General features: G+C 35.4%; 1 long non-coding RNA gene across 1 annotated transcript; it reads left to right on the forward strand.

The window, feature by feature from the left end:
* Positions 1 to 2249: 2249 nt before the first annotated feature.
* Positions 2250 to 30820, forward strand: LOC131833171 (uncharacterized). The gene is made up of 3 exons (XR_009354348.1): positions 2250 to 2308; positions 6110 to 6171; positions 30765 to 30820. It is a non-coding gene; the product is annotated as an uncharacterized LOC131833171 (long non-coding RNA).
* The last annotated feature ends 41269 nt before the right edge of the window (positions 30821 to 72089 follow it).

Consider the following 72089-nt stretch of genomic DNA (forward strand, 5'->3'; position numbering starts at 1 on the left):
CAACAATATGACAAGTCATGGCTGAGTTGAAAGAAAAAGACTGTGATATCTATGCAGGGGAGCAAATGGGGAAAGTGGAATTTTGACTGATGTTAATCATGGTTTACTATGGGACTACTATTGACAGGGCTACAAGCAGCTCACTTCCCAGAAAAACAGATGTGCAGGTCACTCTTAGTTTTCATAAACTACCCAAGAATAACAGAGCATATCAACCTCTCATGAGGAGACCACTGGAGCAAGCATCATAATTTAACATCTAGCAGAGTTTAACAGTTCTTAACCTTCATCTCAGTAGACAGCTGTTCTGCCATTTCTTATTTTTTCTATTTTATTGGTCTTATATTATCAGCAATAAATCAAGAACTGGTGCTGGTGCTGCACCACGGATCTACTTCCAGTGCAGACAGGGACAAAGCCGCTGCGACACTGTCAGTAGAATACTTCAGGAGTCAAGCCCAACAAGCAAGAGAGATAAAACGTTTGCAGCCTTTTAGCTCTTTCCCATATTACACATCGTGGATGCTTTAGTACCAGTAATCATGGTTGTTGGATAAAATACCTGACTTACCCAAAATGGCAATCAAAATTGCAGAGAGATTGAAATTTTCATTTCAAACCACACCAAACCTTTTCTTTCACTCGAACTAATGTCTTACTTATGGATTATTAAAACATTCTTTTAAAGAACTGTCAGAATGCTACCCATATTACTTATTAGTGATTGTTTCAATGAGCTTCTTGACATTTTCTGGAATTCACATATACCTTATTAGAAATAATAATATGGACCCAGTGCTGATTATTTCTAAAACTAAAAATGGAGGCTGTAGTTATATGGTTCTTTTGGAGGGGGGGAATATGTTTTGTTTTTAGAACAATTCTAAACTAATGAGCCATTCAGAAGCATTACATATGTTCCACTGGATATAATGCAAAGAAAATCATCCCCATTTTTCTAATACTTAGTACATACTGTGGCCTGGGTCTATCCCAAGAAAAAGAAAGGTAAAATGATTTATATGTCATGAAGGACCCATTACAGTGAAGAAGGCATTCAGTGTCTGTTCATAAGACCTATATTGAAATATCCATGATATAATGGTTAGAATAACATGAAAATGGTGACCACATTTTTCTAAACATAAGAGTAATATTTTAGCTTTAAATCTATCATCACATAAAATATAATGAAATTTTAAGCAATAATAACACCTTAGCAAGTGGCATTATTATTGTTATTGAGAAACAGATTGAAGCAGTTAGGAGACTGTTGGCTGACCTGAGACATTTTCTATGTAAAATGTAAACTTGGAGGCAGCAATCAATGTTAATTTAATATGATTAAACCTTTTCAATGGAAAGTGAATATTTCTGTGCCAGACCCTAACCTGAAGAGTTAGACCAGTTCTTATTTGTTAATTATTGCTGCATAAAAAATTACCCTAAAACTTTGCAGCTTAAAAATAAGAAACTCGTATTAGCTCAGTTTCTGTGTGTCAGAAATCTGGGAATGACTTACCTGGGTGTTTCTGTCCCAGTATCTCTTATTCTGAAACCACAAGTCAGAGGTGGCTGCAGTCATCTGAAGGTTTGACTGAGGCTAAGGGATCCATTTCCATGGAGGTTCACTCAAGCAAGTTAGTGCTGGTTATTGGTGGGAGGCTTCAGTTCCTCATCATATAAACCTCTCTATAGGGTTTCTTAAGTGTCCTCATGACATGTTAGTGGTTTTCCCCAAAGCAAGTGACCCAAAAGGTGAGAGCAGAGCCATAATGTCTTTGATGGGCCTCAAAAATTATAAATGCCTCATTTCTTTCTTTAATATCCTTTTGGTTACAAAAGTCAGCCACATTTCTTGTGGGAAGAGACAACACAAGGATGTCAATATCAGAACAGAATCACTGAGGGCCACTTGAAGCCTGGCTACCACACCAGTGGACATAAATAAAGAAGGAATGCCTTAAGTAGTAGTAATGGGAATAAACTAAGCTTATGTTAGTCTATTACACATCAAATTACCATTCAAATTTGTTTATAAGTAAATACACATGAAGCAGTTCTAGGCACTGTTTATCTGGTTGTGTCTTCCAATGTATTAGCTATACAGGTATCTAAGCAAATTCCATAATATAATTCTCTTTCTCCAGGGGCCCTTATTCTGAATTTTAGTTCATTTAGAATCTTCTTTCCTAAACTCAAGAATTATTACATCATTTATGACAGAATGTTCCCATGATGGTTAATATTATGTGTCAACTTGAGCAGGTTAAGGGATGGCAGGTAGCTGGTAAAACATTATTTCTAGGTGGGTTTGTGACAATGTTTCTGAAAGAGATTAACATTTGATTCAGTAGACTGAATAAAGAGACCAGCCCTCACCAGTATGGGGTGGGGGGCTGTGGAAAAGAACCATCATCCAACCCAATGAGGGTTTAAATGGAACAAAAAGTAGAGGGAGGACAAATTCTCTCTCTTCTGATCAGGAATATCTATCATTTCTTGCCTCAGACTTCAGAGCTCCAGGTTCTCAGGTCTCCAAACTCTGGGACTTACATCAGTGGTCCTCTGATTCTCAGGCCTTCAGACCTGCACTGAATTTACACCACTAGCTTACCTGGTTCTCCAACTTCTGGATGGCAGGCTACGGGATTTCTAGACCTCCATAACACATATGACAATTCCTATAATAAATCTCCTCATATATACTTATATACAGGAAAATTGGGTGTGTTTCTCTGGAGAACCCTGACTAAATAATTCAGTTACTTTATCAGAAATGCCAACATTTCAACATAGGAATTAATATCAAAACAAAAGAAATACTCCCTTGCCAAATTTCTTTCCATTAGGTGAATCCTCTGTGTGTTGGAGTCTTTATAATTTTATTTAAAAAGTGTTATATTTGAATTTTTACCAACTGAGGTTTGTACTGGTGTTGGGGAAAGGGGGAGCAATGAATTTTACTTCTATGTTAAACTTTATCTGGTATTTTCTCCAAAATAGAATCCAAATTATTTTTAATGAACATATTTTGGATCCGTTTCCTCCAACTACGCTATTCAAATATTTAAGAAATGGGCATCTACATTCAAGCATTCTTTCAGTATTGTATGTTTTTGTATTAGAAATAAGAATATGGTCTTTTCCCACTAACTTCTAAAAAGTTTTACAGTTATTTAATCCCTACCAAATTTATCTTCCTATAAGAAAATCTAGCCATATTGGCAGGATCTCATTAGACAAATCTAGTTTTAAAATCTATAAGCCTTAGATGAACTTAGAAAACCCATTAATCTCAGTGAATCCTATTTTATCTACATGTTTTAGTAAGCCAATTATAACAGGCTGCTATAACAAAAATACCATAGACTAAGTGGCTTAAACATTTATTTCTCAGTTCTGGAGGCTGGGAAGTACAATATCAAGATTCTGGAAGATGTGGAGTCTGGTAAGAAGTTACTTTCTCATTCAGAGATAATTGTCTTCTCACTGAGTTCTCAGTGGTGGAAGGAGTGAGAGAGTTTTCTGGGATCTCTTTTTTAAGGGCACTATGTCCAATTCATAAGGCCTCCACCTTCATTAACTAATGGCCTCCTAATACAGTCACATTGGTGATTAGCTGTCAACATGTGAATTTGGGGGTGGGGGGAGAAGGGAGCCACTAATAATCAGCCCATAGCACTATCTATAAAACTGAGACTCATAATTACTTAAAAGTGTTACTTTGAGGAATAGAATATGTTGATTAAATTCTAATGGCCTTCTACTTTTACTGATCATAACACGAAAAGACACACTGAAGGATGAACCCCAAACTCCCTGGTTTGGTATCAAGGTCATTCTTGGATATGTCACAACTACAATTGCATTTCCCACCATCTCCACAAATCCATGTGCTCTAGCCATATTGGACTATCTACTTCCCCCAAAACACTTTGTAATTTCATGCCTTTCTAATTTTGTCTTTGGCATTTGCTATGCCTGAAATGCCAAAAGACTGCTCCACTTAATGAAATCTACTTCTTACTTAATGGCCTACTCGGCTATCTTCCCTAGGAAACTTAGCTTGGTATTTCCCAGGAAATTTAGTTTCCATTGTTAATCTATATGTGTATTATAGCACTTGCTATTATTCTCTTTTGTTAGCTATTACAATGTTAGCTTGTACCATACATGGTGAGAAAGTGATCCTGTATTAATCACCTCTGTGTGAAGCCAAGCACAGAGCCAAGAACATATGAGGTTTGCTCAGGAACTGATGTTGGAAAAATACTATAAGCAACCAAAGAGAAATCTTTGAAAAGATTTCCAAATTATGGAAAGTCATGAAATATTTTTAAAAGGTATATAGGCATTTCCTAGAAAGGTAAATTAGACATAAATCTATGAGATATTCTAACATAAATACCTTTGGGGTACTTCTAAAGAATGCTACAGGAATCTACTTATAGAATGAATGCTAGGAATCTACATATTTACAAGAGAATGGTGAATACCAACTATGTGTTATTCTTAATATTCTTTAAAATGGTAAGCCCTTGTATACCTTGATTTCAGGAAAGTATTTGACTAAGTCCTTGAAGATATCATTGACAAGAAGAAATGATGATGACAATACTATTAAATAATGGCATTTATTATTATACTATATTATATTATATATTAATAATATATATTATAATATTATATTATGTTATATTACTGTTATTAAAATAAATAGTATTTATTATTGTTATGGGGGACTGTTTGCAGTCTGTGCCTTATGAGTATTGGTTAATGGAGAAAATTCAGGAGAAAAAATTTTCTGGTCTTGTGCCACTAGTTTTATGCTTGGGGTTTTCTGGTGAACATTTTTAATAGCTCCCTAAGAAAAGGACATAAAAGACAGTTTCATTATATTTACTGATAAAACACTAGAAAGTACATCTGGGGTACACTTCAGGAGTATACCACTTAGCACTATTGACCAGTTCATTCTTTAGGAGGAAGGGGACAGCTGTCCTGCCCATTGTAGATCTTTAGCAAAATTCCTGATCTCTACAGACTAGATGCTAATAACAACTTTCTCTGCCTCTCCATTCCATTTTTGACAACCAAAAATGTCTCTAGACATTGCCAAATGTTTCCTGGGAACAAAACCACCCTGAATTCTAGTTCTGGATTAGATTGATGAAGTGAGCCTAACAAAATAAAACTTACTAATAGAAGTTATTCATAAAGTAAAGAATGCACTTTCTGGTTTAATTTTTTATATCCTATGATATTAAAAGAATAAATGAATGAATGAATGAATTAATGGTGAGTGAATAAATTATTAAAAACACAGTTTTGAACTTACATTTTAAAAACCACAATAACATCTCTTTAAGATGAAGAAAATCCAACTGACAAATATGTTATTCAAAAGGCAAAATTCAGTGTAAGTTCAACATGAGCCAAGTAGCAATATCACTCTTGGAAACCAAAGCCAAACCAAACTAAACCAACAAAATGATTGTAATGTTAGGATATATTAACAGAAATAGAATATCCAGAACAAGGGATGTGATATTACACTGACTAAAGGGTGGCATTCAGTTCTGTTGACATATATTTAGAGAAAATAACAGACTAGGGTGATTCTAGGTATGATTACAGATAAAGTTTCTGAAAAACATGTTGTAAGATAAATGGTTGAAGTAAACAAGATTGTTTATATTAGAAAAAAATAATGCTGGGGAACATGAAAATTTCAAATATTAAACAACAATCATGTGATGAATAAACGCTGTGTATTCCAAAAGGCTGAATTAGAATAAATGTATGAAGTTTTAAAGAGACATATTTAGGCTTTTCAAAATGCAATGGACTATCTTGAAAACCCATGACTAGCTTCTATCTCTGAGATTCCCTGAGTCTAATGATTAAGTTAATAATATCCTCAAATTATTTCGGTACTCAATCATATATGTATCACTATGTTGACTATACCATGATCAAAATTGAATATTCAAATCATATCTAGCTTTTGCTTGACTGTTTTTCTTTAGAACCAATTTGAAATCTTTAATTATAATCATTGGTAAAATAAGCAAATCAACAAAAATATTTTTCTCATTTCTACAAGGTGAAGGATGTTGCAGTGTACCTACATTGGGTGAACATGGATTTGGTAAACAAGTATCAGCAGTAAGTAGACAAAAGTGGTGGGCTAAGCTAAAAAATGATCAGATGTGCAAATGTTGAAAACAAAACAAAACCTTTGTTTTGGGAAACTAATGGAAATAGAAGCAAGAAAACCAGTCCTCAGGCACTCACTCAAAAGCACAAGGCTTGGCTTGAATCATCGGGGATATTTCCCAGAGAAGAAAGCTGAGTATCAGACCTTTCTGCCTAATTTTTCCATAGTAGCTCAAGGTTTCTCTTGTTCATCTCAGTCCATAAGGTCTCATCTAATCTTAAAGAGAGTTGGCTCATTAAAGACAGAAGGAAGGTTTTTTTATGGACCAAACATTCCTCAACTCTCCCTGAAAAAGATGATTTACCACTGCATAATAAATAGGATTTTCTTGAGAACAAGTAAGAACTATTACTCTGAGTTCCCTAAAAGTATTTCTATGATTGGCTTCCTTCAGTAGACTTCAGTGGTAACCCAAGTCATTGAGATATTCCTTTAAAAGAAATATCAAAAGAATAATGGGCTTATAGTAGAAGCATTGCTGTTCTTTAAGTCATAATCTGAAGCTTTTTAGCTACCACCTATAGTATCAGCAAATATTCCTGTTATCTTCTGTTCAAACCCTACTATGTTCTATCCTTTTTGACCCTGGCCTCAACTGCTCAACCGCTGCCTTCTTAGCTGAGTCTGTACTACCATCACCATGCCAACTACTGTACTATCTACTAGAACCTTGCTGTTCCACCAGAGAAGGACCTGTCTTCTCTAAGACTGAACTCTGGGTCTCTCCTATACCTAGACCTATGGTTTTCCTGACTAACAACACACATTTTTTTTCATATATACAGATGTTTTACCAAAAAGGAGCTATGGTCCCAGCAGACTTATCCCCTTATGGATGTTGCAGAAACAAAGTAACGTTGGCTTTGACAAAACACAATTTTTAACTATGTTCTTATTTTAATTGAGCTCCAAGAAAAGAAAAATAACCTAGAGAAATGAGATGAAAAAAGATTAGCCATTTAAAAAAGAGCCCAGATTATTTCTGTCTTCAAGAATCAAGATACTTAAGGCACACAAAAATGTAAATCAGGGAGAATCATATTTGCTGAGAAACTCAGTAGGGCCTTGCTTTATGGATGAATTCTGTCCTCGCTGCCATTCAAATCTCACCGATTTTTGAACAAGGCCAAATTGACAAGAAAACTAATTATGCCTCAATATGTTCTGTCTTAAGGAACTTTAATACTTTGTGGAAGTATTAAAAGGAAGAAACAAATTATTGCTTTAGACGAATCTAAAACAGATTAGATCACGTTAAGATAAAGAGTGATAAATTTGAGAGTTGTTTTCTAAGGCTAACCTCTGAATATGTTGAAGTTTGTTTATTAAGAGGGCAAGCTAGTTACTAACCAGGCTTAGGAATGCATCCCAAGGAATTAAGTGTCCCGCTTAGTTAACAAATTTATTATGAACTAAGTATCATCCACTCTTAATCCCAAAGGATTCCTCACACCTGGGCAATCACCCAAGTGCTGTTTAAGGTCATGTCTCAATTTAGCTAAGTTAAATGTTATATGTAATGAAAACTAGAATCCCACCAAATAATTTTACTTCATAAACATATCCAACAAGTGAAGGAAGGAATTTTTGTTTTTTATGACCCGAAGTTTCCATTCAATGTCTCAGACAAGACTACTTCAACACATACAAAGGATGACTAGGAAGGAGACTTACAAAAAACATCATAATATCAGAGTAAGTTTTTCCTTCTCAAGTAACAATATTCAGGTCATGTGCTTGCCAAAAACCATTCATTTCAGAAACATTTTTCTCCTGCTTTTCTCTCAACCTGCACCAAAGAAAATATAAGTTTGCTATAAACAGAATAACTCTAGTGGTATAATATATATCAATGACAAAGACAGGAAGTTTTCCACACATTGTATCATTGGTATCTGTGATGTTAAACAAAACTCAGCCCAGATCACCCTCATTTTTTAAAAAAACCATATTTAACAGAGCATCAGGAAAGTGTCCGAGGACAAGGATAGTACATGTCCCAGACAAATTGGCAATTTTAAAAATCAGTAATATAACATTCTCAGAACACACAGGTGGTGTTGATCTGTGAGAAGTGGCACTTGCTATAAAAGCTGAGAGAAACAGGGAAAACCCTTGTGAGACCACTCAGCTAATGGCCCCATTGTAATGGCTACTTTAAAACAATAATAATAACTTTAAATGGTAAAATAATAATAATAATAATAAGCCTCTCAGGAAAAAGTTGCTAAAATTTTCATGGAAATGATTTTCTTCTCACAAACACTGTACAATAATAGAGAACCTTACACATAGTAGGCAAATGCTGGGAAAGTTGGGAGGATCTTTCTACCTGGCAGAAAAAAGCAAAGAATTAAAAACCTACCATTTTTAGTCTCGGCTGGATTTCTTGTTGGTGAAGATGAGGAGAAACTGGAACCCTTTTACACTGGTGATGTAAAATGGTATATACAGCCATATTGAAAAATTTTGGCAATTGCTAAAAATTAAATATAGAATTCCCATATAGGTAAACAATTCCATTCTTGGGTATATCTGAAGATAAATAAAAGTATATGTTTGGAAAATTTTATAAAAAAAAAAAAACCCTACCATTTTTTTATTAAAAGCATAGTAGGAAATCAATAAATAATGGTTTTATTCCCCTCAACATTATTCAGAGTAAAATAACATATCTTTAAGTTGTATCTTTTTTTCTTTTAGCTTTAAAAGAATAATCGAGGACCTTCTAATTTTGGATAACAAATGTAACACAGAGAACCTCAACTGTTTCTCCCAACAAAGCAAATCATAGTCATGTAATGTGTCTACAGTAACTGTGTCACCTTGCAACTTATTTTTAACCTTGTTGATCTGAGCTTGTAAGGTTCTGTGTCTAATGAAATGATTTGTTTCAGTCCCAGAGCTTCCAAACATAAAAAACAACATCAAGGCTTATTAAATGATTTTGAATGTGAAAACAAGAAAGCAAGAAAAGGTATGCATAGTCTCGGGTCTATCACTGAGGTTAAAATCTATAGCTAACTTTAGAGCACTTCAACTTTAAATCAAAGTTTCAGGAAAACTGAATGAAATGCTGGAAGGGTGACCATTTCCAAAGAAATTTAGGAAAATGGTATTATAATTTTAGTTGATGGTTTCTTTTATTTCTAAGAAACTAAGAAACTAAGAAATTTCTAAGAAATGAAGTTTTTAATTTTTTTAATTTTTTTATAAACATATATTTTTATCCCCAGGGGTACAGGTCTGTGAATCGCCAGGTTTAAAACAGTATATTCAAAAGCATTGTAAAGAATTACTATATTCCATGTCATTTTATATTTTAGCTGAGTAAATCTGTTATTTGTCACATGAGACAATATACAATAGTCTGAAAAAAAATCAAAGTTAGGTTTTGAACAATAACATCATAATTTTAGTAGAATGATCTTTTGATATAAATCCTTTCTCTGTTTTTGAAAATCAATGACTCTTTCTAAATCAATTAAGCAATCAAAGCATCCATAAAATCAATTATACATTTGGTGTATTACTTACGACACATTTCAGATATTTGATTTCTATGCTAACTTATATTACTCACAAAGTATCAGACTTAATTTGAAGTACAATGACTTCAAGACCTAGTGGAGAAGCAAGTATGAAATGTCTTACTAAACTATCCTCCATAGATAAAAAGAGTATTTTTGAAAACACTGAGTCACACTAAAGTGTCTAGGAGAAAGATCAGAAAGAAAGAAGATATGATGAGTTTTTCATCCTGCAAAGCCCATCTGCATAGTTCTGAAAGAAAGGAAATTGACTTGGAAATTGACATGAGAGATTTGGGCTAGATAGGAGAAAGAATTTCCTAGCAGTAAACATCATAAAATCATTGAATTGTTACCATGGGTCACTACTGTACTCGAATACTTCATCAGGACTTATAAATCAAATCACATCTGGCTTGGCATTTAGTATTATTTAACACGAAAAAACTAATATAATCTAATTTTTAAGTATTTACTGAGTATTCACAACAAAGGAATTTAAGAAAATATTATGAAGTCACTTTTAATCAGTAAATAAAATATTGGTGGTGATTCTTCCTCTAGCTAGGTTAAACTCTCCATCTGATCCCTGTAACATAGAGTGCACTTCTCTATTATGGCCTTTACCAGATTATGTAATGATTTACTTAATTATTTGTCTAGCAGCTCAACTAGACTATGAGATTTTTAAAGTGCACAACTGCATCTCATTTGTCTTGTATCCCCAATGTTTATGATCTACTATAGATTCAAACGTTACTGAGTAAGAATGTAAGTATAAAAGGGATCAATGGGGAAAAAATGTACCCATCACCCAGACATCTGTAACAAAATGCAAATGTAATAATCCAATGAAAAGTAAATGACTGCCAAAAGATATATCTGTGTTTTTATAATAAATATTTTATAACAACAAGGCCCCAAATTTCAGTGATTTTATTTACATATTACTCTGGGACATAAGAATGCTTTTCCTCTAGGGAAAAACAAAAAGGAAAGCAATCACCTCCATATATATGAATATATATGTGAAAACTTTATAGACATATTTCATGAAAACTGTTGTGCTTAAGGGGGAAATATTTTTTTTAACTCACAAAAGAAATAGAGGATTTTGTTTGTTTGTTTGTTTGTTTGTTTGTTTGTTTAAAGGTAGTGATCTTTAGATCGCTTATTCCAAGTTCTTATTTTAAAGTTGAGTAAAGATATTGAGAAACATTAAGAGGCATAACAGATAGACATATCTGCAAATCTCAGCTCTACAGAACTATGACTCTAGGAAAATTATAACATTTCCAGTTTAATTAATCATTCTAAGCATTTAAAAATAAAGTGGAATTAAAAATACCTTATAGGAGGGGCATCTGGGTGGCACAGTTGGTTAAATGTCTGACTCTTGGTTTCGGTTCAGTGTCGTGATCTCAGGGTCATGCTCTCATGCTCATGAGATTAAGGACCATAAGGGGCTTCACACTCAGGTCTGCTTAAGACTTTCTCTCCCTTTTGGGCATCTGGGTAGGTCAGTCAGTTACGCTTCTGCCTTTAGCTCAGGTCATGATCCCAGGGTCCTGGAATCAAGTCCCACATCAGGCTCCCTGCTGGGCAGGGAGCCTGCTTCTCCCTCTGCCTCCACTCCCCATGCTTGTGCTCTCTCTCTTTCTCTCTGTCAAATAAATAAATAAAAGCATTAAAAGACAAAAACAAACAAGACTTTCTCTCCCTTTCCCTCTGCCCCTCCCCCTCTGCAAATAAATAAATAAATCTTTTAAAAAATTTATCTTACAGTATGTTGTAAGGGTTGAAATGAAAGTACATACCAGATCCATAGTAGAAGCTTAATCCATGTTACTTATGAAGGGAAATAACATATTATAGAAGAAAGAAATTCAGTGTAAATGTAGTGTGAACTGTGGCTATATAACCTATTAATAAATAAATGCAAATTAATCTCTCTGAATCTCAGTTTTGCCATCTATAAAAGGAAAGTATTCTAACTAATTAGTATATATTGAAAAACAGCCACTCAAAGATGTCAAGTCTTAATCCCTGGTGCATGTAAAGCTTACCTTATTTGAGAAAATAGTTTTTTATATATAATTAAGACCATGAGATGAAATGATTGCCCTGGATTATTTTTATCTGGGTGGGCCTTAAATGCCATCATGAATATGCTTATAAAATAGAGCAGAGGACAATTCTACACAGACAGAGAAGACATATAGAGAGGTCAGAACAGAGAGGTAGATATTGGAGTGATATAGTCAAAAGCCAAAGAATGTCTTCCATGAAGTCTTCCCATTGGGTTGCTGCAGAGAGAGACTCTCTTCATTTCTGAGCAGTCAAAGATTAACAAGTGAGGACATAACTATTTTATTGATGATGCTATATTAGTATTTGATCCAAAAAAGTGGTAAATAAATACAAATACTGTAGTTACTGAAGATTTGTTTAAGAATTAATTAGCATATCTGACACACTTAGTACAACTGGCATATAGAAGGCACTCAATAAAAAGTAGTACTCAGGGGCGCCTGGGTGGCTCAGTGGGTTAAGCCGCTGCCTTTGGCTCGGGTCATGATCTCAGGGTCCTGGGATCGAGTCCTGCATCGGGCTCTCTGCTCAGCAGGGAGCCTGCTTCCTCCTTTCTCTCTCTGCCTGCCTCTCTGCCTACTTGTGATCTCTCTCTGTCAAATAAATAAATAAAAATCTTTATTAAAAAAAGTAGTACTCATATTGTCAATAATATATTGAATTAGTTATGGAAATACCGGCTGTAGTAACTAGTAAGTCCTCCAATTCAGTGCCTTAACTTATAGAAGCTTATGTTATCCCATGCAAGTGTTAGTTGGAGGGTGAGTCTTCTCATGATAGTAACTTAGGAACATAGGCTGTTCCCATTTTGTGGTCCACTTATTCCCTAGGGCTCATGAGTCCTTTGTTCCAATTCAGCAAAAGGAGAAATAGATTGGAAAAGCTTCAGCTACTCTTTCAAAAGCCCAATCTTATGGTGACAATTATCACTTTCATACATATTTCCTCAGTTAAAACAAATCAAACAATCCATCTAGATGTTAATGGGCTTGCATAATGTAGTTCTAGTGGAACAGCCTTCTTCTAGTGGTAACTCCACACTATAAAAGACAGAACACAGATTCTATGTGAACATCTCTGTGCACCCTTCTTCCCCACCAGAACACACTTATCTCCACCCTAGACTGTCCTGTCACCAGCTTAAAATCTAGGAGCTCTGAGTGTGACAGAGTCCTTTCCATTAGAACCATATGTGGCAACTTTTAGTCTAAAGATGGATGAACTAAAAGTCAAGTTGTCTTCCTTCCACATCCCTGACATTTAATGTACAGTGTTAAAGCAGAGACAGGATAATCACCATAAAAATTCCAAATGTAATAATGAAGTTCTGCGAGGGGCAGGTATTGTGAAGATCCTTACCCTGAATGACAGAAGTTCTCTGATTAGACGCTGGCTCAAAACTCCCTTGCCAATACAGTTAGTAGGTTCAAAGTTAGTAGGTTTTGGGTTTGTTTACTTCTAGGGAATTCCCTGTTAATAATGACAAAGTTCTTTTACCTTCTCGACAATGTTGAGCTCAACAGTTTAGCTGAAATTGTAATGGATTTTATCAACCTTATCTCATCTAAATTGAGGTCCAGAGCCTTAAGTTTTTCCAAATCTTATGAGGTCAGAGATTTCTGGATTTTATCTATTGCCCTTTATTTATGCTCTTAAAGCTAGTCAAGTTTTGTTTGAATGCATCTCTTTCTTATAATATCTTGTAAAATGCAGAAAATAACAATAAACACAAACTATAATATTCTGTTTTCCAATTTCTGGGCCTAGAGCCATAGGCTTGGAAGACATATGGCCAAACTTCAAAGTCACCACAGGCAACAGTTTTATCACAAGCCCTGCAAGTGCAAAACATGCATCTCCACTGCCCCAACCTCTAATATCTGTTTTATCATCATCCAATCTTTAGGTCAAAGTTACCTATTTTTTTTAAGCAGTGACACAACTTCTGGTATCCACTTGGTTAAGTAACGTTGGCCAGTATAACGAAAAATTTTTTCATTGATAATAGATGTTCATTTCTCACTTAAAATATTCCAATTCCTGTCAGATAATAAATCTGTGTCCAAATCGCATCAATCAAATGGTTCTGCTAGCAAATAAGGAACTCCTTATAACCATTTGCTCTCATATTCCAGTGGACGGAATGAATCACATGGCTATATCTGGGTAAATAGTGCACACGAATTATAGTCCCTGGCTGGGCTATCCTTTGAAAAGGGGAGCATGAATTTTTGGTGATCAGCTGGCTTTCTCTTTCACAGATAACTAATTAATAGCATTAATTTTATAGAATAATTGAGCATGATAAAAGAGCAGGAAATAAGATATTAGAGCATAGTTTCATGTTCTAATGGTAATAGAGTATAGTTCACAGTTCTAATCTAGGACCAAAACCAAAATATTTCTAATTTACCTATACAATCCTAAATTTTTTTTTGCATGTTTAATTTTTTATTTTTTAAAAACATATATTTTTATCCCCAGGGGTACAGGTCTGTGAATCACCAGGTTTACACACTTCACAGCACTCACCAAAGCACATACCCTCCCCATTGTCCATAATCCCACCCCCTTCTCCCAAACGCCCTCCCCCCAGCAACCCTCAGTTTGTTTTGTGGGATTAAGAGTCATTTATGGTTTGTCTCCCTCCCAATCCCATCTTGTTTCATTTATTCTTCTCCTACCCCCTTAACCCCATGTTGCATCTCCACTTCCTCACATCAGGGAGATCATATGATAGTTGTCTTTCTCTGCTTGACTTATTTCGCTAAGCATGATACGCTCTAGTTCCATCCATGTTGTCGCAAATGGCAAGATTTCATTTCTTTTGATGGCTGCATAGTATTCCATTGTGTATATATACCACTTCTTCTTGATCCATTCATCTGTTGATGGACATCTAGGTTCTTTCCATAGTTTGGCTATTGTGGACATTGCTGCTATAAACATTCGGGTGCACGTGCCCCTTTGGATCACTATGTTTGTATCTTTAGGGTAAATACCCAATAGTGCAATTGCTGGGTCATAGGGCAGTTCTATTTTCAACATTTTGAGGAACCTCCATGCTGTTTTCCAGAGTGGCTGCACCAGCTTTCATTCCCACCAACAGTGGAGGAGGGTTCCCCTTTCTCCGCATCCTCGCCAGCATCTGTCATTGCCTGACTTGTTGATTTTAGCCATTCTGACTGGTGTGAGGTGATATCTCATTGTGGTTTGGATTTGTATTTCCCTGATGCCGAGTGATATGGAGCACTTTTTCATGTGTCTGTTGGCCATCTGGATGTCTTCTTTGCAGAAATGTCTGTTCATGTTCTCTACCCATTTCTTGATTGGATTATTTGTTCTTTGGGTGTTGAGTTTGCTAAGCTCTTTATAGATTCTGGACACTAGTCCTTTATCTGATATGTCGTTTGCAAATATCTTCTCCCATTCTGTCAGTTGTCTTTTGATTTTGTTAACTGTTTCCTTTGCTTTGCAAAAGCTTTTGATCTTGATGAAATCCCAATAGTTCATTTTTTCCCTTGCTTCCTTTGCCTTTGGCGTTGTTCCTAGGAAGATGCTGCTGCGGCTGAGGTCGAAGAGGTTGCTGCCTGTGTTCTCCTCAAGGATTTTGATGGACTCCTTTCTCACATTGAGGTCCTTCATCCATTTTGAGTCTATTTTTGTGTGTGGTGTAAGGAAATGGTCCAATTTCATTTTTCTGCATGTGGCTGTCCAATTTTCCCAACACCATTTATTGAAAAGGCTGTCTTTTTTCCATTGGACATTCTTTCCTGCTTTGTCGAAGATTAGTTGACCATAGAGTTGAGGGTCTATTTCTGGGCTCTCTATTCTGTTCCATTGATCTATGTGTCTGTTTTTGTGCCAGTACCATGCTAACCCTGGCTCTGTGGCGCAATGGATAGTGCATTGGACTTCTATACAATCCTAAATTAATGTCACTTTTAAAGTGAGGGTAGGACACTTCTGGTTTAGATTAATGCTCAGATTTCACTTGAGCTAGGCATATCAGCCTAGCAAGCAAGGTGCAGATTTTTCTTTTAATTTTAGGAATATTTTTTTAAGATATTATTTATTTATTTGACAGACAGAGATTACAAGTAGGCAGAGAAGCACGCAGAGAAAGAGGAGGAAGAAGGCTCCCTGCTGAGCAGAGAGCCTGATGCGGGGCTTGATCCCAGAACCCTGGAATCATGACCTGAGCTGAAGGCAGAGGCTTTAACCCACTGAGCCACCCAGGTGCCCCTCATTTTAGGAATATTTGATGAAGTAGCCTGCTACTATGTAACAGGCATTATTCCAGGCTCTTGAAACTCTCCACTGAACAAAACAAAGACTTCTGCTTTTGTGAAGCTTATGCCCAGAAAGATGTTCAATAACCTACACGTAGAATGACCACTATAAACACAGTGTTAGTTTTTGAGGCAGTGTTTTTACAACTGGGGTTAGCTAGTCTATATTCTTATCCACACTCTCCCCATTAGAACTCTACCCTTGACTGAGACATGCAACCTCCCAGAACTCATCTGCATCTCTAAAACTGAAGCAATAAAATTTTCTCCCTGACTTTACACAGTTGTTCCAAGAGTCTCACCAGGTTAATTTTGTTGATCTCCTATCTAGTCTTCTTGCCTCAACTCTTACAGTCACTGTCCTCAGAGCAGCCATAAAGATTTCATTTACTCTTTTGAGAGTTCATGAGGTTTCTCAAAAGGAACATATTTTCCTCTGAAGTAATGCATAAATAACATATTCTCTGTATCCTTTCACATCCTCAAAACTTCACTGGCTATCCCTTCAAAATCAATGCAGAATCCTACCATTTTTCTCCATCTCCACTGCTATCATTCTGGCCTGACCCCTCTTATCTCTCCTACAAATTATTATAATGCCCCTATTTAGGTATCTTGCTTTGATTTTGTTCTATCATCTATTCTCCACATAGCAAGGAGTTAGACCATGTCACTCATCTGCTCAGAATCCTTCAATAATTCCAGCTCACTCCAAATAAACTAAGATCCTACTCATCTCCTTCAAGGCACCTATAATCTTACCCCTGCCTTCCCTTCCACCTTATCTTATTCAATCTTCCCCTTTGCTTACTCTATTCTAATTTGGACTCTTGGTTTTCTTTTTTTTTTTTTTAATTTTTAATTTTTTATATAAACATATATTTTTATCCCCAGGGATACAGGTCTGGACTCTTGGTTTTTTGTTTGTTTGTTTGTTTGTTTGTTTTCCAGAACACAAACTCAGGTGTGCCTCACTGCTGCTTCCTTCTGAAATCTTAGCCCCTGGAGATTGTCAGGGATTTTTTTTTTTTTTCCCTCACTCTGCGCAGAGACAGAGGGAAGACTTCCCTGGCCAAACCCATAGGAAAGAACACTTATTTAGAACTGTAATTCACTATGTCCTTTATCCTAGCTTCTATTATTCATAGTATTGATACCTATTATATATATCTTGTATTTGTTTATTGCGTATCCATCTGTCACAAACAATATAAGTTATGAGAGAGCAAAGATTTTGTCTGTTTTGTTCAGTGATTAGAATACTACCCAACATACAGTAGGTGCTCAATAAATGACTTTTAAATAACTAACTGATCTTTGAGAATATCAATTTTTATTCATATTGTTCTACTTAATAAAGCAAGCATTCTAAACTATATGATAATGTTATCCCTCCCAGTAATTCATTAAAGCTATTTTTATCTTAAATTAATAAAAATGTGGCCTATATTTTATTTTTCCTAAATCAACCCTAATGTAAAAAAGGCTTCTCATAATCATGGTAGTTAATGTGTATTATTATTAGAATAAGACTATCTTAATGTGCAACCATTACAAATGATTTTTCAGGCACATCCAAATGCACAGGACATCTTGATTTACATTATTAGCTTTTTCATCTAAACTACAAGCCCATGAATACAGATAGAACTGTACATGTGTGCATGCAATTCTATTATATCTGTAAATGATAGAGATTTATATATTTATATACCTTTCTGTCTCTCTCTTCTTGGATTTCTATTTCTCCAGTGGTATGGTAGGGAAGAAGAAAATGTGCTTCTCTGTTAAAATACAAATCTCAAAAACCTTCAAAATCACAGTATAAATCCTATATATTCTGGGAAAGACTGCATTTCATTAACATATATTTTGCAAAGGTTAAGTTTTCCGCTCAGAATTTGGTAATTAATTGTTATTGCTTCCTTATAAGGGTTATGTAATTACTGGAAACTCTTCAGTAGACTTTGTCTAATCTCATTATTCTTGTAATAAAATTTGCTTTTGAAAGTCTTGAGTTTTTGCTATCAGTTACCAAATAGAGTATGGTTCCTCTTTAAGAATTCAAGATCAGTGAGCAAACAAAAGCAGTGTTTAGGTAATTACTGCCCTCTTCCAAAACAGAAAAGTATAAGAATGCATAACAGATTAGCTCCCAAAATGCACTCTCCATGTCAAAAACCTGGGCTTTGCATGCTACACACACACACACACACACACACACACACACCAAAAAACCTGACATTAATAGATCCCCAGAAGACACTGCTTCAACAACACTGGACTTCTGGTTCTGGGAGTCATGTTGGCTCAAGTGTTATGAGACCATTAAAAGCACTATTTGAGGAATGAAACAACTCATAGGTTCTAGATTATAGATAGCTGTCCTCTGGAACACTGTTTTAAAATTCACAAAAGTTGAGAAATATTTTATTCCCCAATAAAAACTAAACAAAACAAAAATCTTATGAGAAAATGGAATGGAAAAAACCCTTTTTATTTGTCTAAGTAATTTGATTACTTTGGAACTCACGCTGTGAAAAAAAGCAATAAAACCATTAAAGGTACAGCTGTTCTGGCCATACACTTCTTAGATTAGATTCCTACAAGCTGAATCAGAAAAAAAAAAAAAAAAAATCTCTTGACCAAGTCTCCAGCTTCCTTCCATCCCCTTTGATGTTGTTCTTATGTATTTGCCTATTGTTTCAGTCCTTCATTTTCTCTTCCATCCCCTGCAAAAATCACTCCTACCCGATTTTGTAGCATAACAAATTGAAAATGCGTTTATTTCCTTCTAGTCTTGACTGCTCTTGATGTCATTTCTTCCCAATTTCAATAAATTTAGCTATCTAAAATATTTTTTCCTGTTATGGTTTCTTCAACGTTGACTCTGTCCCCCTCATTGGTCTATACACATCCTGCTGATCGCAATATCTCCTCTGATTTCCAAGACAGAGGTTACAAGAAAGCCACATCAAAGGAACTTTGATATAATTTACCTTTTAATATATCTAATTCATTCATTTATCCATTTAATAAATCATCCTTCTATATATTAGGCTCTATATTTGACACTATGAGGCATGTAAACTCAGGAAAGACACTGTCTCTCCACATTAGAGTTTATGTGGGAAAAGAAATTCTCAGAATCTACCTAAAAGAAGGTGTCAGATAAGTGTCATAAAGTGGTACAAGCTAATTCTTAAAAGATACAAAGAGTAATTACTTTCAGCTGTGATGACTATGGGCAATACCAAAGAAGAGGCAACCTTTTCGCTCAGCCTTAAAGGAGGGCTAGACTTTTAACAGAAGACATCATAATAGCTGTGACATAGGTATGAACCAGAAAGAAGAGGTGACACCTCTCTAATTTAAGTGCCCAAAGAAGGATGACTAATTCACAATGACTCAGGCCTATGTCATGACCTATAGTGGTCAAATAAAAAGGTTGGATAAGAGTGAAGCAAATGGCAAAACCTCAGGCAAATAAGTTGTGATTTGGCATAGGATACTGGTGTTCAAATGTTTTTGTTCACAAACACCAAAAGAATTTTGAAAGTTAGATGCCCCCTCAAATAGTTTCAGATTAAAATCTAAATCAAGTAGTCATTATAAATGTAAATAGTTGTGAAGGATACAACTTCTGGACAATAATATATTGGCTTTTATTTTTTTTTTTAATATATTGACTTTTAAAATAATGTTGTTCTATCACTCTTTTAAATATAACCAATAGAACCTAAGTGTTACTTTGACATATACAACTATCATCCATTTAAATAAAGATGGGTAATCTCGCCTTTAAATTTTACATTGTTAATATTTTATCTTGAACTTATATTGATTCCACTGCCATGACGTGATTTTACCTCATATATTTGTACGCTTGAAAGTCTTTTATTGCTGTAATACCTCTCTGACAAAAAAAATTAATGTGTGTGTATAAATAGAAAGAAATGCCATCTTTAAGGAAAGAAATGTCCTTAAAGTCTCTAGAGTTAATAATAAGTGAGTTATTAATACTAGTAGTAGTGCATAATTTATCAAAGCACAACCTAGATTTCAAATTTTGATAATTAATTATTAAACATAAAAGGAATTTTTTTTTTAGAAATTACTCTTGCAATGTGACAAGTGAGGCATTTTTTTTCAGTGGGTTCAAAAATATATACTATTAATAAGTATATATTATCTTGACTAGGATGAAACATGGCTCACCATCAAGTCAATTCTATTTTTCACCTTTATGAATGTAACATAGGAAAAGATGCTCATAAAATAAGGAGATGGAAATGGGAAAGTTATTTCCATAGACATTTCCCGAAATTGTTTGAACTTTGTCCGCACTTCATGCCAAAATCCACTGGGTGATCTATCATCAAAAATTATTTTTAATGATCTAACAGTTAACAGGATTACGTTTTTCTTCAGTTTTGTTGAAAAATAAGCAACTACCTGCTTTGAAAAAAGGATGAGGGAGATCTAATCATGCAAAGAAGTCCTGTGACAGACTACAAACTAAAAAAGCAGGTACCAAAGGGCAGATTCATGCGTGTGTATTCAAACTGGAAAGAACATTCCACTCTCCCTTTCACTTAAACAAACGTAAGTCACAAAATTTGACATTACACAAAATAACATCCGCTGCAGCAAGAGGAGCAGCACCAGCAGCCACAAAGCCACATATGACTGTAAGTGACATTATCCATCTAAACACTTAAATTAGTGGAGATTAAATAGAATTTGAGGCATCTTTATTATTCTAAATAAAATAAAACCACTGGTACAGTGAAAAAAAATAATAGACACTTCTTTACGAAAGCTTTTAAAGAAAGAATGTATTTTTATAGCATTTTTCTAATTTCATTTATCTTTAATTTAGGCCCCTTCTTTCCAGGAAAACATAAATCATACAATTACTTTTTTTTTTTTTTTGGTAGAAAAGGTGGTTTGTAATGTGCAAACAAGATTCCTTTGTGAAATTCATTCTTTCCTCCAGAATTACCAAGAGAATTGAAAGTAAAAGCAAACCAAAAGTCACATAGCTGAGTTGAGCCAAAATAATTCTGAGATGTGCTCCACAAACTTGGAGCCGACAATATTTGAGTGAACTGTATTTGAAAGCTGGCAAAATAACTTCTTTCCTCTTCCAAACAGAGAACAATGAAATTTGACTTGGACCAGTAGTCTCAACATTGTTTTTATTTATTTACTTACTTACTTACTAATTCAAACTAGTTCCCACCACCTCACTCTCAGAATTATCCATCTTTTAAGAATTAAAACGCAGCATCTTTATTTAAGAATAATATTTAAAAGATAAAACATGGACTTCCCAGGAAAAGTTAAATGAAACAATATAGGGAAATTTTACTTCCAAGAAGTACGAGAAAATAGTGAAAGAGCAATAAAATCATGGTGAGGAAATGTGGCAGCATGCAAACTGTTTTACATTTCCTTCTATGCCAGTGTGCTAAACTTTCCAAATTAAAGGCCCTCTCCTGTTCCTGCCAACTGAGTGCTCCCAAATCTATCAACATTATCAACTTTATTAAATTCTCTTTGAGGAAAACTAGCAGGATTTCCCCTGTAGACTCTTCTAGCTCTCTCACTAAATTTCAATACCTGAGATCAAAGAAATGACAGATTAAAATATAAGAAACCATTTATTACTAATTAGTGCTTATAAAATTCACATTTAGGAACTTGAAACTTTTTATCTGAACTAAAAAAAAAACAGAATTGATAATTTGGGGCAGTAAGAATAACATGTTTCTTACATTATTTTTTGTACATCTTTGTAATTCTTTAATTTCTCAAAGAAAATAGAAGGGAAGGGACAAAAAGAAACTAATACACTGCCCTCCCAATATTTGCATATATCTAATACAAAACACACACACACACACACACACACACATTTTTTGATCATTAAAAACGATCCGAGAATATGTTTATTCACAGATTGAGAGTAGATTTAATTTGATAACTTTTAAAAATACTTCACCATAAACCATATCAGATTTACACTGTCTAACATTCTAATTGTGGCATAGATTGATGCTTATTATCATACTCAAAACTGCTGTTCTGAGTTATATACAAGAAAGATGTTAAATATAAGATCTATATGGGGTGTTGAAAGATATTGGAATAATACACCTCCAGAGGATTCCTTCTTAATTAATCAATCTCTTCACAAAGGTAATTTTGAAGGAAAAAAAATCATATGTTCAACCATTATTCATTTGACTTGTAGAAAACTAAGAAAAATAAATTTACCTAAAGTTGTTCTTAGATTAAATCCAAGTTGTTGTAAAAATTCAGTAGTCTCAAAGTAATCAGAGGAACATAAAACAAACAAATGATCTACTCTGAAATTTATATTACATCTAGAGATATCTGATATAAAAATGTTGAACAAAGGTATGAATTAGGACAGAGTGGCACAAATATAACTGTTTTGTGACTAATTCCAGCATAACGTTCAATAGATAATCCATTTACATTTTCAAAATTCACATGCTTTCTTCCTTTATTTTTTTTTAATTTTTTATTTTTTATAAACATATATTTTTATCCCCAGGGGAAAGGTAGGACCGGCTTTCTTCCTTTAAAAACACATATCTTACAAAATAAAAAATTTTAATTTGTTTTAAAAAGAAGATAACAAGTATCTCACACCACAAGAGAGATGGCTAGGGTCTTTCAATGATTACTCTATTTCAAAAGCCTTGCAAAAAGATATGGATTTAATTAAGCAAAATAGCTCAATCTATTGACTGGTTCCACTGTCTTTTGGAAGTACCCAGGGTTTTCTTTAATAACGTTCTTAGAAAAAACATGTTTTCATCTCCATGAAAACATGTTCAGTCCTATGTGTAGCTAGCTTGGTGCTCTCAAAATATTCAGGCTTGGTGCCCTTACAAATATTTTTTAAAACCGTACCACTCCATGACACTGATGGATTTAAGCACAAGGGCTGAAAGCAAAAAGAAAGGTGTAGTGGTTGAATATTATGCAGTTTAAAGGTAATCTGAGTGAAAGCCTTAAATAACCAGCATAAAATAAGTTAGCATCTCAGAATTATTACCAATAGTAAGACAATTTATTTTATTTATACTCATTTTTGTTGTTCAGAGTTTCTCATCAGTCATAAGATTATAGCGGGAAGGGGGACCTCCAATCATGCTTTACCACAGAGTTATAATTCATGTCTTCAATAATTAAAATCATGTGAATAAAACACATGCACTAATTGAAAAATAGCTAGGACAATACCATTAAATTTTTATGTGGAGTAATTTCTAGCTGATAACACACACTGCATGTACAACTCCAGACTCCCACCAAACTAGAGAGATGTCCCAGCAGGGGATGCTTGCTTAACAGAGAAAAAAAAATACTTTAATGACAGCACATAATGCATACCCTCTGCACAACCCACAGTGAAGTCTGATTTCTTTTAACCCCTTTAGATAACATTTGCAGTCAATGGATTAGTTGTTCTTGCATGCTTCTGAATTCCAAGAATTTTTTTTATATTTTCCATCCCCTTATTGAACTTGTTAAAAATTTATATATATATATATATATATACATTTATATATATATAGATACATAGTGTTATGTAACTATATATTATGGTTATATAATATACATTATATATTAATATATAACCACATATATATCTGTGTATGTATATATATATATATATATATATATAAACACATATGTAGTTTAAATGGCTTAATTTTTGCTCAAATAAAAATAGGACCACCTGATTTCTCTATTCTAGCTATCAAAGTGAATTTGGCTAGTGCATGGATTCATTTACTATTGAAATCCAAGGCCTAGGGTGTAGTTGGGGGGGAAAGAATACAATGGCTATATATTGAAAAGTGTTAGTTGAGAGTATATTCCAAATCCAGATTGGTAAAGGTAATTACGCTACAAAAGCTGATTTAAAATGTCAGGATTCTACAATATGTTGTCTTTTGAACCAGAATGACACTCCTCACCCACCACTGGGGCCATGTCAGCTCTAATCTGGGCCTCCTTGAGAACAACTTCCTGATCTGGAAGGTAGCTGACTTGAAGATGTGGATATCCTTTGTTATTACAAAGCAAAACTATTTATCCTCAGTGAGAACTGGCAAGGAGTAGAACTTTGTGTTTTAGTCCACCTTTGACATTAACACTACACTTTTTATCCCAGTTTTTAAGCACTTGTAAAAATACATCATTGACACACCCCTGGTGTGAGGCAAATAGTAGATGCATTTGGTAGCCCTGTGAAAATGAGTTACAAGGAAAGTGGCAAATACTTACTCTTTATATTTATCATTCAAGGACTTATAGGTCCTGTCTTGATCATTCTCATAGCATTTACCATAAGAGGGAAGAAATATTATGTTTGATAAGTGTTTAGACAATCCTCTTCAATGACTCTTCTCAAACCAGAAATATCATATCAAATTATTAAGGCTCCTCCTGCTCTTACTTCTATGTACATAGAATTAGATAGACATAGGAACTTCAAATTTTTTAATTACATTCTTAATCAGTGTTTTGTTGCTAAGACCTTTGAATTTATCACGGGTCTCTATAGGGCATAACTCTTCAGGGACATTTGAAGTGTGATCCTGGTAGATAGCAGAGGATGCCCAGGCAAAGTAGTGCCCCTGTGGTGAAATGGCACATTTAGGTGACCTCTTTACTGTGACTCCTTTTACCAAAAGCTGAAGAACCCACCTTAAAGTTTTGAGAACATTCCTCTCGTCTCTTGTACATCATTCTTAAAAGTAAAAATGGGGAAAAATTCAAATGAGTTGTTACATGAAGAAAATATATCTGGGTACATGATTTATTCCAGGAGATACTGTCTTGAAGGATTGAAACAGAATCCATCTACATCCTGTTGGGGAATTAAAGGTAACACAGAGCAGTACAGCACTTTCTGAGTTCTACCCGTTCTTGGTCTAGGCTTCTTGTACGACGATTTCAAAAGTCCTCATTCTTCTGAATGGCTTTTATTTCTATTCTTCATTTCAGCTCAGTTATCCCCTTGTCTCCCCACTTTCTTCCACAACACTTCTGTATTGAGAAAATAAATCCTTTCCCTCTTTATTTCCTTTTCTTCTGCCTTTCATCCTTCTCTTCTTCCTTCCACCATGTGATGGATGTAATTTTAGATTCCAGGGATAGAAAGACTAGCAAGACAGGATTTCTGTTTTCTTTCTGTGACTGGTGTCAAATGACTCTTTGATATTTCCATAGACTTCCAGGATAGCCACAGACTCTAAGGCTAACCCAAGGCATTAAGCCATGGTTGTATGTGACTTAACATGATCTTCATGCTTTTGTCGAGTACTTACTAAATGCCTAGCTCTACACTCTACCCTGAGAATACTGAAATTAATACAATATGGTTTTTTTTTTTTCCCTCAAGGAATTCATAGTATACTAGGGGAGCCAGGTAATTAATTAAAATAAATACAGTAAGTGCTGTAGAAAATTATATGGAAACCTATAGGAATCAAAGAGGGATCATGCATGGATTTTTGGAGGAGATGATTACTTGATCTAAATCTTGAATAATGATTAATAGTGAACCTGAGGAGGACGAGGTGAGTGAGGGGTAACATATGAGCATTATCCACAAAGGAGATAGCATGAACTAATGCACCGTGGAAGGAAAAAATAACATGGCAGAAGCAGGCAATTATGAGCAGTTTGTGGTTACTAGCATAGGTCACAAAATAGTAATGCTGGGTAAACATTTGCCCTGAAGACTTCTCCTTCAAGCACAAATAAATATGAGTGCTTTGCAGGGCAAAGATATACTTCAGATGGTCCCAGAACTTCCTCCTTCTTCTACCCAGTCTTCACTTTTTTCAGTTAACTGTCTAGGCTCTGAAAGCACTTGTTTGCCAGCCCAATATTTTAAAACAGAAAATAAACGGAGATGAAGAGATGAAGCTGGAATAATGAGCAAGTGCCAGATGATTGAGGGTCTAGAAGCATTTAAAGAATGGCTGGATTTTATCTTCTAGGCATTGCAGAGCCACCTTAGGAAGCAAAGTGATAAGGACAGATGAGACAGAACATTCTGTCATTTGTATTACAGACTGACTGAAAGCAGAGTGATTAGGCTCCATTACTTTGCCTAGACCGGAAGAGAAACATGTGACTAAGGCCTGAATTGAGCCAATGAAAGAAGAGGCAAAGATGAGTATCAAGATTCAAGTATGCTTTGGGGGGTTAAATTTGGCAGAACTGGAATGACGAAGAGGAGAGTCAGTGGGAAGAGAAAATGCTAATATATCCAAGAAGTAGAGTTACCGGGGACAGGTTCATTAAGAAGAAGAATGAAAAAGATTACAGAACAGCTAGGTGAACACGGGGCACAGGGGAGGACTTCAGTGGTAGAAGGAAGAGAGCACGTTTACAGGCATCTCTGCTGTGTGACTTATCAAAGCTAGCTTCCTCCACAAACCGCACACCAACTTCTATGTTCCTGTTTTCATTTCTTTTTCACCATCTGTTACACAGGAACCTTGCATTTAACTTACTGTCAAATTGCCAGCTAGAGTCTTGGCCAAAATATACCCATTTCAAATTAGCATATGCAAACACATTCACTTACAGGGCAACCTCGTCTTCGAAATATAACCAAATAGCACCCCGGTGACTCTCACAGGTAAACTGAATCTAGTTTGATATTTGAATAATTACTGTAAGAACTCTTACTAAAGACTTCCACAAGTATCATATAATATTTTAATGGTTGAAAAATATGTAATAACACACACCAAATGCAATATTGTACAGTGATAAAGTTCTCACTTAACTTACAAAGATAATGAATCACCAAATCTAATTAATATTACCCTCCCATTAAAGAACCTGTTACAGTGTTCGAACAGAAAGTCAAATAGTTTCTATTTTAAATGGGAATTTCAATCCTAGCCAAAAAAATTAAAAGGGAGATATTCACAAGTTCATGTTGAATATAGCTCAATTTAACCATTACAAAGTTCACAAAGAGTACAGGAAGTGAACTACTTACTGCTTACATTGAAAGGAACACTTGGTATACTCAACTTCCTCTCAGATAGACGTCTAAGCTGCAGAGAAAAGGAAATAAAGCAGATATTTCTAATACTAATTAGCTTGTGCTGTATAAACATTTTATACTGAGAAGGGATTTTATCGTTTGAATTTAGGGACATTTCAGATCTATGATTCTTATTGAAGGGGTAACATTTGACAAACAACATTGTTTCATTTGTCCTTCCAGTATAATTTCTACAATTCTGGGTTTCATGAATCCCGACTTATGCACCACTCTAGGTGTGTAGCCAAGTCATTTACACTACATTTGAAAAGTTAGATGAAACTGTCATTAATATCCATTTTTTCAAAAGGTGCTGATTCCTAAGAATTCCAGTCAATGACTCAGAAGTTGGAGGTACCTTCTTCATTCTGTTAAAAAGTTTATCTTCCACTGAAAAGTAGAATGTTGATGCGTATGATACATAAAACACCAAATTATATAGCATTGAATTATTTGGAAGGAGACAAGAGAGATTTTTCAGGGCAGGAGAAATGAGCAGCTTTCTTCCTTTCACAGAAAGTTCCAGCAACATTATGATAAATTTGCATTTATTTATAAACTGTAGATACAACTTCATGTTTCTGTCAAAGTATTAGACATCTCCTGATAGATAGTTGTTCAAGCTTATGTAACACTAATTTCAACTACTGTCCTTATCTAAATCTAGGCCAGTGTCTTCATAAACTTGATCCTAAAATCTCTGAACTCTGGGCAGCCCTTGTCTAGTTACATGACTCTCAGTTTCCAGGTCAAGACAGGCAAAGCTGACATGAACAAGCCTCACTGTGCTTCGTTCATTTCTGGCAAGAACTTAGGAGGAAAAAAATATGAACAGGGTCAGATTAGAGTCCCTTTGAACCCCAAATGATCCAGGACTCTGGTTGAGTGAAAGTGGCTTCGGGTGATGATGTCATTTACACATCAATGTCTGTCTCTCCTGTTATCATTGTTCCACAGGGACTGTTTCTGTTAGAACTTCAAAAAGTCCTTTATGGCTTAAAAGTGCGTGCGAGCTATCAACAGCCAGTTTCCTTATTTTTTCTTTTCTCCCTTGGCTCTTTTTCTTTTCTTCACTGGTAAATTAACACAGACTTGAACTTGCTGGATAGTTTTGTTTTAATAAAGCTAGCACTCTCTGCTGTACACTGGTAACATCACAACATACTCACTACTCACTTTGACACTGTTCTGTGTCTCAACATAGCTATTTGTCCCAGCTAACTAATTTGGAACTGAAGATGAATACACCCTTTAGGCTGGGAAGCATTTCAATAATTTTTTTGTTGTTGTTCTGGCCAAATGATCATGTTTTATAACTTTTTTTAGCGTGACTTTTTTTTGCACAATTTTCCAACAATTCATTAGCATCAAATGTATAAATGAGTCACTTTAGTCTTGAATCACCCTATTTATTTTGTCTTCTCAATGAGATATATTAGTAAACAACTGACTTTGAGTTTCAAATGTCTGACTTCATTTTTTTTTTACTTCCCACCCCACCCACCCCATTTAAGCATTCATTCATGACTTAGAAGAATGCCACAGCATTATTTTAGTGCTTTAAAGTAAAATTTTTTCTTAATAACACCAAGAAAGGAAAACTGAACATTTTCAAGTCACAAAGAGTAATGTCGTAGAAGCTTAACCTGCTAGAGTGTAATGAGAAGGACTGTCCGATCTAGCAATAGATCTTTGCTGCAAAAAAAATCATGAGCATTTCTTAATGAGAACTCCCACTGGATTTTTCATATATATTATTGGGGTACCTGGGTGGCTCAGTGGGTTAAAGCCTCTGCTTTCAGCTCAGGTCATGATCCCAGGGTCCTGGGATCGAGCCCTACATCAGGCTCTCTGCTCAGCGGGGAGCCTGCCTGCCTTCCTCTCTCTCTGCCTGCCTCTCTGCCTACGTGTGATCTCTGTCAAATAAATTATATATATATATATATATATATATATATATATATATATATGTATATATACATATATATATATATATAATCAATGGATAGTGCAAAATAACTAAAACAAGAATATACATCTTTCATTGAAACCATCTAATCATTAATAAGCAGATTGAAAAGTGAAGTAAGTCATTCTGAGCTACTAAACTGTATGTCAGTCTTCCTCCTTTGTTCGTTCCATACATTGCAAGAAGGAAAGTAAGAATGAATTAGATGAGATGCTTTCAGAAATAGTAGGTCAATGGGGCCATCATTCTGTATTTCTGAAGCACATTTCCTAGAACTAACATCACTAGAATCTTATTATAATAAGGATCAAGATCTGTGTTTAAAGATATTATAATAGGACAGACCGAGATATAAATCCCTCCAGAATGAGGTAAGAACAAAAGCCTATGTGTGTTTTATATTGAATGTTTTTAAAGAATAGGTGTCAATGAATAAATCTCAAACTACTTGTTTCAAAGCAGTAAATAATGTAATAAAATACAATATATCAAAAATCATAAATAGTGGCATTATTGCTGAACCAGCTGATGAGTTCGTCTGTTCTGGATCTAGATACACCAGGTGGCATCAATACGAATAGGAGACAAAGACGTTTCATTTCCTCCTCCTGGAAAATTATTACAACCATCTGCTAAGCTTTCTTATTTCCAGTGAACATGATTTCTAGTTTTTTACTTCCTTGGTAGCAAAACACACAGCTTTAAATAATCTCTTCAGTTTTGGGTGTACCATGAGCAAGTACAATAATTCATTTACTGGTACAACCTCAAAATTTCAACAAAAATATTAATAAAATTAGGGATGCTAAAATGGTTGATGGCAAGTTACTTATAACTAAAAGAGGCAAAAAAGAAGATGGAAATACTCTGACCTAAATGGGAACTATTCATGATAATGTCCATCCAGAGGCTGGACATTTTCCCCAGCACAAAATCTGACTAACCCCTCCCCTCTGCTATCTGAAACAACTCAAAAACACCTTAAAGTCAGAGGGACTTTGAGTATCCTTTGTTTTCTCCAAGTCTGAAGAAATTTCAAATGGTTTTCATGTTAATAAAAAGCGTTTTTCAATTGTTCAGCAAACTTACAGCTTTTAATTAAAGGCTTTAACTGAATTAAACAACTGAAATATGATCTGAATGATAGTTGTGAATATCTCACACTCAAGACAGTTAGATTACAATTTACCTCCCTGCAAAATAATTACAAACTTCTTAACCGACATGATTTACTGCTCATCTATAATCCGGAACCCAAATGTATGTATTTTTCAAAGAAGAATAATAATAGTAAAGTAGCTTGGGAAGAACACCACCCACAAAAACAAGAGGATGACGGGGGAATAAATGAGAAAGAAAGTTTAATGGGAAAATAGATATTTCTTAAATCTGCAATGGCACTTTACGTTAACCAAATACATTTTGATAAGAATCTTGGCCCCAGGCAAATTGAACCATGAAAAATCAGCTCCCTGAGTGTTCCTGTCAGAGGCCAGTGATGGAGGGATCCCTGTAAATTCTTAATCTGCTTTTTTTTCAGGGCAGGACAATATAGCGCCACTGAAAGGAAGGTCGAGCTGCTGAACCTCCACAGTAGGTATCCCAGAAAGCAATCAAGCTGAGCTGGCAGGGAGTGGATTCCAACTGCACTCTGTAGTGAGGCCTTTTCTCTCCCTCCGCAGGTACCATACAGAAGGGAAGATTCCTAGGACTTGTGGCTTAATTTCTCTGGCTACCGCACTAATCGCACGCATCCCGTAATTACTGTCTTTCTTTCTTCCTCCAGACTGTCATTCTTCTGTCTCTTAGCTCCATCCCACAGGCAGACAGTGTCTATACAAAGGCTGAGCTAGTTAGCCAGCCACCTGAGGGAACGCCGTGCCTCCGCCATGCTCCCCCGTGCCTTTTTTCCCCTTCACTTGTCACCCCTCCCAGCTTCCTTACAAAGAATATTTAATTTGCATTCTTTCCCAGCTAAAGCAGAATTAAAGAGAATTGCTTCATTAAATTAAGATGCCTGTGCAAAAAAAGCCTCAGCAATCTGTGAGTCAAGTCTGGATTCCTATAGAAATAACCGCAGATAGCCCAGGTACAGCCAGGATACCACAGAGAGATGCCGTGAGCAGCATCCAGTGGTGTCAGAGTTGGCATGACCATGCCTTTAGCATATTAACAAGTGTGACCTCTAACTCTTACCCTGGACTGGGCCCTGGAAGGCTTTTAATGTTGATTTATGGCTTTTCAGTTGTCATGATTGAAGTTGTTGAGAAATCTCTAGTCAAGCTACTGAGGAAATTCTAACAATATGTGTACATGACTATAAAATTGAAAAGGAGTGGGGCTTGCATCTTGCCCACCAAGCCTTGTTTGCCTTCTTGTGGGTCATGAAGACATGACCTTCTCGGTCTGTGTAAGTATGTGAAGAGGCTAACAAAAGAATATTCAAAAGTCTCTGGCTTGGAAAGCCATATACCTCTTTCAGTGTTGTTGCTGTGTGTCTTCCTAGGACCCTGGGGTAGGCATGCTAACCACTTATGTAAAAGATTGATTGGTTTCTAGTCCTGGAGCATCTGGAGGCATTGTAGAGACAGTTTATGGTAGCCCTGGAGGTGCAAAGCACCTCATACCATGCTGAGGTGACCCCATCGGTAAAGTGTTAATTGGCTCTGAAGGGAGCCTCATCTGGTCAATCCAGATGGAGATGCAGATTTATCTCCTTAGATTGAAAACACCACAAAAATGCCAAGCCACCTTCTGAGAAGAATGGAATTGATGCTAGGCAATAACAGATTGTCGATATAATGAAAGGTTAAAGAGCAATCAAATGACTTGTACTTCCCCCATTTTCTATAATGAACAAAGCTGGAGTGTTCACAGAGCATAAAAGCAATTTAACTTACCTGTTTTAATTTTGAAAAATCTTTTAAATGCCAACGTCAAACAATTCTTGGATTGTGACCAAAATAATAAAGAATACTTGAAAATTATAAATAAATCAGAAGAAAAAATGATGTACACAGACGTAGTTTAATTCACATTAGACTCCACCTGCATACTTTAAGTCAATAATTTAGAGCTCTCTTAGAATAGTATATACTTCAGGAAGACTTATTAAAGTACATTAACTCTGGTTTCCCCTAAAACTTAGCCTAAGAACAAATGACAAATTGTTTCTTAATTCTAAATACTATTATGTTCTTGTTAAATATCTAGCTCTTTGGCTATGGGAAATTTTATCATAAGGCTTCACAGCATCATGAATGTAACATGATTACAACAAAGCTTGGTATGGGGTACTTGTTCAGTACATGGAAGCCATCATCCTTATGCTTAAAAGGGAATTAGAAAATCAGTGAAGATCTGGGAGACAAAAAACAAGTACCCTTCCATAGAGAGCACTTATCTTCAGCTAATGAATCTCATTATGGTCAGAAGATAATGATGATTCATAACTATTACTTATCCCTCATCAGTCACTGTATCAAGTATTTTCTGTAAGCTTATGAAATCTCTAGCCTCAAAATCACCCCACAGAGTAGCTATTATAACCTAATTCAGCTACCTAAATCTCTAAAAATTTAAAAAGGAGAGAAAATATAATAAAATGCTTCAAACATTGATATCTTTCAATAATTTATTTGTTATTCTGGATTACAAAGTAACATTATTTATGACTCTTTGCTTGTACAAGTACATGCCCATTTCTACATTTTAACACCAGACTGAGCATGTGGGAAAAGAGCCACAAGTTTAATCTTTACTTAGGTGACTTGTGAACAATACTTACAATAGAACAAGCTATACTCAGCTTTGGAGACAGATGGGATCAGCTACCACAGAGAGAATAGAGACAAGTTGGGACACAAAACCTCAACTATCCCTTTGACCCCTTTGATGTTCTCTCCTGCCTGGATTTACACAGTGAAAAGGCTGGGACAATCATGTCTGTTACTGCTGCTTCAATATGCTTAAGTCAAGCTGGCAAGGAAATTTTCCTTGACTATTCTACTTTTTAAAAATTGTTTGGGAAAGTAGCTTGAAAAAGTGCTAGGAAAATTTGATCAGTATGCTAGGCTTATTGCAGAGATTTAATCATTTAGTATTCTGGTTTTTCAGGTGAAGAAAAATTGAATATGTTTGTTTGACATACTTTCTCATTGGACAGCCTCACAAGCAGCATAATGACTAAGGAATAGGACCATCGGAGGCTGCACTTTCTATGACCCATTCTTCCTTCATCCTTGCAAATAGGAATTCATTTTAAGAAACAGGTTTATTTGTTTTCTTCCACAATTAAACTACTTCTTCATTCATCTAAGCATTCCTGGGAAAATAAGTGTTATATCTATGTGAGTTTTCTACATAATTGAAGCTTATCCCTATTAAAGTCAAACATTTTTTAATTCAATTTTTAATATTTTTCTAAAACCTCCATCTGAATAATTGAATCTCTTAAAATTAACTTCTTAAGTAAGAAAAGATAATGCTCATAAATAATCAGTAAAATCCCTTATAAAGTGTTTCTAAATTCAAAATTGAATCTTATTTTCCAAATGAAACAATAGTTATTTTTATATCATCTACCAAAGGCCTGTGTTGTTGTTGCTGAAGCAGAATCATAAACATGTTTCACCACCTCTGGTCAACTCATAATTTTTTTCCATAATATGTTTTAAATAGGCCAAAAATGGTAACACACACACACACACAAATTTAGTACGCCATAGATACTTATAATAATGTGCTATTATATAATTAACAATCAGTATTTAGTGTACTAAGTTATTGTTTTGTCTGTAAAAAGAAAATGTGAGATGAAGTAACACCTTCACTCAGAAAAACTCTTTTGAGTTCAACAGCAATCATCGAGGAGTGTTTTACCAGGGACATGGGACTAGTTACTACATTTTTTAAAACAAGCTCTGGAATACCTATTGTATTGAGTTTTAAATACTTATTGCATATTTTCTAGTGTCAAACATACACATTAAAGACAAAATAAATATCATTTTCTTCCACCTTTGAAATAAATGTATTTTTTATTATTGTATTGCAGTTTCTATCAGTACAAACAGCTTTACCTTATGCCTTTATGAAATGAGAACTACATTTTAAAAATCACATTCATATTCAATTTTATATCATTGATTACCCATTATTGAATTGAAAATTAAAGAACTCTTAAAGTTTGGTTTTGATGTATCATTCCAAGTACTGAATATTATTTCTGGTCTAATCAGATCAGCAGCACTGAGTATCCTATGAAAAGCATTAAATAATAACAGGAGATCGTTTGCGGGTTTTATTTGGTTTTTAACATCCCTGTTCACATCTTCAAAACAATCATGTGTTTTGTGATTTTGATGGTATAATTTGGGAGATGATTCCTAACATAGGAAGCTAAGATAAATGCCTTAAGTACATAAATACCTGAAAATTCTCATAAAGGATATCAAAAACGAGAAGATAATAAATCTAGTATTGCTAGGAATCCTTGACAAACCAAGTGGCCAGCTGCAGAAGCCAAACAACTTAACCATTTGGCCACCATAGATTGCCATAGATTATCTCCAGGAAGAATCCCAAGGGTCTATAATTCCTTTCAGAGGCATGAAAGTATTGAAATCAAAATACTAGTTTTATGCACTGCAGATATATATTGCTTTACTTCCTACATAAGTTTCTAGACAATCATGTGTTAAGTTAAAAAAAAAAATCTCTGTATAATGACACACAAATTCGTGGAACATTCCATATTTTTATGCATTTAAACTAAAAAAAAAAAATCTCTGTATATTTGAAGATAGTACAAAGATTTGGAAAGCATCTTTCTAATTTTTGTCTTAAATGAGACAACACAGCATTCTTAAACAGAAAGAAAACAACAATAACAAGACAGAAGTCAGAGAGAGGAAGATCCAGAAGTGACAGAAAAAAAATAATCAAAGTCAAAAAGTTTGAGACACTATGACAAAAATAAAAACAATTGAAGATCAATGAATTTAAGAAAAGGCATGACAGAAAATTCTTAACATCCAGTTATGACAATACAAAAGTTACACCTGAAATTCTTCTAAAAATATGTAGAAATGTGAAAAACAGCAATATAAAAAGGATTATAACTATATTGCTGGAGTTTTCAAGAAATTGGGGGAAATGCAATTTTAAGGAGAAAAGAAAAAAGAGGGAACTGAAAATTCAACTGTAATTAACTAAAGCTGTGGCTTTTGTGAACACAAGGTGATGAATATAAGGTAAGAACACTAATTTGGGGGTTTTCTAACCCAAAGGCCTTGGTTTTAAAGTCTACATGAAGATAGGAAAATAAACATTGGATCTCATGAGGGAGTGATTAGAAAACATAAAGTTGGAAACCTCAGGGGAACATGTCCTTGGTGCAAGGATGGACAAGAGAAATTCTGCCCACCACCACAGGGAGGTATTAAAGGAATGTGTCTCTCAGGACTCTGAATGACAAAAAAACAAAACAAAACAAAATGAAACAAAAAGGGGGGGGGGGTGAGGGCCTATGAGAATTCCACACTTGTGGCCCATGTCAATTTAAAGTTTGAAATTATAATCTCCTTATGTTCTGGAAAGATCTGAGTCAAGAAATGGATTTAAAAATTTGAGGCACCTGGGTGGCTCAGTGGGTTAAAGCCTCTGCTTGACAGCTCAGGTCATGATCTCAGGGTCCTGGGACCGAGCCCCACATCAAGCCCTGTATTGGGCTCTGTTCAGCAAGGAGCCTGCCTTCCCCCTCTCTCTCTTCCTGCCTCTCTGCCTACTTATGATTTCTGTCTGTCAAATAAATTTTAAAAAAATAATAAAAATAAAAATAAAAATTCATCTTTGGTGAAAACATAAGAAATAAAAAGTGCTGTCAAATATATGGAGAAAAAGGAACCCTATGCACTGTTGGTGCTAATGCAAGCTGGTGCAGCCACTGTGGAAAACAATATGGAGGTTCCTCAAAAAATTAAAACTAGAATTATCATATGATCCAATAATTCCACTACTGGGTCTTTATCCTGGGTCTTTATCCAAAGAAAATGAAAACACTCAGTCAAAAAGATATATGCACCCCTATGTTTACATGTTTATTGCAGCATTATTTATAATAGCCAAGATATGGAAACAACCCAAGTGTCCACCCATAGATGAATGGATAAAGAAAATGTGACATATACAGATGATAGAATATTACTCACCCATAAAAAAAGAATGAAATCTTGCCATTTGCAGCAACATGGATAGATCAGAGGGCATAATGCTAAGTGAAATAAGTCACTCAGAGTAAGACAAATACCATATGATTTCATTCATATATGGAATTTAAGAAGCAAACAAAGAAAAAACAAACACATGAAATTCTTTTTTTTTTTTTTTTTTAATTTTTTATAAACATATATTTTTATCCCCAGGGGTACAGGTCTGTGAATCACCAGGTTTACACACTTCACAGCACTCACCAAATCACATGCCCTCCCCAATGTCCATAATCCCAACCCCTTCTCCCAAACCCCCTCCCCCCGGCAACCCTCAGTTTGTTTTGTGAGATTAAGAGTCACTTATGGTTTGTCTCCCTCCCAATCCCATCTTGTTTCATTTATTCTTCTTCTACCCACTTAAGCCTCCATGTTGCATCACCACTTCCTCATATCAGGGAGATCATATGATAGTTGTCTTTCTCTGCTTGACTTATTTCGCTAAGCATGATACGCTCTAGTTCCATCCATGTTGTTGCAAATGGCAAGATTTCATTTCTTTTGATGGCTGCATAGTATTCCATTGTGTATATATACCACTTCTTCTTGATCCATTCATCTGTTGATGGACATCTAGGTTCTTTCCATAGTTTGGCTATTGTGGACATTGCTGCTATAAACATTCGGGTGCATGTGCCCCTTTGGATCACTACATTTGTATCTTTAGGGTAAATACCCAATAGTGCAATTGCTGGGTCATAGGGCAGTTCTATTTTCAACATTTTGAGGAACCTCCATGCTGTTTTCCAGAGTGGCTGCACCAGCTTGCATTCCCACCAACAGTGGAGGAGGGTTCCCCTTTCTCCGCATCCTCGCCAGCATCTGTCATTTCCTGACTTGTTGATTTTAGCCATTCTGACTGGTGTGAGGTGATATCGCATTGTCGTTTTGATTTGTATTTCCCTGATGCCGAGTGATATGGAGCACTTTTTCATGTGTCTGTTGGCCATCTGGATGTCTTCTTTGCAGAAATGTCTGTTCATGTCCTCTGCCCATTTCTTGATTGGATTATTTGTTCTTTGGGTGTTGAGTTTGCTAAGTTCTTTATAGATTCTGGACACTAGTCCTTTATCTGATATGTCGTTTGCAAATATCTTCTCCCATTCTGTCAGTTGTCTTTTGATTTTGTTAACTGTTTCCTTTGCTGTGCAAAAGCTTTTGATCTTGATGAAATCCCAGTAGTTCATTTTTTCCCTTGCTTCCCTTGCCTTTTGCGTTGTTCCTAGGAAGATGTTGCTGCGGCAGAGGTCGAAGAGGTTGCTGCCCGTGTTCTCCTCAAGGATTTTGATGGATTCCTTTCTCACATTGAGGTCCTTCATCCATTTTGAGTCTATTTTTGTGTGTGGTGTAAGGAAATGGTCCAATTTCATTTTTCTGCATGTGGCTGTCCAATTTTCCCAGCACCATTTATTGAAAAGGCTGTCTTTTTTCCATTGGACATTCTTTCCTGCTTTGTCGAAGATTAGTTGACCATAGATTTGAGGGTCTATTTCTGGGCTCTCTATTCTGTTCCATTGATCTATGTGTCTGTTTTTGTGCCAGTACCATGCTGTCTTGATGATGACAGCTTTGTAATAGAGCTTGAAGTCCGGAATTGTGATGCCACCAACGTTGGCTTTCTTTTTCAATATCCCTTTGGCTATTCGAGGTCTTTTCTGGTTCCATATAAATTTTAGCATTATTTGTTCCATTTCTTTGAAAAAGATGGATGGTACTTTGATAGGAATTGCATTAAATGTGTAGATTGCTTTAGGTAGCATAGACATTTTCACAATATTTATTCTTCCAATCCAGGAGCATGGCACATTTTTCCATTTCTTTGTGTCTTCCTCAATTTCTTTCATGAGTACTTTATAGTTTTCTGAGTATAGATTCTGTGTCTCTTTGGTTAGGTTTATTCCTAGGTATCTTATGGTTTTGGATGCAATTGTAAATGGGATTGACTCCTTAATATCTCTTTCTTCTGTCTTGCTGTTGGTGTAGAGAAATGCAACTGATTTCTGTGCATTGATTTTATATCCTGACACTTTACTGAATTCCTGTATAAGTTCTAGCAGTTTTGGAGTGGAGTCTTTTGGGTTTTCCACATATAGTATCATATCATCTGCGAAGAGTGATAATTTGACTTCTTCTTTGCCGATTTGGATGCCCTTAATTTCCTTTTGTTGTCTGATTGCTGAGGCTAGAACCTCTAGTACGATGTTGAATAGCAGTGGTGATAATGGACATCCCTGCCGTGTTCCTGACCTTAGCGGAAAAGCTTTCAGTTTTTCTCCATTGAGAATGATATTTGCGGTGGGTTTTTCATAGATGGCTTTGATGATATTGAGGTATGTGCCCTCTATCCCTACACTTTGAAGAGTTTTGATCAGGAAGGGATGTTGTACTTTGTCAAATGCTTTTTCAGCATCTATTGAGAGTATCATATGGTTCTTGTTCTTTCTTTTATTGATGTGTTGTATCATGCAGCCAAGAATACTATATCCAGCTAGGCTATCATTGAAAATAGAAGGAGAGATTAAAAGCTTCCAGGACAAACAACAACTGAAAGAATTTGCAAATACCAAACCAGCTCTACAGGAAATATTGAAAGGGGTCCTCTAAGCAAAGAGAGAGCCTACAAGTGGTAGATCAGAAAGGAACAGAGACCATATACAGTAACAGTCACCTTACAGGCAATACAATGGCACTAAATTCATATCTCTCAATACTTACCCTGAATGTGAATGGGCTAAATGCCCCTGTCAAAAGACACAGGGTATCAGAATGGATTAAAAAACAAAACCCATCTATATGTTGCCTCCAAGAAACACATTTTAAGCCCGAAGACACCTCCAGATTTAAAGTGAGGGGGTGGAAAAGAATTTACCATGCTAATGGACATCAGAAGAAAGCAGGAGTGGCAATCCTTATATCAGATCAATTAGATTTTAAGCCAAAGACTATAATAAGAGATGAGGAAGGACACTATATCATACTCAAAGGGTCTGTCCAACAAGAAGATTTAACAATTTTAAATATCTATGCCCCCAATGTGGGAGCAGCCAACTATATAAACCAATTAATAACAAAATCAAAGAAACACATCAACAATAATACAATAATAGTAGGGGACTTTAACACTCCCCTCACTGAAATAGACAGGTCATCCAAGCAAAAGGTCAGCAAGGAAATAAAGGCCTTAAACGACACACTGGACCAGATGGACATCACAGATATATTCAGAGCATTTCATCCCAAAGCAACAGAATACACATTCTTCTCTAGTGCACATGGAACATTCTCCAGAATAGATCACATCCTCGGTCCTAAATCAGGACTCAACCGGTATCAAAAGATTGGGATCATTCCCTGCATATTTTCAGACCACAATGCTCTAAAGCTAGAACTCAACCACAAAAGGAAGTTTGGAAAGAACCCAAATACATGGAGACTAAACAGTATCCTTCTAAAGAATGAATGGGTTAACCGGGAAATTAAAGAAGAATTGAAAAAAATCATGGAAACAAATGATAATGAAAATACAACGGTTCAAAATCTGTGGGACACAACAAAGGCAGTCCTGAGAGGAAAATATATAGCGGTACAAGCCTTTCTCAAGAAACAAGAAAGGTCTCAGGTACACAACCTAACCCTACACCTAAAGGAGCTGGAGAAAGAACAAGAAAGAAACCCTAAGCCCAGCAGGAGAAGAGAAATCATAAAGATCAGAGCAGAAATCAATGAAATAGAAACCAAAAAAACAATAGAACAAATCAACGAAACTAGGAGCTGGTTCTTTGAAAGAATTAATAAAATTGATAAACCCCTGGCCCGACTTATCAAAAAGAAAAGAGAAAGGACCCAAATAAATAAAATCATGAATGAAAGAGGAGAGATCACAACTAACACCAAAGAAATACAAACTATTATAAGAACATACTATGAGCAACTCTATGGCAATAAATTTGACAATCTAGAAGAAATGGATGCATTCCTAGAAACATATAAACTACCACAACTGAACCAGGAAGAAATAGAAAGCCTGAACAGACCCATAACCAGTAAGGAGATTGAAACAGTCATTAAAAATCTCCAAACAAACAAAAGCCCAGGGCCAGACGGCTTCCCGGGGGAATTCTACCAAACATTTAAAGAAGAACTAATTCCTATTCTCCTGAAACTGTTCCAAAAAATAGAAATGGAAGGAAAACTTCCAAACTCATTTTATGAAGCCAGCATCACCTTGATCCCAAAACCAGACAAGGATCCCACCAAAAAAGAGAGCTATAGACCGATATCCTTGATGAACACAGATGCGAAAATACTCAACAAAATACTAGCCAATAGGATTCAACAGTACATTAAAAAGATTATTCACCACGACCAAGTGGGATTTATTCCAGGGCTGCAAGGTTGGTTCAACATCCGCAAATCAGTCAATGTGATACAACACATGAAATTCTTAAATATAGAGAACAAACTGGTTGTTACCAGAGGGGAGGTTGGTGGAGGAATGGATGAAAGAGGTAAAGGGGATTAAGATTATGCTTAACACAATGAGCACTGGGTGATATGTAGAATTGTTGAATCATATTGTACACCTGACTAACATAACACTGTGCATTAATTATACTTGAATAAAAATAATAACAAAATAAAATATTAAAAAAAATTAATCTTGGGTTGATGATATCACTGAGGAACCTGGCAGAATGTGATTATCACTTTAGAAAGGTAAACCATTAGCTCAGGATACACACAATTCCCCCTAAAAAATTCAAGTAAAAATGTATTCACAATTAGAAATTTCAAAATTCATAAGAAAACAATTATACATTATAGTCAACAGAAAAAAAAAACCAAACAAAAAGATTGGAAAATCAAGTACTTAAGATGGCAAAATAATTAGTTGGATATTAAAAATGCTTTAAACAAAGATATAAATAAAGAATTGCAAAAGAAAGTGCATACACACAGAGAGAGCTCAGAAATAAGAACAAAAGAAGGATATGTGGGTGGCTCAGTTGGTTAAGTGTCTGCCTTTGGCTCAGGTCATGATCTCAAGGTCCTGGAACCCAGCCCCACATCAGACTCCCTACTTAGAAGGGAGTCTGCTTCTCTTTGCCCTTCTCCCTGCTTATGTTCTCACGTGCTCTCTCTCTCTCTCTCTCTCAAATAAATAAATAAAATCTAAAAAAAAAAAAAGAACAAAATATGTAGAAAGAACAAAGAAAACTCCACAAAAGAGAGTTATGGTATTAAAAATGTAAAAATAAATAGCAGACATTAAGGAGAGCACATGATGTAATGTGCACTGGGCATTATATAAGACTGATGAATAACTGACATTTACTTCTGAAACTAATAATACATTATATGTTAGTTAATTGAATTTAAATTTAAAAAATATAGTAGATGTAAAGAGATTAAAATGGTAATTATCATATTACATGTGCTCCATAAATTTTAGCAATTGTTATTATTACCTAACTGAGGCATTTGTATTTGCTAGATATTGGAAATGAGGATTTTATTATAAATTTTATTTTTTATTAACATAAACATATATTTTTATCCCTGGGGTACAGGTCTGTGAATTGCCAGGTTTACATACTTCACAGCACTCACCATAGCACATACCCTTCCCAATGTCCATAACCCAACCACCCTCTCCCAACCCCCCCCCGGGCAACTCTCAGTTTGTTTTGTGGGATTAAGAGTCATTTGTGGTTTGTCTCCCTCCCAATCCCATCTTGTTTCATTTATTCTTCTCCTACCCCCTTAACCCCATGTTGCATCTCCACTTCCTCATATCAGGGAGATCATATGATAGTTGTCTTTCTCCGATTGACTTATTTCACTAAGCATAATACCCTCTCGTTCCATCCACATCGTCACAAATGGCAAGATTTCATTTATTTTGATGGCTGCATAGTATTCCATTGTGTATATATACCACTTCTTCTTGATCCATTCATCTGTTGATGGACATCTAGGTTCTTTCCATAGTTTGGCTATTGTGGATATTGCTGCTATAAACATTCGGGTGCATGTGCCCCTTTGGATCACTACATTTGTATCTTTAGGGTAAATACCCAGTAGTGCAATTGCTGGGTCATAGGGCAGTTCTATTTTCAACATTTTGAGGAACCTTCATGCTGTTTTCCAGAGTGGCTGCACCAGCTTGCATTCCCACCAACAGTGGAGGAGGGTTCCCCTTTCTCCGCATCCTCGCCAGCATCTGTCATTTCCTGACTTGTTGATTTTAGCCATTCTGACTGGTGTGAGGTGATATCTCATTGTGGTTTTGATTGGTATTTCCCTGATGCCGAGTGATGTGGAGCCCTTTGTCATGTGTCTGTTGGCCATCTGGATGTCTTCTTTGCAGAAATATCTGTTCATGTCTTTTGCCCATTTCTTGATTGGATTATTTGTTCTTTGGGTGTTGAGTTTGCTAAGTTCTTTATAGATTTTGGACACTAGCCCTTTACCTGATACGTCATTTGCAAATATCTTCTCCCATTCTGTCAGTTGTCTTTTGGTTTTGTTAACTGTTTCCTTTGCTGTGCAAAAGCTTTTGATCTTGATGAAATCCCAAAAGTTCATTTTGGCCCTTGCTTCCCTTGCCTTTGGCGATGCTCCTAGGAAGATGTTGCTGTAGCTGAGGACAAAGAGGTTGCTGCTTGTGTTCTTCTCAAAAATTTTGATGGATTCCTTTCTCACATTGAGGTCTTCCATCCATTTTGAGTCTATTTTCCTGTGTGGTGTAAGGAAATGGCCCAATTTCATTTTTCTGCATGTGGCTGTCCAATTTTCCCAACATCATTTATTGAAGAGACTGTCTTTTTTCCATTGGACGTTCTTTCCTGCTTTGTCGAAGATGAGTTGACCATAGAGCTGAGGGTCTATTTCTGTGCTTTCTAATATGTTCCATTGATCTATGTATCTGTTTTTGTGCCAGTACCATACTGTCTTGATGATGACAGCTTTGTAATAGAGCTTGAAGTCCAGAATTGTGATGCCACCAACTTTGGCTTTCTTTTTCAATATCCCTCCGGCTATTCGAGGTCTTTTCTGGTTCCATATAAATTTTAGAATTATTTGTTCCATTTCTTTGAAAAAGATGGATGGTACTTTGATAGGAATTGCATTAAATGAGTAGATTGCTTTAGGTAGCATAGACATTTTCACAATATTTGTTCTTCCATCCCATGAGCATGAAACATTTTTCCATTTCTTTGTGTCTTCCTCAATTTCTCTCATGAGTACTTTATAGTTTTCTGAGTATAGATTCTTTGCCTTTGGTTAGGTTTGTTCCTAGGTATCTTATGGTTTTGGGTGCAGTTGCGAATGTGATTGACTCCTTAATTTCCCTTTCTTCTGTCTTGTTGTTGGTGTATAGATATGCAACTGATTTCTGTGCATTGATTTTATATCCTGACACTTTACTGAATTTCTGTATGAGTTCTAGCAGTTTTGGAGTGGAGTCTTTTGGGTTTTCCACATATAGTATCATATCGTCTGAAAAGAGTGATAGTTTGACTTCTTCTTTGCAATTTTAGATGCCTTTAATTTCTTTTTGTTGTCTGATTGCTGAGGCTAGGACTTCTAGTACTATGTTGAATATCAGTGGTGATAGTGGATAGCCCTGCCACGTTCTTTACCTTAGGGGAAAAGCTCTCAATTTTTCCCCACTCAGAATGATATTTGCTGTGGATTTTTCATAGATGGCTTTGATAATGTTGAGGTATGTGCCCTATATCCCTACACTTTGAAGAGTTTTGATCAGGAAAGGGATGCTGTACTTTGTCAAATGCTTTATCAGCATTTATGGAGAGTATCATATGGTTCTTGTTCTTTCTTTTATTAATGTATTATATCACAGTGATTGATTTTCGGATGTTGAACCAAACTTGCAGCCCTGGAATAAATCTCACTTGGTCATGGTGAATAATCATTTTAATGTACTGTTGGGTCCTATTGACTAGTATTTTGGTGAGAACTTTCACATCTGTGTTCATCGAGGATATTGGTCCGTAGTTCTCTATTTTCATAGGGTCTTTGTCTGGTTTTGGGATCAAGGTGATGCTGGCCTCATAAAATGAGTTTGGAAGTTTTTCTTCCATTTCTATTTTTTGGAACAGTTTCAGGAGAATAGGAATTAGTTCTTCTTTAAATGTTTGGTAGAATTCCCCTGGGAAGCCATCTCCCCCTGCGCTTTTGTTTGTTTGGAGATTTTTGATGACTGTTTCAATCTCCTTACTGGTTATGGGTCTCTTCAGGTTTTCTATTTCTTCATGGTTCAGTTGTGGTAGTTTATAGGTCTCTAAGAATGCATCCATTTCTTCCAGATTGTCAAATTTGTTTGCATGAACTTGCTCATAGTATGTTCTTATAATTGTATTTCTTTGGTATTAGTTGTAATCTCTCCTCTTTCATTCATGATTTTATTGATTTGGGTCCTTTCTCTCTTTTTCTTTGAAAATCTGGCCAGCGGTTTATCAATCTTCTTAATTCTTTCAAAGAACCAGCTCCTAGTTTTGTTGATTTGTTCTATTGTTTTTTTGTTTGTTTGTTTCTATTTCATTGATTTCTGCTCTGATCTTTATGATTTCTCTTCTTCTGCTGGGATTAAAGTTTCTTTGTTGTTCTTTCTCCATCTCCTCTAGGTGTAGGGTTAGGTTAGGTACTTGAGACTTTTCTTATTTCTTGAGAAAGGCTTGTTCCGCTATATATTTTCCTCTCAGGACAAACAAGGACAAACAGCTACTAATAATAAAGATCAATAATGATAAACATCTCAGGGTCTGGCCTTGGGCTTCCTGCTCAATGGAAATACTGCTTCTCCCTCTCCTTCTGTTCATACTCTCTCAAATAAATAAAATTTTCAAAAAAATACATTAAATAAATAAAAATGAAGATGCAGTAAAGATAGTCTTAGGAACAAAGGCTGAAAATACTCTTCACTGCAGACCTAGGCTAAAGAAATAAAAACCATGTATTTCAGGTAAAAGGAAATGATCCCACATAGAAGCAAGAGACTACATAAGGAGCTGGAGTGAAAACTTTAATAAGGAAAAAATATTAAAAACTATTGACCTAATCTTCTGTTTTAAGAAGCTAGAGAAATAGATCATCCAATGACACACTGGACCAGATGGACATCACAGATATATTCAGAACATTTCATCCCAAAGAAACAGAATACACATCCTTCTCTAGTGCACATGGAACATTCTCCAGAATAGATCACATCCTCGGTCCTAAATCAGGACTCAGCTGGTATCAAAAGATTGGGATAATTCCCTGCATATTTTCAGACCACAATGCTCTAAAGCTAGAACTCAACCACAAGAGGAAGTTTGGAAAGAACCCCAATACATGGAGACTAAACAGCATCCTTCTAAAGAATGAATGGGTCAACCGGGAAATTAAAGAAGAATTGAAAAATATCATGGAAGCAAATTATAATGAAAATACAACAGTTCAAAATCTGTGGGACACAACAAAGGCAGTCCTGAGAGGAAAATATATAGTGGTACAAGCCTTCCTCAATAAGCAAGAAGGGTCTCAGGCACACAACCTAACCCTACACCTAAAGGAGCTGGAGAAAGAACAAGAAAGAAACCCTAAGCCCAGCAGGAGAAGAGAAATCATAAAGATCAGAGCAGAAATCAATGAAATAGAAGCCAAAAAAAAACAATAGAACAAATCAATGAAACTAGGACCTGGTTCTTTGAAAGAATTAATAAAATTGATAAACCCCTGGCCAGGCTTATCAAAAAGAAAAGAGAAAGGACCCAAATCAATAAAATCATGAATGAAAGAGGAGAAATCACAACTAACACCAAAGAAATACAAACTATTATAAAAACATACTATGAGCAACTCTACGCCAACAAATTTGACAAACTGGAAGAAATGGATGCATTCCTAGAAACATATAAACTACCACAACTGAACCAGGAAGAAATAGAAAGCCTGAACAGACCCATAACCAGTAAGGAGATTGAAACAGTCATTAAAAAACTCCAAACAAACAAAAGCCCAGGGCGAGATGGCTTCCCGGGGGAATTCTACCAAACATTTAAAGAAGAACCAACTCCTATTCTCCTGAAACTGTTCCAAAAAATAGAAATGGAAGGAAAACTTCCAAACTCATTTTATGAGGCCAGCATCACCTTGATGCCCAAACCAGACAAGGATCCCATCAAAAAAGAGAGCTATAGACTAATATCCTTGATGAACACAGATGTGAAAATCCTCACCAAAATACAAGCCAATAGAATTCAACAGTACATTAAAAGGATTATTCACCACGTCCAAGTGGGATTTATTCTAGGGCTGCAAGATTGGTTCAACATCTGCAAATCAGTCAATGTGATACAACACATCAATAAAAGAAAGAACAAGAACCATATGATATTCTCCATAAATGCTGATAATGCATTTGACAAATTACAGCATCGCTTTCCTGATCAAAACTCTTCAAAGTGTAGGGTTATAGGGCACATACCTCAATATCATCAAAGCCATCTATGAAAAACCCACCGCAAATATCATTCTCAATGGAGAAAAACTGAAAGCTTTTCCGCTAAGGTCAGGAACACGGCAGGGATGTCCATTATCACCACTGCTATTCAACATAATACTAGAGGTCCTAGCCTCAGCAATCAGACAACAAAAGGAAATTAAAGGTATCCAAATCATCAAAGAAGAAGTCAAATTATCACTCTTCGCAGATGATATGATACTATATGTGGAAAACCCAAAAGACTCCACTCCAAAACTGCTAGAACTTGTACAGGAATTCAGTAAAGTGTCAGGATATAAAATCAATGCACAGAAATCAGTTGCATTTCTCTACACCAAAAGCAAGACAGAAGAAATGGAAATTAAGGAGTCAATCCCATTTACAATTGCACCCAAAACCATAAGATACCTAGGAATAAACCTAACCGAAGAGGCACAGAATCTATACTCAGAAAACTATAAAGTACTCCTGAAAGAAATTGAGGAAGACACAAAGAAATGGAAAAATGTTCCATGCTCCTGGATTGGAAGAATAAATATTGTGAAAATGTCTATGCTACCTAAAGCAATCTACACATTTAATGCAATTCCTATCAAAGTACCATCCATCTTTTTCAAAGAAATGGAACAAATAATGCTAAAATTTATATGGAACCAGAAAAGACCTCGAATAGCCAAAGGGATATTGAAAAAGAAAGCCAACGTTGGTGGCATCACAATTCCGGATTTCAAGCTCTATTACAAAGCTGTCATCATCAAGACAGCATGGTACTGGCACAAAAACAGACACATAGATCAATGGAACAGAATAGAGAGCCCAGAAATAGACCCTCAAATCTATGGTCAACTAATCTTCGACAAAGCAGGAAAGAATATCCAATGGAAAAAAGACAGCCTCTTCAATAAATGGTGCTGGGAAAATTGGACAGCCACATGCAGAAAAATGAAATTGGACCATTTCCTTACACCACACACAAAAATAGACTCAAAATGGATGAAGGACCTCAATGTGCGAAAGGAATCCATCAAAATCCTTGAGGAGAACACGGGCAGCAACCTCTTCGACCTCTGCCGCAGCAACATCTTCCTAGGAACAACGCAAAAGGCAAGGGAAGCAAGGGAAAAAATGAACTACTGGGATTTCATCAAGATCAAAAGCTTTTGCACAGCAAAGGAAACAGTTAACAAAATCAAAAGACAACTGACAGAATGGGAGAAGATATTTGCAAACGACATATCAGATAAAGGACTAGTGTCCAGAATCTATAAAGAACTTAGCAAACTCAACACCCAAAGAACAAATAATCCAATCAAGAAATGGGCAGAGGACATGAACAGACATTTCTGCAAAGAAGACATCCAGATGGCGAACAGACACATGAAAAAGTGCTCCATATCACTCGGCATCAGGGAAATACAAATCAAAACGACAATGCGATATCACCTCACACCAGTCAGAATGGCTAAAATCAACAAGTCAGGAAATGACAGATGCTGGCGAGGATGCGGAGAAAGGGGAACCCTCCTCCACTGTTGGTGGGAATGCAAGCTGGTGCAGCCACTCTGGAAAACAGCATGGAGGTTCCTCAAAATGTTGAAAATAGAACTGCCCTATGACCCAGCAATTGCACTACTGGGTATTTACCCTAAAGATACAAATGTAGTGATCCAAAGGGGCACGTGCACCCGAATGCTTATAGCAGCAATGTCCACAATAGCCAAACTATGGAAAGAACCTAGATGTCCATCAACAGATGAATGGATCAAGAAGAAGTAGTATATATACACAATGGAATACTACGCAGCCATCAAAAGAAATGAAATCTTGCCATTTGCAACAACATGGATGGAACTAGAGCGTATCGTGCTTAGTGAAATAAGTCAAGCAGAGAAAGACAACTATCATATGATCTCCCTGATATGAGGAAGTGGTGATGCAACATGGGAGCTTAAGTGGGTAGAAGAAAATCAATGAAACAAGATGGAATTGGGAGGGAGACAAACCGTAAGTGACTCTTAATCCCACAAAACAAACTGAGTGTTGCTGGGGGGAGGGGGGTTGGGAGAAGGGGGTGGGATTATGGACATTGGGGAGGGTATGTGCTTTGGTGAGTGCTGTGAAGTGTGTAAACCTGGTGATTCACAGACCTGTACCCCAGGGGATAAAAATATATGTTTATAAAAAAAATAAAATAAAATAAAAAGGCAACCTAAAAAAAAAAAAGAAGAAGCTAGAGAAAGAGTATCAAAATTAAACTCAAGAAAAGTAAGGGAAAAGAAGTAATAACTATAGTAGCAAAAGTCAATTAGCTCGAAAATTAGCATAAAATAGAAAACAAATGAACTATACCCAAAACTTAAAAATATTAATATAAATATTATCATTATACATAGTAATATATTTATGTATAATAAAATAATAAATATGCTAATAAAATAATATTAATTGATTAAGAGCTTAGCATGACTAATAACGGGAAACTAAGGCAAAAAACACAAATCATCAAGAACCAGCAAACACTTTTGACTGATGATATTGCAATGAATCAGAATTATTAGCTTGAAGCACATAATTTGTTTATCTTCAAAACCTTGACCAAGAGAATATGGTCTCATGTGAAAATAAAGATAACTTATTTTGATTTTTCTCCCCTCTAAAAAATTCAATTTTCTTAATTTTTTTTCTCACTTTTTAAAAATTGTTTTTTAGTTATGTGACTTGGGCAACCCATTCTGCTTTAATTTCTCTAACTTTAAAATGAGGTTATTAACCTACCTATTTAACAGGGCCTTTGCAAGGATTAAATGAGATCATATTTATGGAATGATTGGAATAACTAAAACAGTGCCTGATAACTACTCAGTAAATATTAACTACTGTTTTCATTTAAACCAGTATAGCTTCAACAACAGTGGCAGGGATAATATTCCAGCTCAGTCCTTTACTAGCTATGTGACCTTGGGAAATTAACTTAACCTCTTTTACTTCAGTTTTTATATCTGTAACATAAAAATAATATTGATGTCTAATTAGATTTTTGTGAAAACTTAGCAAGTTAATGCATATTAAAGTGATTAGAACAATAACAACAAACAATAAAAAGGGAGTTTTCACTACAGATGCTCCAGACATTAAAAGAATAAAAGATATTATGAGCAATTTTATGCTGATAATTTGAAAAATAACAAATTCCTTGCAAAATATAAGCAATCAAAGCACACGTCAGAAATAGAAAATGCCGGGATGCCTTAGTTAAGCGTCTGCCTTTGGCTAAGGTCATGATCCCAAGCTCCTGGGGAGTCCTGCCTTGGGCTTCTTGCTGAGCAGGCAGCCTCTTCCTCCATCTGCCTGCTGCTCCCCTTGCTTGTGCACTCTCTCTCACTCTCTCTCTCTGACAAATAAATAATAAAAATCTTTTTAAAAAAATAGAAAATGTGAATAATCCAATATCTACGAAAGAAAATGAATCTGCCATTTTATTTTATTTTATTTTATTTTATTTTATTTTATAGAGAAAGAGATCATGAGCGGGGGATGGGGGAGTGAGGAGCAGAGGGAGAGGGAGAGAGAGAATCTGAAGCAGGCTCCATGTCCAGCACAGAACCTGACATGGGGTTCAGTCATGACCCTAAGACCATGACCTGAGCCAATCAACAGTCCAACACTTCACCAACTGAACTACTTAGTTGCCCCAAATCTGTCGTTTTAAAATTTTCCTACAGGGAAATCTTCAGACCTTGATGACAATACAGGAAAATGCTTTCAAATATTTAAGAAAAAGATAAAACCGTTCTAATATAAAATCTTCCAGAAAACAGAAAACAAAGAGAAAGCTTTCCAATTCGTTTTACAAGGCCATAAAAACTCTGATATCTAACCTGATGAGAACTTTATAGGACAATAAAACTATAGCCTGATATATTACCAAATTTTATCTAGTAGTATATAAAAAGAAAATATAAAATAACCCATAGGAATTTGTGCCAAGATTGGTTTAATATTTTAAAAATCAATCATGTTCATGGTTGCCAATAATTGGAAGCAACCATGATGTCCCTCAGTAGTTAAATGCATAAATAAACTGATACATCCAGATAATAGAATATTATTGAATGCTAAACAGAGATGAGTGATCAAGCCTTTCTGTGGTTCCAACTCTATGACATTCTAGAAAGGGCAAAATTGTAGTGACAAAGAGAAAGATCAGCAGTTGTCAAGGTTGAAGGGAAGTGGGAGAAATAAGAAAAGCACAGAGGATTTTTAGGGCAGTGAAAAATACTCTATATGGTATCATAGTAATGGATATATGTCATCATATATTTATGCAAACCCATAGAATGTACAGCACCAGGAGTGAACACTAAAGTGAACTATGGACTTTGGGTGACTATGATGTGTCAATGTAGCTATGTCCTTGGTAAAATTTGTACCATTGTACTGAGTGATGTTGATTATGGGGAGGGTTCTGCATGTGTGAGGGCACAAGACAGAAAGAAATCTGTCTCCCTCTCAATTTTGTCGTAAACTTAAAACTACTGTAAGAAAATAAATTCCTAATAAATAATCAGTATTATTTACCAAATAATATAAAAGAAAAAGCTTATGACAATCTTATAGATGTGGAAAAAGGATTTGATAAAATTCTACACCTATTAATTAAAAAAGAAATATATGATGATTTCCATAGTTCAGTAAAAAGCTTTTGATAAAATTTTATATTTATGATTTCAAAAACTCAGCAATTAAAAATAGAAGAGTAGTTTCCTAATCTGATAAAGGGATCTATGTTAAAAATACAGTTAATAGTAAATTTTAAAGGCAACTGAACAAGAATAAGAAAACAATATTGATTACCAGTACTTCTATTTAACATTTTACTAGAGGTCCTAACCAGTTCAATAAGGCAGGAATAAAGATACAAAAATAGAAAGATAGGTAAGGAAGCTGTTACTCAGAGATAACTTGATTGTTGATGCAGAAAATCCAAAAGAACCTACAAATTATTAAAAACAAGTGAATTTAATAAAGTCACTGAACAAGGCCAAAATATGACAATGTGACAATTTCTTTATATTGGAAATAATTGGAAAATGAAATTTAATTTAAAAAATACCACTACAATAGCATAGAAAACATCCATTACTTAGGAACACATACATAAAAACAGTGCAAGGCCTCCTTTTTTAGAATCACAAAACATCAATAGAAAATAAAGAAGACAAAAATAACTGGAGAGATATACCATGTATATTGACTAAAAACTAAATATTGATAAAATGCCATTTCTCCTCCAAATCAATGCATTTCCTACCCAAACCTCAGCATGCTATTTTGTGCAAGTTAACAATTTTATTTTATAATGGAAATGGAAACCCAAGTCCTTAAAATAATCAAGATAATATTGAAGAAGAAAAGCTAAACTGAAAGCCTTATGCTACCAAAAATTGGAAGTTATAAAAACAGTTAGGGCAGTGAGAAATTAGCAAAATAATAGATAAATAATAGATAAGAAAAGCAATGGTACAAATTAGAGAGTCCAGAGATAGACCCACTCAAAACACTAACCTGGTTTTGAAAAACCCTATTCTAATTCAAAATATAAAGGATGATCTCAATAAATGATTCTAAGTCCATCTGAAATTAAAAAAAACTTTAATCCCAATATAATAGCATGTATAAAAATCTATTCAGGGATCATGAAAAGTAAATGTGAAACATAAGGGAAAAAATAAGGTTTCTAGGGGGAAACATAAGGTTTCTAGGGGAAAACACTAACTATTCAACAATTTCTTAAAAAGGATATAAATAAGCCCTCACCACAAAAGAAAAGATTAAGATATTAAACTTTTATCAATAAAATCTTCTATTCCTTTAAAGTCACCAGTGACATAGTAAAAACACAAGCTACAGACTAGGCGAAGATTTTTGCTATATATATCTGTCTGCCAGAATAATCATAATGGTATATATGTGGAATGCCTATAAATCAGTAAGTAAAAGACTAACAAGATGAAAGGAAAATTGGCAAAGGGTTTCAATGGGAACATCACAAAGCGGTATATCCAAATCACCAATAAGGATATGAAAATGTGTTCAGTATCATTAATCATTTTGGAAATGTAGATTAACACCAAAGTTTAATATAACCACATATTCACCACAGTGCTAAAATTAAAATAACTGACTATACCTATTGTACTGAAGATATGGAGTGATTGGAACAGTCCAGTGCTGCTGGTGGGAGTTCAAAATTGGTTCATCTACTTGGAAAACTGCTTAGCATTTTTACAGCAAACATATGCCAAACATAAGACCCAGCAATTCCATTTCTATATCATCACCCAATAAAAACAAATGCTTATTTTTATCAACTACAAAATCCTAAATATTAAAAGTACAGAATTCCATGTTGGGGATCAGATAATATGAAACAAGAGACTTAAATGAAATACATCTCTCCAAAAAATTAGCAACATCTAGGAAGACATAGAGTGAAAACAAATGCAGTACTAAAGTAATGAAATAAAGAAGCTAGTCATAATCATAAAAGGAGACATATCCATTATATGTGTATGCAGCAGTAGTGTGAACCAAAGCTGGCTCCACTGGATGCAGTGATCTTATTACCAAGCTATGTGTAGTGGTTGAAATTGTTAACGTTCTCTTGTTCCCTGGGGTAAAAGACTTTAGAGTATAAATATTTCACCTCTGGTAAAATATAACACCCTGAATGTTAATATACTTGCTGGAAGGGATTCATCTGGCTTTAGAAGATATACTTATTTTATTAAGTAGATCATATTTTTCCCTTGGAAATATTGGACTGAGAAAATCAACTATGATCAAATAGCCCAAAGAACTATGCCATCCAGTAAAATGCAAGTCAATGTCTATTCTCTGAAATAAAAATTTTCTAGCACAAAAGAAGCCATTTAACACTAAACAGTTTCCTCCAAAATTTTGAGATGTTTTTAATGAGTACTTGCATAGTGTTCATCTTCCCATTCATTTTGTAGTATCTGAGGTGACCTATCAATAACAAATTGAATATATTATGAATCTAAAGAAATCAGTATTTCTCAGATTCCCAACTAACACTTAGGGCATTATTTATTTAGTTGAATTGTCACTCAAATTAATGATCTCTATGTTGAGTAGAAGTCATGAGAAGTGAAATGGAGGTATCAGGCAATTTGTCCATGACCACCCACCGAGTAAGCTTTTAGAGCCAGTATTAGCTAGAATTCCCAATTCCCTTCCCCATGTTCATAGACCACAAGACCATGTTTCATAACCCAAATGATTAAGTATCATAAACTAAGAGAATACTTTTATTTCCTCTAACCTTTCCCTGTCACTCTGAAATGTCTTATATTATTCTTATTCTGTTTTCTTGTGTGTCTCTATAGATAAAAGACCTTTAAAATAATAAAACAAAGTTAAATAATAATCTGGGTCTTCTCTGCTATATCTTTTTATCCTATAAAAATGAAGGTAGGTGGAGGAGGAGGTGGGAGAATAGAAAAGAACTATAACCACCACCAATGCTTAGATGCTTGGGATGGGCCTCTGGTTCACACCCATGTTCTCCGTGCATGGTGGGAGGTCATTTTGGTCAGAAGAGTACTTATTTTTAAGACATTGAAAGCCATATATTAAGTGGTTGTGTAAGCATTTAGGAAAAGCATTGGGAAAAATTTTCCCAGGACGTTAAGAAAAAAAAAAGGTTAAAAATAAAATAAAATGATGGAAGCTGGAAGATACTTCTTAAAATTATAGTGTTCTCATGTAACAAGTAGAAGATTATGTATTATAGCAAAAACCTGAGAGGAATTAAAGATCCAAATATAAACTCTTGCTTGCTAAAAAGAAAACCAATCCAAAAGATGGGAATTGAAAATGTGAGGGAAAGAGATCTGTGTTCCCTTCCTCTATATCGTCTGTCTTTCTTAACATGCTGAAGAATATTTAGGGCATGAAGGACACATTTTTAAATTTTTTTTATTTTTTTATAAACAGATAATGTATTATAAGCCCCAGGGGCACAGGTCTGTGAATCGCCAAGTTTACACACTTCATAGCACTCACCATAGCACATACCCTCACCAATGTCCATAACCCTACCACCCTCTCCCTACCCCCCTACTCCCAGTAACCCTTAGTTTGTTTTGTGAAACTTAAGAGTCTCTTGTGGTTTGTCTCCTTCCCGATCCCATTCTGTTTCATTTATTCTTTTCCTACCCCCCAAACCCCCCACGTTGTCTTTCTCCGATTGATTTATTTCACTCAGCATAATACCCTCTAGTTCCACCCATGTCGTCGCAAATGGCAAGATTTCATTTCTTTTGATGGCTGCATAGTATCCCACTGTATATATATATATATACCACATCTTCTTTATCCATTCATGTGTTGATGGACATCCAGGTTTTTTCCATAGTTTGGCTATTGTAGACATTGCTGCTATAAACATTCAGGTGCACGTGCCCCTTTGGATCACTGCTTTTGTATCTTTGGGGTAAATACCTAGTAGTGCAATTGCTGGTTCATAGGGAAGCTCTATTTTCAACTTTTTGAGGAACCTCCATGTTGTTTTCCAGAGTGGCTGCACCAGCTTGCATTCCCACCAACAGTGGAGGAGGGTTCCCTAGAAGGACACATTTTAGAGACTGATAGCTTATAAATCTGGAAAGAAAAAGAAAATCTAGGATGCATCCCCTAGTGTTTGGGGGAAGGGACAACCACCTGAAAGGTAATGGCTATAAGTAAGAGGGAATTTGAAGTAAAGAAGATAAAGATGATGAGATTACTTTTAATGAGGTAGAAAATACAAGATCATCATGGAATATCTAGGAAGTGATGTATATATAGCAAGCAGGTAAATGTGAGGGTTGAGTGCTCAAAACAAATGTTTGGGTTGTAGATAAAAAATTGAGTCACCTGTTTATAGGTAGTATGTGATGACATAGTGGTTGCTTGGATAGGAGGCAAAGTAGAAATAGAAACTATTAAAGACATGGAGTCCTGGGACAACAACCTTTACAGGAAAAGTAGAGGAAAACTGGCCCACAGTTAAGATTGGGAAGGAGAACCAGAAGAGCAGTGATAAAACCAAGTAAGTATGACACATAAACCAAGGGATGACTGAAGAAGGAAAGAGCAAACCATGTGTAGCAGGCCCAGGACTCAGATGTGTTCAGGACTTTCTGAGGAGCTGGTAGGGAGGTTCATGAGGTTTATCCAAGGGCTTTGGTTAAAGAAAACACATACTTTCTTCACATATGTACCCTATAAACAGAATCGCAGCTGCAGAAGCCAAAGAAGTTTTTTATTGGGAGCTCTAAAACATGGAGGCCCAGCTGTGTTGCTTTTCATGTCCAGATAACAAAGTGAGAAAGAGCCAAGAAGATTCTCCCACTTCTTCACAAGTCACAGCATGGCTGTGAGATGTCGTTTTTAGCATCTGTAGTGTGCTCGAGGACAATTGGTGGATATCATCTTTTCACAGACGTCAAGGGTCTAATGAGGACACCAGTCTCAGTGGGCTAAGTAGGTTCAGGAACTCAAATACTGCCTTCAGAACACCTCTTTCTCTCCAGCTGTAGTTTTGGCTTTCTCTGTGTGTTGGCTTCATTCTCTTTTATCTTCAAATGGTTTCCTGCATACACTAAGAGCATGCACATATATTTATGTGCATCTGTGTGTGTGTATGTGTGTGTGTGTGTGTGTCTGTGTGTTCTATCTGACACCAGATGGGGACCAATGGCTTCTGGCAGACCTAAACTTCTCTTCCAGCTTAGTGATGTGGAAGAAAAGTGAGGTAATACTCTTCCTACTTCATTATTTAATGATCCCAGGAAAATGACTAATTCACTCATACAGGCCACTTCTTATGCTAAACACTGTGACTGTGTCAGTGGGTAAGCTCCCCTCTCCAAATCAATGGAGTCAGGAAGAAGCTATTTCTCCCAAAGGAATAGCTTCAGAATAAGAGAGAAGGTTGTATAAATATGAAATATAGTTTATTCCTATAAATGTGACCAATTGGCATCCACAGCTTGATGGAAGCTTGAAGCCAGAGGAGGCTTGGATGATAAGAGTTAAGTGCTGCCTAGATCAAGTAAGGTAAGAATTGAAAAGGGCCTGTATAACTAAGCAATCAACAATCATTGTTCGACTATTGCCAAAAGAGTTTTCAAGCAACGGTGAAAGCAAACGTCAGATGCCAGTGACCTGAGAATCTGGAAGTTTAGTTACAAAAGCAAAGAAAACAAAAAAGACATGCAGGATCAAAAGATGATTTAGTACTCATGAAAGAAATTGAGGAAGACACAAAGAAATGGAAAAATGTTCCATGCTCCTGGATTGGAAGAATAAATATTGTGAAAATGTCTATGCTACCTAAAGCAATTTACACATTTAATGCAATTCCTATCAAAGTACCATCCATCTTTTTCAAAGAAATGGAACAAATAATGCTAAAATTTATATGGAACCAGAAAAGACCTCGAATAGCCAAAGGGATATTGAAAAAGAAAGCCAACGTTGGTGGCATCACAATTCCGGACTTCAAGCTCTATTACAAAGCTGTCATCATCAAGACAGCATGGTACTGGCACAAAAACAGACACATAGATCAATGGAACAGAATAGAGAGCCCAGAAATAGACCCTCAAATCTATGGTCAACTAATCTTCGACAAAGCAGGAAAGAATGTCCAATGGAAAAAAGACAGCCTTTTCAATAAATGGTGCTGGGAAAATTGGACAGCCACATGCAGAAAAATGAAATTGGACCATTCCCTTACACCACACACAAAAATAGACTCAAAATGGATGAAGGACCTCAATGTGAGAAAGGAATCCATCAAAATCCTTGAGGAGAACACAGGCAGCAACCTCTTCGACCTCTGCCGCAGCAACATCTTCCTAGGAACAACGCAAAAGGCAAGGGAAGCAAGGGAAAAAATGAACTACTGGGATTTCATCAAGATCAAAAGCTTTTGCACAGCAAAGGAAACAGTTAACAAAATCAAAAGACAACTGACAGAATGGGAGAAGATATTTGCAAACGACATATCAGATAAAGGACTAGTGTCCAGAATCTATAAAGAACTTAGCAAACTCAACACCCAAAGAACAAATAATCCAATCAAGAAATGGGCAGAGGACATGAACAGACATTTCTGCAAAGAAGACATCCAGATGGCGAACAGACACATGAAAAAGTGCTCCATATCACTCGGCATCAGGGAAATACAAATCAAAACGACAATGCGATATCACCTCACACCAGTCAGAATGGCTAAAATCAACAAGTCAGGAAATGACAGATGCTGGCGAGGATGCGGAGAAAGGGGAACCCTCCTCCACTGTTGGTGGGAATGCAAGCTGGTGCAGCCACTCTGGAAAACAGCATGGAGGTTCCTCAAAATGTTGAAAATAGAACTGCCCTATGACCCAGCAATTGCACTACTGGGTATTTACCCTAAAGATACAAATGTAGTGATCCAAAGGGGCACATGCACCCGAATGTTTATAGCAGCAATGTCCACAATAGCCAAACTATGGAAAGAACCTAGATGTCCATCAACAGATGAATGGATCAAGAAGAAGTGGTATATATACACAATGGAATACTATGCAGCCATCAAAAGAAATGAAATCTTGCCATTTGCAACAACATGGATGGAACTAGAGCGTATCATGCTTAGCGAAATAAGTCAAGCAGAGAAAGACAACTATCATATGATCTCCCTGATATGAGGAAGGGGTGATACAACATGGAGGCTTAAGTGGGTAGAAGAAGAATAAATGAAACAAGATGGGATTGGGAGGGAGACAAACCATAAGTGACTCTTAATCTCACAAAACAAACTGAGGGTTGCCGGGGGGAGGGGGTTTGGGAGAAGGGGGTGGGATTATGGACATTGGGGAGGGTATGTGATTTGGTGAGTGCTGTGAAGTGTGTAAACCTGGTGATTCACAGACCTGTACCCCTGGGGATAAAAATATATGTTTATAAAAAATAAAAAATTTAAAAAAAAATTGCAAAAATAAAAAAAAAGAAAACTATCAAAAAAAATATGTTTATAAAAAATAAAAAATTAAAGTCTAAAAAAAAAAGAAAAGAAATAAAAAACAATCAAATTAAAAAAAAAGATGATTTGGGGGAATTAATTTTTAAACATCACGTAAATCCTATTATTTAAAATTTTCTTAAAAGAATTAATTTTTTTTAAAGATTTTATGTATTTATTTGACAGACAGAGATCACAAGTAGGCAGAGAGGCAGGCAGAGAGAGAGGAAGGGAAACAGGCTCCCCGCTGAGCAGAGAGCCCAATGCAGGGCTCCATCCCAGGACCCCGAGACCATGACCTGAGCAGAAGCCAGAGGCTTAACCCACTGAGCCACCCAGGCGCCCCTTAAAAGAATTAATTTTTAAACATCACATAAATCCTATCATTTAAAATTTTCTTAAAATACTTGCCCTCCTGCTATCACAATTATTTTCTTCACTCACACAAATTCAAACTTTCACAATTTAGGTTATAGACACAAAACTGAGCACATTAATTAATCTCCTTGGGTCTGTTTCTTTATATGGAAAATGGAATAATAGTACTTATTACAGAGTAGTGTGTAAGAATTAAATGTAATTAATATATTATTTATAGGCAAAGAGTTCTTTAAAATGGTTTAATAATCTATCACAAATTTGTTCACATTAATGAACTATGTCACCCAACTCAAGAACTAAAATTTGAGCATAAAAAAATTAATGAATTTCTTCATTTTATCAAGCTCCTTTTGGATTGACTCTCATAGAAACCTATTTTGGTTGTAATGATTTGCAGTTTTGCCACTTATTCATGTTCTTAATGGTTATCAGTAAGCTAGTTTTGAATTATACTAATGATTCTATTAAGGAATTAAGCAAATTGTACATTGACATTGTGCCATCAAGGGGCAACTGGTGTTTGTTCAATAATACTCTGGAGATAGAGGATGTGAGCAAAAGCATGTTTAGTGGGGAAAATGTGATCCAGATTATTGAAGGTGGGTTTGAATTTTCTCTAAGACCCATTTAGCCTCGTTTTTTGAATCTGGTAATATGATTTCTTTAGCTTTTACTTCTCTCACAACCTCACTTATTTTTTTTTAATATTTTATTTATTTATTTGACAGATCACAAGTAGGCAGAGAGGCAGGCAGAGAGAGAGGAGAAAGCAGGCTCTCCGCAGAGCAAAGAGCCTGATGCGGGGCTCGATCCCAGGACCCTGGGATCGACCTGAGCCGAAGGCAGAGGCTTGACCCACTGAGCCACCCAGGTGCCCCTCACTTATTTTCTAATTCTATATAGTTCCTTTTCTCATTTACTGTCTGTAAAGAATTGAGTTAGAAGAGTCACCCATTTAAATTGGGAAGGCCTAGTTTACACTCTTTCACCCATCTGTTTTTAGACATTTCCAGAATTCTGGCTCTAATGATCATACAAATAGATATATAAAGACAGCTATAATCAACCAAAGCATGTCTCTATGAAAGAAAAAAGATCATCTAACTTATGAAATGTCTCTTTCAGAAGAGGTTCATATGCACTGATCATTTCTCAAACTGAGATACTAGATATGCTGCAAAATTTGGAAAACACAAATGGGAAGTCTTACAAACAATCCCAAATCAGAATTACAAGGTCTTTGGGAATCCAAAATGGTTTTTTACTGAAAGCCTTTTTGCAATCTTCAAAGTAACATATGACATTATTCTTCTAATAAAAAGACATTTAAACTGTATTTTCAATGCAGGATTAACTTGATAAAGTCAAACACACAGTGATAAAAATGTTAGCACCAGATGAGCCACACTTTTGGACAAAAGCATTGATCCACTCGTGATTTTTTTTTTTTTTACTGTTATTATTTTTTTTAACATATAGTGTATTATTTGCCCCAAGGGTACAGGTCTGTGAATCATCAGGCTTACACATTTCACAGCACTCACCATAGCACATACCCTCCCCAATGTCCATAACACAGCCACCCTATCCCTGTGACCCCACCCCCCCAGAAACCCTCGGTTTGTTTTGTGAGATTAAGAGTCTCTTATGGTTTGTTGCCCTCCGAATCCCATCTTGTTTCATTTTTTCCTTCCCTACTCCCCATCAACCCTGCCCTGCCTCTCAAATTCCTCATATCAGAGAGATCATGTGAAAATTGTCTTTCTCTGATTGACTTTTTTCACACCGCATAATATCCTCTAGTTCCATCCACTTTGCTGCAAATGGCAAGATTTTGATTCTTCTATTTGCTGCATAGTATTCCATTGTATATGTATACCACATCTTCTTTATCCATTCATCTGTTGATGGACATCTAGGCTCTTTCCATAGTTTGGCTTTTGTGGACATTGCTGCTATAAACATTCCAGTGCACGTGCCCCTTTGGATCACTGTGTTTGTATCTTTAGGATAAATACCCAATTGTGTGATTGCTGGGTGGTAGGGTAGCTCTATTTTCAACTTTTTGAGGAAGCTCCATGCTGTTTTCCAGAGTGGCTGCACTAGCTTGCATTCCCACCAACAGTGTAGGAGGGTTCCTCTTTCTCCACATCTTCACCAACATCTGTCACTTCCTGACTTGTTCATTTTAGCCATTCTGACTGGCGTGAGGTTGTATCTCATTGTGGATTTGATTTGTATTTCCCTAATGCCAAGTAATGTTGAGCATTTTTTCATGTGTCTGTTGGCCATCTGGATGTCTTCTTTGCAGAAATGTCTGTTCATGTCTTCTGCCCATTTCTTGATGGGATTATTTGTTCTTTGGGTATTGAGTTTGATAAGTTCTTTATAGATTTTGGATAATAGGCCTTTATCTGATATGTCGTTTGCAAATATCTTCTCCCATTCTGTCAGTTGTCTTTTGGTTTTGTTGACTCTTTCTTTTGCTGTGCAAAAGCTTTTTATCTTGAGGAAGTCCCAATAGTTCATTTTTGCCCTTGTTTCCCTTGCCTTTGGTGATATTTCTAGGAAGAAGTTGCTGTAACTGAGGTCAAAGAGGTTGCTGCCTGTGTTCTCCTCAAGGATTTTGATGGATTCCTGTATCTCATTGAGGTATTTCATCCATTTGGAGTCTATTTTTATATGTAGTATAAGGAAATGGTCCAGTTTTATTCTTCTGTATGTGATTGTCCAATGTTCCCAGCACCATTTATTGAAGAGGCTGTCTTTTTTCCATTGGACATTCTTTCCTGCTTTGTCGAAGATTAGTTGACCATAGAGTTGAGGGTCTATTTCTGGGCTCTCTATTCTGTTCCATTGATCTCTGTGTCTGTTTTTGTACCAGTACCATGCTGTCTTGATGATGACAGCTTTGTAATACAGCTTGAAGTCTGGCATTGTCTCTTGTGATTCTGAGCCAAATTAAGGTTTTGTTTTTGTTTCTTTTTTAATTTTTATTTATTTAATTTCTTTTCAGTGTTTCAAAATTCATTGTTTATGCACCACACCCAGTGCTCCATGCAATACGTGCCCTCCACAATATACACCACCCGACTCACCCAACCTCCCACCCTCCTTCCTTCCAAAACCCAGTTTTTTTCTCAGAGTCCACAATCTTTCATGATTCATCTCCCCCTCAAATTCCCCCAACTCATTTCTCTCCTCTATCTCCCCATGTCCTCCATGTTATTCTTTACCAATTACCAAATTAAATTTTCAAAAAATTGATCATCATAAGTGTTAATAGAAAAAGCTTTAGAATCTTTCCATAGAAAACTGAAGGATATGTTGATCAGACTAAATTCTTCAAAAGTATTTTATGAAAAAACAACACGAGAAAAAGCAGTTTCAGTTCAACTGAAACTGACTATAATGCACATGATAATTCAACAAGCATAAGGCTATCCTTCTGTTAATGGCCAACTGTATCTGCTGGCTTTCTAGCAAGGAAGAGTACGGAAACTGATGTGGGAAAATTAATTACATGATTTTTTTTTTTTGCTTTTATATGTAAACTAGAAAAGTGTACTGGCAACAAGGCAGGAAAAAATGTAGAAATTTAAGTTCCAATACTACCTGTGCTATTTATTCACTGTGTGACCTTGCATAATGCTTAACATGATGGGGACAGTTTTCTCAGTTGTAAAATAAAAAGTTAGTGGCAACTAGATAATATCCAACATTGTATTTTGTTCTGGCATTCCATGTATAAGGATGCCAAATCTATTGAGAGGTATGAAGAATACTTAAGCAACCTCAGATATAGACACACATAATCAATAACAGTATTTTTCGATGCCTTTCAAGGCCCTATGTCAAAGACCTTATATATATTATTATAAATTTCTAAAAGTATCTTATTATTCTAAAACACAATTATTACTATCAACATTTACAAATATGGGACTTTTAAGCATGAAAAAGATTAAGTGATGTACCAGAAATTGCTGGTAAGCATAAAAAAAAAAATACAGACTTTAAACTTCAAACTGTGAAAGATAAAGCCATTGTTCATACCAACATAGCAAATATTTTGCCCAGGTTATGGAGACTGTTGACACGGTCTGAATAAAAATGACTTCTGGGGCACCTGGTTGGCTCAGTTGGTTAAGCCACTGCCTTCTGCTCAGGTCATGATCCCAGAGTCCCAGGATCGATTCTTGCATCAGGCTGCCAGCTCCACGGGGAGTCTGCTTCCCCCTCTGACTTCTCCCCTTTTGTGCTCTCTCTCACTCTCTCTCTGAAATAAGTAAATAAAATCTTTAAAAAAAAATGACTTCTCTGTATTCTAGCCTTGATATATTGAGAAAGTGAAGTTGAACTGCAACCCATAATTCATGAAGACTCTCATTTCTTGATGTAAAATCTCCTGGTAATTATATAGAAGTGGGTACCACTCATCACTTGTATTACTTAGGGGACAGGTTCAAGTTTTAAATTTTTAAAACAAATATTATTAAAATAAAATTGGGTTAAAAATTAAGAATCTTAGAAATCTTTAATTTCAAAGCTTAAAGTTATTTTTTTTTCTTTTTTCAGGAACAGATGTTCCAAAGGACTGGTTGCTGCTGCAAAGTATTCACCTTCCACATACCACATTAATGTGATTATAAGCCTTGTAAGATATACAGGCTGGTGTAATATGACCTCTCTCTTAATAGCTATGCACCTAAACTTTGCTTTTGTATGTAGAAAAATAAAATTTATGAAACCAGATAATGTAGCAGCTTTATTTAAAACCATTTTATTTTTACTAGCTAGCACTAATAAAATCTTCAATGGATTCCATGTTTACTTTTAGAAATCTTACACACCACCTTAGTTAAAAATCACCGGTGAAGAGAGAACAAAATGAGTGAGTCAGAGAAAACAGATGCCTGGTGTGCTGAAAGGTAATGACACTTTTAGCATATGATTTAAATTATAAAGTATTTGCTTCAGAGGGTAATAAAATATTCTGGCCAACTTAAAAATGATACTAATTTACTAGTTGGGAAAGTCTTGGAGAGATGACTCTCATAGGAGATAAAAGATGAGGACCCTTTCTATTGGCTCTAATAACTCTTGTGAAAATATTCTAAGCAGTTTTTTGTTTGTTTGTTTGTTTGTTTGTTTTGTTTTGTTTTGTTTTGTTTTTTTGCTCTGGACCACATACAAGAAGCCCCTATGCTCTCAGTGAAAAATATGTAGGCTAGATCACACTGCGGGATCTCAATTGGTTCAAGCCCTCTCCAGAATTCTGAGCTTTTAAATGCATGAGATTTTCTTGTGGAAAATTTATTATTCTGGATCTTTAGCAAGGAGTCTAATTGCTTTCACTAAGACTCCCAATAGTATGTTGAACGAAGTGGCTGGAGTGGGCACCATTGCCTTGTTCCCTATTTTGAATAAAAAGTTTTTAGTTTTTCACTAAAATGTTAACTGTAGGCTTTACATATTTAGCCTTTATTACACTGAAGTAAGTAATTTCTTTTTACTCCTAATTTGTTGAGAGTGCTTTTTGTCATGAAAGGGTGTTAAATTTTGTCAAATGCTTTCTTGCATTTACTGAGATGATCATGTGTTTTTAACCTTCATCTTTTAATATGCTGTATCACATTAATTGATTTGTATAATGTGGAACCATCCTTCTATTCAGGGATGAATCCCACTTAGGCATTATGTTTAAGAAGGTTTTAATGTGTGGTTGAATTTAGTATTTTGTTGAGGATTATGTATCTATAACCATCAGGGATATAGGCATATAGTTTTCTTGTAATGCCTTTGTCTGGCTTTGCTATCAGAATAATGCTGGCCTCATAAAATGAGTTTGGAAATAGCCCTTCCTCCTTAAGTTTTTGAGGAAGGGTTTGAGAAGGATTGACATTAATTATTCTTTAAACGTTTAGAAGGATTCACCAGTGAAGTCATCTGTTCCAGGATGCATAAAGGAAATGTGCAACATACATAGAATGAGATATTATTCAGCTTTAAAAAAGAAGAAAATTCTGCAATATGGGACAACATGGATAAATCTGGAGGATATTACAAAGTAAAATAAGTCAGGCACAGAAGGACAAATGCTGCATTCTTTCACTCATATAAGGAGTTCAAAATAGTCAAATTTAGCCATTAAAAAATGAGATTTTGTCATTTGCAGCAACATGGGTAGACTTAGAAGACATAATGTTAAGTGAAATAAATCAGCCAGAGAAAGACAAATACCATATGATTTCACTCATATGTGGAATTTAAGAACCAAACAAACAAAGAAAAAGAGAAAAACAAATTTAAAAAAAACCCACAGACTCTTAAATAACAGAGAACAAACTGATAGTTTCTGGAAAGAAGGGTTAGGGGAATGGGTGAAAGAGATAAAGGGAATTATGAGTTACTTATTGAGATTGGCACTGAGTAATGTATAGAATTGTTGAATCACTAAATTGTAATAAGTTGTATATTAGTTGAAACTAATATAACACTGTACGTTAATTATACTTCAAATAAATAAATAAATAAACAAATAAATAAATGGGGCTTTTTAATAAATTTGACCATAGATGTATGGGTTTATTTATGGATGCTTAATTAAACAAACAAACAAAAAAAACACTTGACAACCTCATAGAAACAAAAAGTAGAATGGAAAAATTGCTAGGGGTTAGGGGAGAGGAAATATGGGTTACTACTTAATAGATATATAAACTTTTACTTACACATAAGTAACTTCTAGAGACCTTTTGTACAGCATGTGCTTATAACAATACTATATTGTACCCTTAACATTTTATTAAAAGAGTAGATCATGCTAAATATTCTTACTATAATAATAAATGAATGAACGAAATAATGAATGAATATTATAAAAAAGTAGTCAAGATTCACAGGAATAGATGTTAAGAATAGATCTTTGGCTTATGAAAAATAAATATTTTATACAGGTATATAATTTCAAATCTAAAGTAAACATCATATTTATCAATGATGATCCAAGAAGCCTTTTTGTTAGAATCATAAGGAAGTCAAAGATGTTTATGATCACTGTAATTATTTAATATTGCTTGGGGAATACTAATTTATATAATTATACAAGAGAATAAATTTATGCTATGAATATTGACAGTAAGAAATTCAAGAGGTTTGGAAGCTAAAGGTTAAGTTCTCTTCCCTCAAGAATGTTTATAGTGAATTGACTGAAAGGTATAAACACCATGCAATAGAAATGTCTATCAATTGCTTATATCTCTAACAGCATGTGATGACTTGCCAAAGAGCCAGTCCCTAGTAATACTACATGTGCAGATGCACATTACAGAGTATACTATTATGTCTGTTTTGCTGAGCTAAGATTGCTTGACTCTTCATTTGTTTCGGAGCAAATCTTCTTCCTAATAGCGTCAAATGTTTAAGGAGAATTGGCAAGATCCTGCACTCACTTTCATAAGACATTTCCATACAATCAAATAAATAAATAAATCTATCCAAATTAGGTGTCATAACTAGTCTAGGTTGACACTATAAATTGGAACCTGACTTAGGAGAAGAGAACAGTAACCATAAAGTACATGCATTGTAGCAACATAGCAATTAGGATAATGAGCCTTAGACCTGAGACCTCCTGGGTGGAGCCAGAGCCTTTGATAAGCACAATAAATTCTCAAACATATCTACTAAAAGAACTGATATAGAGTGTGTGCAAATTCTAAACCAATAAAAAGTAAAATTTTTTTAAAAATCAATTGTTCCAAAATAAAAGGAAAGAAAATATAAATAATACTACAACATAGAAAGAGCAAAAAAAAAAGGAAATAAAATTTAAATGGAATAAACATTCAGATACGTATACAACCATGAAAATTATAAATTGACTGCATTGTACAGAAGATAGATTGTCAGATAAGTTGAAAAAAGATCCACCTATGCATTATTATTATATCTCACATTAAACATAAAGACATGTGATGTTTGAAAGTGAATGGATAGAAAAATATATAACAAGCAAATACTAACAAAAGAAAAGCTGAACTATTTATATTACTGATCCAAGTAGATATTTTTTTTTTAATTTATTTATTTATTTGACAGAGAGAGAGAGATCACAAGCAGACAGAGAGGCAGGCAGAGAGAGAGGAGGAAGCAGGCTCCCCGCTGAGCAGAGAGCCTGATGTGGGGCTCGATCCCAGGACCCTGGGATCATGACCCGAGCCGAAGGCAGAGGCTTAACCCACTGAGCCACCCAGGCGCCCCAATCCAAGTAGATATTAAGAAAAAATAACCATTAGAAAAAAATAGGTTCACTATATAATGACGAAAGTTCAGCTGTGCCAGAATATTTAACAATTCCAAAGGAGTGTGCACCAATTAAAATACCTTGAGATCAAAAAAATAAAAAGAAGTGTCAGACATCAGAGACCCTAAAATTTTAACATTGTATTATCAGATTTCAAAACACAACCCTTAATTATTGATAGATTACATGAAGTTTGAAATTTAGTAAGCATATAAAAAGTAGAAAAACATAAGTACTGAGCTTGATTCAGTAACATATAAAAAGTCTGTAACAAATAATTAGAACATATACATTCTTCTCAATCACATATTAACACCTATAAAATTCACCATATACTATTTTGTAAAACATAGTTCAATAAATTTCAAAGAAACTTCATGTCCTCAATAATCCTTAAAAACTTAAAAAATAAATAAAAGAAAAATTTTAGTAAAAAAAATTTAGTCCATACATTTGGTAATATTAAAAACACCTCTAAATAGCAATGTATATAAAGAGAAAACAAAATTGAAATTAAAAATACTTGAAACTCTATAACAAAAAAAAACCTGTGTATGGAAGAAAGTTTTCCAGTTTTTTATAGAACTAAACATAATCTTACTATATGATCCAGCAATCACACACCTACATATTTACCCAACTGAATCAAGAGCTTATATCTACACAAAAACCTATATGACCTATATGTGGATGATTATAACAGGTTTATTTATAACTGCCAAAGCTAAAAGCAACCAAGATCTCCTTCAATAGGCAAATGAATAAATAAACTACAGTATAACCATGCAATGGAATATAATAAGTATATATTGCTAAATGAAAAAAAAAGCCAGCCAAAAAACAAGAACACATATTAAGTGATTTCAATGATATAGCTAATGATGGTGAGCATCTTTTCTTGTGTTTATTTGCCATCAGTACATTCTTAGGTGAAATGTCTGTTCAAATCTTCTGTCCCTTTTTCTTTAAATTAGGGAAATAGAAATTAAAACTTTGTACTCCTATTAAAATATTAAAAAGACTACCCTTACCAAGTATTGGCAAGAATGTGGAAGAACTCTAACTCTCCTATGATAGTGGGTGACTGTAAATTGGTGCAACCACTTTGAAAAATAGTTTGTCAGTTTCTTAAAAATTAAATATATACCTGCCATATGATCTAGTCATATTACTCCTAGGTATTTAGCCAAGAAAAAGGAAATCTGTGTCCATACAAAGACCTGCACATGAAGTGTTCATAGGAGCTTTATTTCTAATAGCTTCAAATTCAAAACAATCCAAATGTCCACCAACAGATGAATGGATAAACAAATAATGGTACAATGAAATACTATTAATCAATTAAAATTAATGAACTACCGATATATGCACCAACATGGATAAATCTCAAACTGATTATACCTGGTTTAAAAAAACAAAGAAAGTACATACTCTATGATTCCATTTTATAAAACTCTAGAAAACGCAAGTTCTCTATAGGGATAAAAAGCAGATCAGTAGCGGCTGGGATGTCTGGGCAGAAGCAGAAAGAGGAATTCCAATGGCACATGAAGAAAATTTGAGGGTGAGAGTATTTACGTTTTTCTTGAATATAGGTAATGGTTGCTATGGGCATATACATATGTCAAAATTTATCAAGTTTTAGGTGTGCCTGGGTGGCTCAGTGGATTAAAGCCTCTGCCTTGGGCTCAGGTCTTGATCCCAGAGCCCTGGGATCTAGCCCCGCATCGGGCTCTCTGCTCAGTGGGGAACCTGCTTCCTCCTCTCTCTCTGCCTGCCTCTCTGCCTGCTTGTGATCTCTTTATTATTGTGATAATAAAATTATCAAATTTTATACTATAAATACCTGCAGTTTTTGTATGTTAGTTATAACACAATAAAACTATTAAAAGTATACCAGGAAAAAAAAAAGGTAGGGTAAGGGAGACAGTTTAAGTAAGAGTGCTAAAGTTTGTAGTTGCAGAAGCTGGATGATAGGCTCACAGATTTCAAGAATTTTTTCAATTACTAAAAGTTATTTTTTTAAGATTTTATTTATTTATTTAAACGGGCTAGACTAATGTATTATGTTAAGGCACAAGAATGTTTACCTTGAGGAAAGGGTAGTTCTTTTAGGAAGCAAGAGGGAACTTGTGAGAGATTGGCATGTCCTATTCCTTGATCTGGGTGTGCAGATCAAGAATGTGTTCAATTTGAGAAAATTATTTTTATCTATATGAATTGGAATATAAATAAATTTTTCACACTATCCATTATCAATTATGTGGATTACAAATCTCTCTTCTAGGTTTGTAGCCTGTGTTTTCAGTTTCTTCTTTTTTTTTTTTTTTTTTTTTTTTTTTAGCAGAAGCTCCTTTTAAAATAACATTTAGGGGCACCTGGGTGGCTCAGTGGGTTAAGCCTCTGCCTTCAGCTCGGGTCATCGTCCCAGAGTTCTGGGGTCAAGCCCCACATCGGGCTTATCTCCAAAAACAATTTTCTAAAGTATTTGGATGAATTTACACTTCCTCCAATAGTGTATGAGTGTTTTTGTTGCTCTACGTCTTCACCAAGCTTATACATTCTGTCTCACACTCCAGTTATTTTGGTAGGTATTTAATACTACCTCACTGTACTTTTTAAAAGTAAATGTTATTTTTTAGAACAGTTTTAAATTTACAGAATAACTACAAACTGTACAGAGTGTTCCCAAATATCATATATCTGGTTCCCCTATTATTAATATCTTACATTAATATGGTACATTTCAGATTTATGAACCAATATTGACACATTATTATTAACTAAAATACACCATCCTTTCCCAAGTTTTTGACAACCACTTAAATCTTTTTACTGTAACTATAGTTTTGCATTTTATTTTTTTTTAATATTTTATTTATTTACTTGACAGAGATCACAAGTAGGCAGAGAGGCAGGCAGATTTCAAGAATTTGAACCTCTCCGCTGAGCAGAGAGCCCAATGCGGGGCTCGATCCCAGGACCTTGGGATCATGACCTGAACCTAAGGCAGTGGCTTAACCCACTGAGACACCCAGGCGCCCCATAGTTTTGCATTTTAGATTTGTGATTAATTCTGAGAGCATTTTTGTATAAAGTGTGAATATGAAAACTTATTGCCGTATAATATAGATAATCATGATACTGGTGAATAAAAAGTTTACTTCATTCAGTCTAATAGGTTTTCTATTTCACTGATTTCTACTTTGATTAATATTTTTTCTTTCTTCTACTTAATTTGGGTTTATCTTTTCATTTTCTTATTTCACAAGATGGAAGCTAATGTCTTTTAAAGGAGATAATATACATCTTTCTTATTTCCTAAACCATCATCTAAAAGATAGATTGTGTTAACGAAAAGATACTTATATTTAAGTAACACTTTCTAGATAGCCTGCCTGCCTCTAAGTACAGCTCAAACTTTCAGAACATCTAGGACTTTGGTCTTCTTGTGATTGTGCCCTAGTTAGAATGTCTGTACAGGAATGACCTTAAAGATCATGTAATTTAACATAAGCAAGGAATGTGTCTGTCTAATGTCACATAGTAAATTAGAAACAGAGCCACAGCTAAAACCTTTGGCTCCAGACTTTATACCTAATCTGCTTTTCACTATTCTTAACCTTGTCCCGATAAACTGTCATAGTATTAACTGAAGTTAGTACCCTATGACAAAATGACACCTTTTAGATAAAATCCTAATTCATAACATAACAAAAATCCAGTTCATCATATTTAAAAAGTTGGATTTTGTACTTTTAGTGTACATGCCTTCTATTTAAAAACATGCCAGCAGATTAATACAGCAGTTGATTTTACAAACACTCGTCCCTCAGTCTGCACTTAGCTGAACTCATTTCATCAGCTACCAGCAAAGCCACCAAAACCTTTATATATTACAATGGAAGAGTAGATACTTGGGGGAGGGGGGTTAAAGGAGTAGAATATTTTGTATGCCAGTCTCAGTGTGATACAGCTTTATTTTATGGCTGGTAGTGCTCCAAGGGCTCTTAGCTATTCAAGTTAAGGAAAGGAAAGAGAAAGAGCAAGAATGGGAGTGAGGGTGGGGGAGGGAGAGAGAGGAGACAGGAAAGAAAGAGGAAAAGAACTAAGAACTAAGTTTCTTGTTTCTTCAAATTTCAACATGAACGTGAACGTATTTTAAAAGCATTCTGAAATGTTCTAAGGAATCTAAACCAAATCAATAAAATCCTTCTTCAGAGAGCCTAAAAACCCTTCAGTGGTATTTTTTTTTTATCAGCTTAAACTTCTAAGTTACATAGGTAAAATAGTATGACAGGAACACTAGGTCC

The sequence above is a fragment of the Mustela lutreola genome, chromosome 6 (genome assembly GCF_030435805.1).
Source record: "Mustela lutreola isolate mMusLut2 chromosome 6, mMusLut2.pri, whole genome shotgun sequence".
Lineage (NCBI taxonomy): Eukaryota > Metazoa > Chordata > Mammalia > Carnivora > Mustelidae > Mustela > Mustela lutreola.